Source organism: Eptesicus fuscus, chromosome 2 (assembly GCF_027574615.1).
Source record: "Eptesicus fuscus isolate TK198812 chromosome 2, DD_ASM_mEF_20220401, whole genome shotgun sequence".
Lineage (NCBI taxonomy): Eukaryota > Metazoa > Chordata > Mammalia > Chiroptera > Vespertilionidae > Eptesicus > Eptesicus fuscus.
The window spans coordinates 19,946,518-20,018,267 of NC_072474.1; the positions used below are offsets into that span (position 1 = coordinate 19,946,518).

Genomic DNA, 71,750 nt, shown 5'->3' on the forward strand with positions numbered 1-71,750 from the left:
CATTGTAATTTTGTTTTCAGTTCCTTGTTGCATTATGGGGGGGGGGGGGAATCCCCTTAAAACTAAAAGGTCCCATAATTGATTTCACTCCCAAGTTAGTACAGCTGCCATTTTTAATGGTGGGTTTACTATGTATTTTCTTTTCTTTTTTTCACTATGTATTTTCTACTTTAAAAATATTGAGATAAGAGCTCAGTGGTGAAAAAAGATGTAAACCTATAAACATGTCTAGTTATGGAATGCTACAAAGTTTGAAATCTTTAATTCAAGTGGTATCTAATATATTTTAACTATAGATTCTGAGAGTCTGTCATCATTAACATTTAATGCCTATGGATTAAATTGTACTGTACCTGATAAAACACAATATAGGATTCCTATTTTATATCTGAAATTGGAGATGTTAAAGAAGCTAGATCCTTGGCTCCTTAATTCTAGCTTCCTTTTTTTAGAAGTCTTTAAATGGCTAAATGTAACATGAAATGATCATAATATACATATAAATTGTTAGCAATTCAAATATAAAATATGGCAACAGATTACTTTTACTGACAAGAAAGCCAATCTATATTTTCTGACCCACTTTTCAACTTCCTAACTTTAAAATAAAATACTATTGTTTTTACAAAGTTAATTGAATGTCCCTATGATCACATGCACACTTCTAACAGTGAGGGGGGAAAGCTATTAAAAGGGATACTTTAGGGTTTTTTTTTTTTAAATGCTATTTAAGATAAAGTTCTTAAAATAAGTACCAGCTGACTTTAAATACAGACATACAATGTTCTTGACACATTAAATTATACATTTGATTGAGAATGAAACATTATCTGAACAACTTGCAAAAATGTTTCTATGAAAGACTTGTTTGGAAGACTTCGGCTCATTTATAAAAAGCTAATCTTATGTAACTTCAAAATCATCTTTGCATTCCTCTATTTATGCAAATGAGACTAAAAAAGATGACAGTATAAAGCCAGTTGAAAATTCTGTTCCGTTTCTCTTTAAAATTTTGCTTTGGAAATTCAGAAAATCCCATCATCATGGGAACATATTCTACACAAGCCTAAAAGAACTTTAATTTTAACATACATGTTACTTTTTCGTTAGCTCCTAGCTGAATTTTAAAATCAAAGCTTTATATATGCTAATTAGATATTAACACCCAGATTTTAAAAAGGGCTGGAGAGGTGAATCAACTATGTATACATATGTGCTAGACACTTTGCTAATTATAGAATGTGTCTGTCTTCTAGGACATGAAATCTAGTGGGGGACAGACATGCAAACAAAGTATTAATTCACTCAACAAGCATATACTGCAGCCTGCCCTGTTTTAAGGACTGTAATTACTCTACAGTGTAAGTGCTTTGGAAGTAAAGAGGGGGGACTTAGGGTAACCCAAGTGAAGAGGCAAGACTATCTAAAACATTCCTTAAATAATAAAAGGCTTCTTGTTTTTAAGAAAAAATTAGCTGTTTTATCTAGGTATGAAATGTCCTTCCTTCCTCCCCCAAATAATAAAAACATAGTGTTGGCATTTAAACTGGCGTTCATTTGGCAATTGCATATATTTAAGTTATGAGAACACAATAATCATTTTGCCAACACTTAATCTAAAATTACTGAAATAACTCATTTACATACTTGAGTTAAAAATAAAGGATTACATACCCTATTACTAAGTGGATTCAAAATACTATCTATAATGAGGAAAGCAAAAATACTACCTTTTAAATATTGCGTTGGCACTCTTTTTGGGAGGGGGACGTCAGGATTTTAGGTTCAGGTCTGAGCAGACCGTCTAACTCTGCCGTGAAGTTTGTCACCAGGGCAGAGGCTCTTGGACACTCCCTCCAGGAGGGGAAGGTGAACATTTCTATGCTTGTGTCTTATTTCCCCTTCTTAGCTTTTGAAGCCTTTTTTAAGCCAACTCTTTACAGTTTAAACTTGAAAGTTTTTAGTTTTGTTTTGGGGTTTTTTTTTAGTGTTAAGGTCAATGAAATGTTATGATGACAGTGATTTGGCTGGCACCCAACTTCTAGAGATACAGGTGTATCTTTTCCACTAATTCAGTGATGCAGAGATTCTTCCCACTCCTACAGTAGGCCGTCCTTAGTGGGATTACACAAGAATAATTTCATCCCCAAAGACACCATGTAGCACAAAGTGATGGATACTAAAAATTAATGATTCTAACGGACAAGTCTGAAATATAGCATGGCATTTCCTAAGACAATGGGACATGCATAAATTCAAAACTGCTGCTTGGTGAGAGAGACACACAGATGTGTGAATACCGTCTTTCTACAGACTCCCGTGGGTGTGCCATAAAGTGTGCCCAAGCTCCCTGTCGCCAGACCGAAAGCGCTAGTCGCCCTGCCAGCAGGTCCGCCCGCCGCCCAGGCCCACACCTTCAACACCTCGGCGGCGCGGGCTTCTCTCCGCGAAGGCAGACACGGCTCCTTCCCCGCCTCTGTCAGTGGAGACACGAGAGACAGAGGTGGAAGGTGCCACAGAGGAACCCCACCCCGCACCCGAGCTGCGGCCGGGAGCCCGCGGCCCGCGAGTCCATGGTGCGGACTCCGCCCGCCCCGGCCGAAGGCTCCCAGCCAGCGCCTCGGAGCCGGCGCCGAGAGGCCCTGCGCGGCCCGGGTGCGGTCCGGGTCCGCCGCCCTGGCCCCGCAGACACCTGCGTTCAGGGGGGCGGGGGCGCTGGGGCAGGAGGCGAGGGTCAGCATGTCGACTCCCCGACCTCCCAGGCTTTTCTTTTATCCCGAAGTTTCTGGAACCCCAGGAGCCCTCCGCACCCCCCTCCCCCCGCCCCCGCCCCGCACACTTTCTAACTAGGATCCTGTCTGGGCCCCGCGAGAGGCTGGGCCGCCGAAGAGGGGGCGCGGCGGGAGGAAGGGGCGGGGGCGCGGCCCGAGGCCGAGGGCGGAAGAGCCGCGCGGGCTGGGCCGGCGCCTCCCTCCCGCGGGGCTTCCCGGGGCGCCCGCGCGGGGTGGGGAGTTTGGGGGGTCCCTCGCCCCGGCCTCCTCGCAGCCCGGCTGGCTGCCGGCTGGGACGGGAGGGAGGGAGGCAGGGCCGCGGGCCCCGCAGAGCCGCCGCGGCGGGGGTGGAGATGGAGGCGCCTGTTCTTTCGCTTTGCTTCCGCGGCCGAGTCTCCGGCGGGAGCCGCACCCACGCGGGCGGCACGGAGGGGTCCCGCCGGCGCCCGCCCGGTTGGCGGCCGACCCGCGGGGGGAGCCTGGAGCGGGCGGAGACCGGAACTGGGAGCCGAGGCCCCAAGCGCTGGCGCAACCAGAAAAGCTCGCCGCGGCGGCTCCGGCCCGCCCGGCTCCCTCCGACTTTCTGCCCTCGGGGCTCAGCGCCCGCGGGGTGCGGGGTGCGGGGAGGGGCGGAGGTGGGGTCTCCATGCTCTCTTTGCCCGAGTGGGTGTGGCACCCCGGCACCAACCGGCATCAGCCAGCTCCCTAGACCTCGCGCGCAGAGGAATCCCAGAGGCGGGTGAAGAGCCAAAAGCGTACTTTGGGAAAAAAGCTGTATCTCACTGCGCATGTGCGAGCCTCAAAATGTTTTTTTTTTACGTCATTTCGCTTTATCAAGTCCCAAGCCAAAACTTATTGCTCATTAATTACTCTGAAGAACAATTGACTGTATGCTCTGACGCCTAGGAAAAAAATGCGAAAGTACAGAGAGAAGGCGTTCAAGGTTTCTGCTTTCACAAAAATAGCATCCACTCTGCACACCCGCCCCAGATGATCAGTGTGAAGTGAGCTCCGCTAACATGCAGGCGAGATGGGAAGACGTGGCGGCACAGCAGCTCATTCTTTAAGAGGAGATACCTGCTCTGCAGTTTGCAACTCCTGATATTTTACTTTTTGATATTTCGGAGGAAATATCTGAATGCTACCTCCTAGTCCAACATTTTCCCATATTTATTTTTTAAAGTTTAGAATAAAGTTTCTTATATGTTAAAATATAAGAAAATATTAATTACCACCTATAAGAAGAAAATACTGATACCTTTCCCATTAGAAAGATAGGAAATGGATTATAAAGAAATGGTCTTTATTCTAGGAGTGGTTGTGTGTGTTTTTTCCTGGTGAAATAATACATAGTTGCTTATTTTAATTATAAGTAAATGTCTTGGAAGTTTACAAATACACTTGGAACTATTCAAATAATGCCAGTATGTTTATGATCAAATCCCAAAGAAAAATAAACTTACTCTTTGGTTCAAGAGTACATCAAATAAGGACAGTGGAAATACAGACTTCTTGTAGCACAGATGGATAGAAAAACGTTACTTTTTTTAATGTGATGCTTAATGCTTTAAATGTATGGCAAATGTTTGAGATTGCTACAAATAACTGGCATCAATTATCTTTCCAGGAAAGGATATTCCCAGAACCCACTGCAGACCATTACAACATACTAGACTTATGTTGCACCAGAGTCTCTAAGGTTAGAGAGCCTATATGAATTGTGTATATTAAAGTTCATGAAAATGCATCTTTTTAAGTCTGTATTAAAGGTTGTTCTTATTATTCTATTGTAAACTTACTTTATTGTAATAAATTTTCTTAAAAGTGTTCTCCAAAGTGACAAGAATTTTAAAATGTGAGTAATTTGAGTAGAATGGTCATTTGATAAAAGTGAGTGAGGTCCACTAGGTCACATAACCTCTTTCTCCTTAGAAAATGATGGGGCAGTCTGAAGAGAACCCATGTGAAAATATTTTAAGAAAATTGTGATGAGGCATATTTAGAAAGAAACAGCTGGTAAACACATTTTCCCAAGCTTACTCTGAGTCCTTCAGTTACACTAGAAAACAAACTGTAATGAATCATGTTCAAAGCAAAAACACTCTCCTGAGTTAATTACTGATAACATTAATTTTCTGATTCATGAACAGCCAGATGCTTTCTAAACATTACTCTATTTTCCCAGTACAATTTAAACTTATGTATTTTGGAAGTGAGTTCATTGAACTTTGGAGTTTTGTTCAGGAGGTTGGAAAGGCGTCAAAATTTACGTGGTAAAATTCTATAGAAATGTAACCAATTCCAATAAAAGGTCCTCTGTACGGAAGTACATTATGGAAATGACGTGGTTGTCAAACCTAATTGCTTGGCTTTTGAGTCCTCTTAGAAGAAATTCTACAGCCTTAGGGGTGGAGACTCAAAAGCAGCAGCATTTCTGGTTTCAGATTGAATAAAACAATGAAATCCATCATTATTCAAGTCAATAGTGATAATTCACATGAATATGAATGCACTTTGATCTTATCCTTCAATTCATTGAAAGACACAGTTGTAATGAAAAAGGGAGATAATCTCTTTAACTTGGTCCAAAGCAAGTTGTTGGAGCTTTTCATTCTTGAAAGACCATAGAAAGGAACTTTTCACTAAAGCCTTGCTTTCCTATTTTTAAGGTGGTGGGAGGGCGCGGGTATTTGGGCAAGCTACAGGTCATTATGTTGCCTCCAGGAACCAAGTAGTACTAACTTTCTTCTTTGAAGTGAACTGTCTTATTTAGTGAACTTGACATTTTGTGCAGCTTAAAGGTGAAACCTTCTATAACACCATATCTAGGAGTCATTGTAGGAGTCATCTTGATTTGAGTTTACCATCTGATATGGTTAAGACATATTAGTTACTTTCAGTATGTTTTAAAGCTAATTTAAACTAAATAGGAAATGTCAAGGTGCATTGTCTTAGCTTTGCAATATCCAATACTAGCCCCTTCAATGTTCCTGTTAAACTGTAAAGATAGTTAATGCCAATCTACCACATTTGAAATATAATTAGGTAAAGGTATAATGAATAAGGATATCTGATTAATGCCACTAGCCTGGAAAATGTTTAGCTTTCCATTGAGTTCATTAAAGATATCCAAGCTTTATTGTGGTTGTTAGTAAGGTTTTGTTTTTCTAATAAGGGTTGTTAAACTTCTGGAATCCTCTGGAAATTGTTGAGTCATGTTAAATGGACTCCAGAGCATACAAAGGTAAATAAAACAGATGCTTGTCCTCATGGAGCTTTAAACTTAGAAATTTCAGCACATCTGTGATTTACATGAAATTTCAATCCACGAAGAACACTCAACTAACTTAATTAGTTAAAGCCAGGAAAATTATTAACAGGGAAGAAATTTAGCAATGCACATATTTCCTGAGTTATTCTACTTGCTAAGTGAAAGACTTTGCTGGATACTTTGAAGATTTTTCTTCAATAAAAACCTGTTTAAAACACTAACAAGAGTTCTCCTTAAAATAAATCAGTGTCCTAGAACCACTGAAAACAGATAAGGCAGAAAAATTCATAAGGGTTAACGTCAGTCATTTTCTTTATGCATCACTGTGGTCACTCAGTCCACACTGCCAAGGGGTGATGTGGATCATTAAATGAAGGGGGAGGGGGGAATGAAATGTCCCATCCATTTCTGTATAACAAGGACAAGTATATGGATATAATGTTTGCGCTAACATAATCCATTATGGATTTCGTGCAAAATATTCGTGGCAAACTAAGACGAAAGATAGTAGTGTTTGCTTGTGGCTCTAACCCAGAGGAAAGCCATTACCAAGAGCAGACACAACTGTACGCGCTTTTCTTTGTGTCGATGTAACTGGAAAGGCAGTCGGTGTCTGGTCTTGACTTATTTCTTTTCCACCATCCTTATTTCTGATGTCAAAAAAAAAACCTTCCTAATGGACTAGCCACTGACAAAGAATTTCGGCTGAAGGTGGTGTGGAGGGCACCTGGGACAGGGACTAAGCAAAGCACCCCTCTGGGGGGGAGGGGGGACCGCTCAGGTGCCTGCTCAGCGCACAGCGGGCGCTCCCAGCTCCCCTATTGTCTGCCGTGGGGGCAGGGCCAAGCCCGCGAGCTGGCTTTGGAGCGGGAGCTGAGGATCCTGATGAGATCCTGGGGCGGGGGCGAGAGGGCCACCCCCAGAGTTGCAAATGCTCGACCCCGAGGTGTACGAGGAGGCGGCGGTACCGGCTGCAAATCGCCGTCGCGTGGTTGCTACTGGCAACCGAGCCTCTGCGGAGCGCGCAGCCACGCAGCCACGCAGCCGGGGAAGGAAGGTGGCGAGGGAAGGCGGCTGCGGCGCAGTGGGGACGCCGGCTGGCCGCCCGCAGGGCCCCCGCCCGCCCGCGCCCGGCGGTCCCTTCGGGCCTTGACCGCAGCTGTGCCGCACGAAGGGCCAAAGGGCTCCCGGGTTGGGGGTGTCACTGCCTCTGGAGCGTCAAATTACTGGCGCCCTCCGTGAAGGCAACATGGCAGCTGGGTCTCGAAGACCCGGCTCCTTCGGTCCGCCGGAAGGCGGGGCCGCAGGCTGCGCGGGGCACGGCCCGCACCTTCCCAGGCCCGCGTCCGCCCTGCTCGCCCGCGAGTGGGAGCCCGGCCGCGCCCCGGGCAGCTTCGCGCGCGGACCCGCCTCGCCTTCGCCCCGGGCCCTTTGTTTCCCGCTCGGTAGGCTCCTCACGCCCGGGGGCTGTGACGGGAACCCTCGAAGACAGCACCGCCGCGGGCTCCAGCCTCCGGGCGCCGCAGGAGCCCCCCGGCTTTCCCTCCCCGGGGCTCCAGCCCTCGGTCCGGCGGCTTCCTGCCGCGGGGCCCCCCGCGCTCCCCCGCCTCCCGCTGAGGTGCGAGGCGGAGACGGGGCGGGCGCGGGCGGCGAAGGACGATGCCCGTCGCGATCCCTCAGGAAATGAGGTTCTTCTTTCTCCCCGTGGAGAGGAAAGCTGCGGGCTCGGGGACGCGGGGAGGGAGCCCCCCACTAAGTCTGCTGGGCTTCATCGCGCTCCGCACCGGCCCTCGGTGGTGGAGTGGGTGCGCCCCGTGGACATGCGCCCCCGCAGAGGCCCGGAGGCCGCCGCGCGCGGCCGTCCGCGGGGAAGGATTCCCTCCCGGGAGGAGGAAGGGGAGAGCCTAGGGGGAAATTTGCTTTTTTTAAAAAACCACGGCTTTAAAGAAATCATGCCACATAGACGAGCCAGCTGTGACGTGCAACACAGGCTACTGAGATCTGTCACCAAATGGCGGCTCCTGCGGTCGGCGGCACTGATGGAGGCCTCGCCCGGCAGCGCCCATTTCAGGTCGCTTTCACTTCTCTGCCGCCACCGGGACCGCCCTCCCCAAGTCCCCCTTCCCTCTCCCGGTCTCTGGGGTGCGCGCGGACTCGGCAAGGAGCCCGCTGTGGTGTCCCCAACGCCTTCGGAGGCGACACCCCGCCTCGGCCGCCCTCGCCCGGGGGCGCGAGGACAGCGGCCTTCCAGGTTGTCCCCGATGGAGACCCATTTAGGCGCCGCCGTTGGGTCCCAACGTGTGGTTCTGGGCCCAGATTGTGAGATTCCTGCCGCCCCCCGCCCCCTCCTCCACACGGTCACCGGGTCCGGTTCCCCTCCCAGGGGCGTAGACCCTGTTCTACCCAGCAAACGAGCTCAGCGGGGGGACCCCCTCCAGCCGCTGCCCGCGAAGCGCAGCCTTGGGGGACCTCGGGTGGTAGTTTTACGTTTGGTTAATTTCGTTTACAACAGATCCACCCGACTCCCCAACTCCGAGGACACCTGGTTATCGAAGGGGAAAGGGCATAGGCTTCGAGGCAGGGCAGAGGGCAGCGCGAGGCGCTGCTCGGGACGGCCCCGCAGACATGCTCCATGCGGGCTCCGGAGGGCGGGGGTCCGTTTCTGCGGGCGCTGCGCCTCGGCGGCGGCGGGCCCGCCTGTGCCTCGCCCGTGAAGCCTTCCCGGTGTGGCCACGCGCGCCCCGCTGTCGCCGCCGGTCGCCACGGGCCCGACGCTGGAGAAGTGACTTCGTTTCCCCGCCAGCCGAGCCCCGCCGGCCTGAGAATCGAGCTTTCAAAATTGGCGGGACGCGAATCCGTCCGCCGAGCAGCGCGGGGCGAGCGGCGCACGCGCAAAATGGCCTCCGGTGCCCGCGGCCTGGGCTCGCGCGGGGCGGCCGGCCCCCGCGGCGCGGCGGGCGGGGCGGGGCGGCGCGGGGACTCCCGCACGCCTCGGAGCGCTGCCAGGCCCACCCGGAGCGGGAGCAGGGCCCTTTCTCCCCGGCGCGTCCGTTGGGGAAAGGCCCCCGGGCCGGGGAGGCAGCGCTGCCGGGAGAGGGAGGTCATCCTCTGCCGCCGGGCGTCCTGCGCGCTCCCCACCGAGCGCCGGAGCCTGAGAAGCCTTTTTCCGCGGCGGGGGAGCTGTGGGTCTCTCCACCCTGTTCACCGTCGCCCGGGTTTTGTCTTCCACGTCGCGCCGTGCGCGCTTGTCTTTGGCTTTGTTCGAGTACCTTCCGCCGCAGGTGGGGCCGAGACCTAAGACTGCAGCTCCCGGACAGACCTACCTCCAGGGATCCCTTTCCTCCTCTGTGCGAAGTTCTCGCTCCTTCCACCCCCGTTCTCAGCGCGCGTCCCCGGGCACCCCGTCCTCAGCTTTCCAAGTCTCTTCTCTCAAATTGGGTTCCCGCCACTCAGGGGGACGGCGGGCTGGAGAGCGCCAAATCGGTACCGAACTTGAAATCACGTTCTCTCAGAAGTTTGGATTTCAGGCTGGCCCCCAGCAATCAGAGCAAGAAGTAATATTTGTGTTGAAATGTAAGTGATTCTGAGGGAGCAACACCCGCTATTTGGGGGAATTCCTTCTGGAAGGGACATTTTAAGACAAGAGTTAGAAGATGGGAAGCACTTGAACTCATTCATTGGAAGCTTTTGAATGCTTACTAAATTTTTTGGAGGTTAAATGAGACTTCGGGATGAGTTTTCCACATACACTTGCACTCCTTCAGAAAACCCACAAGGATCTTAAAGGAGCCTTTCCGGAGATAAATGACTTTTGATGCCGTCGACTTGAAGACAGAAGTTGACAGTGAAGTCTTTATGCGACCTAGAAATTGCACACTAAGAAAAAGAAACTGGTGCAAATAAAGGAAATCCGTTTCAAGAACCAAAAGAAGAAAAAACGGTAAAAAAAAAAAAAAAATTAACTACGGAAACAGGAAACACTCGACTGTGTAAACATTTTCAGACTTTCATAATCAAAACTGGCCGATCTTGAGATTTGCAAGATCTAAAGACTCAAGGACTTCACGGGGTTATTCCCCAAGTCTGATTTTCGGGAGGCTCTGATAGGTGATACCATCTCTACCTTCTAAAGGACCAGCCTATCTAAAATAGTCCCAGTTTAGTTCAAGGTTTTATTTTGGAGGAGTTAGACTTTTTTTTTTTTTAAGATCTTAGCAAAAATCACCTGTTGTACTGTTCGTTTTCTACATGAACAAATATCCTCAAGTGAAATGACATTATCTAATTAACCCAGGAGCCTTATGCTGGAGCTGTGTTCTATGCTCTTTGCACCAATAGATGTCTTTAAAAGTATGTTTTTTAAAAGGGTCATTTACATGTAATGTCACCAAGGCCTTTTGTTTTGGATAAAATTCGAGTTAGACTGTATCAGGGAAAACACTAAACTAAATCAGAATTTCCATTGTCATTCCAGGGGCAATGAGAAGATACGTATTTATCAAACCTTTAAAACAAGTGAAAAAAAACTAACTTCCTTCACTCCAGGATTCCAAAAGAGACTAGGGTCCCTATGCTGATTGTTTCTAAAATTGAAATCCCATCCCTTCCAAGATTACTGTAAGCTACTTTTGAAAAACCAAACATGTTCATTTCTCGTTGGGCAGTGCAAACAGCATGTCACATGGGTTCCTATTAAGCGCCTTTTGAGTTTTCAGAACGTGACTTTATCTTGGTAGGCCTGTATGGGTGTACCAAATTTCACACGTGAACTAAAACTCCAAATATTGGGGAAAGAATAAGGGAAAAGGATGAAGAAAAGTCCCTACCAGATTGCTCTGCCTGTTGTATTATACCTCCAGAGACCCTAACACTGGCACATACAGAAATGGGAACGGAGTAATGTGGTTGATAGGTTAAGTCAGCTTTCTTTTTTTCAAACTCGGTGCAATTAGCGGCCGGCTGGCAATTTTAAAAGCAAAAAGTAGTTGTAAAGTGGTATGCATGTGTAAAGCAAGATAGATCACTATTTACACAACAGCAACTAGCTTCATTCTCTCTCTGCTTTTAAGCTAAAATCTGTGAAATCAATTTAGGCAGTTTCTGTGGAATATTTTGTTAGCACTAACTTTGTAGTATAGAATCCTAGAATACTTTTCAGAAGCAAAAGCCAAACTTAAAGCTGACTTTTCATGTACCCTGCTTTTACTGCTAAGAGTTACAAAGTTAGCTTTGCTATAGGTTTTTGCAAGATTGAAAATTTTTAAAATAGTAGTTTAACAAAAGTTTTAAATCTTAATTGCCCAACTGTGATGGCTGGTTATAGGAAAATTCAAAACATTGTAATTTTCTATTTTATTAAAAGACAATGACGTTTTGGCTGAAATACCCTTTAATTGCTTAAGCAATTTTCAAATTGAGTAGGAAAAAAAATACTTTCAAATAAAATAAATGTATGTTTTCAAGTATGATAAAAGTGTTAAGCCATAAATGCAATATCTGATGTTTTAATAACTTCAAAAATAAATTCATCACTAAAGTCAAAGTCCCATGTTGATTTTACAATTTGGTTTTGAATAAGTCAAATGACAGTCCACTAGCATTTGAAGTGTTTGGCCTTTGAAACGTTTTTTCATTTTTTTTATACACACAATCATCCAAAGTAAAAATACCACTTGCAACTTTCATTAACTTTTCTTTGTCTTAGATATGAAAAAGTTGAGGCCTAGAAAAAGAAGTTAAATTCACCAAAATTGGCAAACATGGGTAACTTTTACTTCAAAGGTTATAAAGTAAATAAACAGATACATCTTTCAATTGGGTTTTTAAGCAATTATACAACAAATCATGTACTTCTTACCAACATCATTATTTAAGACAGCAATGGATTCCCTTTAGCTTTTATCTGTTGTTATCCACAATAGGGTTTCCAAAACTTCTGCACATTGTGCTTCATATCACATTTTTATTACAGTCTTAGCTAATTTCTAAATGAATATCCCTTTTATTGAATTTTTCCCAATTACAAATGAAATTTAATTTTACATCTATAATTAGAAACAACACAGTGGGACTGTACAAATTTAGGTCAAAATAAAAATATATGTATTTGTAGTTTCATAAAACTTCATTTACTGTATTTTTAAAGAAAGCAGAAGTAACAACAATATATGTAAAGTAATGATTTAATGACTATAAGCAAGACAAAGCAATAGAATTGTGCTTCTTTTGCAGACTGGGGACAATGAAATTGTTTAGCTACAATTTTCCCATACAAACATGAAACAATATTCATATAAACACCCTCACAAATAACTGATGGGTGATGAACACACACCAAGTTCGACCAAAGCAAAATACAAACTGAAAATTGTTGAGGTTATTCATATTTTAAATTCAATATGCTCACTCTATTTAAAAATTAATACCTGTAGAAGCTCATGATAAATTGCTTCTATTAGAGAGATGGCATATGCCACTGTTTACAACTATAAAAGCAACTCTTAAATTTTAAATTACTGTTATATCACATATTAAAATAATTTTAGATAAAATGTCTTCCTCCAGCAATTTGCTGGTTTATTTTAAAATTTGTCTTAAGATTATAGTGATCAATATACATTTTTAAAACACAGTAATTTCATCATAAGCAATGGGAAATGAAGACACTATTTCCAAATTCCTTTGTTAAAAGTTTTTCTGCAACATATTTTAAAAGTAAACATGTATCACTAGAGAGAGTCAATATGATTTGCCAATTACTTCCAAAGGAACAGACTTTAGAATTAGATATCCACATTAAAAATATCCTATGCCGAAAAGGCTCAAACATATGGTATCTGCAAAGGTCGAACCGGTTGGGAGAATTTTAACAACCATTTTTGAATGCATGAAACACAATATTTTCTTTAAAGCATTTATAAATATATCATACAATACTGTTTCCTGTTATGTCATATACCAATATGGCATTGTACAACAAGCATAATGCCATCTGATTCTTACAAAAGCGAATCATTTAAACAAGTCAGTAAAATAAACGGTAGTTACCCGCTTTTAGGCATACAGATTGTAAAACTGAAGTTTACTTTCCTTTGATCGGTTTTGCGTAGCAACAGAGAAGTAAAAATCAAACAGGAATCAAAATGGCTAAATATGCAAGAAATCGTTATTCACAGTGACATGGCTACATAGAATGCATTATTCTATGCGTATTCTTTCTGTTTGTTGAATTTTCAGATAAAAAGCACTTGTTTTCTACAGGTTCACAAAACAGCTTAATAACAAGAACAATCAAGAAGAATGTAACGTAGGCAGCGTTAGTTGAGATTAACAAACTATGGCCAAATGTTTATATCCACTGCAGAATATTTTCAAATCCAAACAACCGTTACAGAAACCATTTCATATCTTTCCTAACACAGAAAAAAATCTTGTCTGCCTCTCAGTAACCAATTCTTCATAGGAACAATCTTTCTTTTCAATTAACGTCCATATCAATATCACATCTAGTCCATCTTTTATAGCCAACTTTAATGCACTACAAAAGAAAGCAAATTGGACGATAGTCACATGTATTAACATCTATAAAGCTGTAATGGCATGAAGATATCTATATAAATCAGGGATTTAAAATTGTTTTCCTTAAGGTCTCAGGTATCAACCAGATGAAGTTGCTGACGACCCATTTACTGAAGATTTTCGAGGTCTACTGGCAAAGGAAGATTGGTGGTTACCGCTGGGGCTGTTGCTGGTTCCATTCATAGTACTGGAAATGTGAGGAAACTGAGGATGAGGAGACTGCACTGGAGTACTAGGGCTAGGCAAACAAGAAGAGGTGGAGGGAATACCTCCTGCTGGGCTGTTGGCCTTGTCACTTCCAGAGTCACTTTCCAGTTCTCCAGCATTTGTCAGTCCATCTCTCTGGTGACTGATCTTCATTCTTTTACAAGTAGGTCGAACTCTGTATTTCAAAGGAAGCGGACCATTCTATAAAGTTAAAAGGAAGAAATTAATCTTAACTCTTTAAATACAGTTTACCACAATAATCTGTATCAGATATGCTACTTACCCTTCTCCAGGTATAAATGTAGGCAATATCCATTAGTGTATAATAATCCTTTAAAGGTTCCTCTTCATACATGACATCAATCTATTGAAAAATGATATTTCAATTAAATATCACAGTGCAAAAGTAAATCTAGGTATTTTTTTTTTTTGGTCTAAATATAACCCAAAAGTGCTTTAAAAACATTTTCTCCAAACATTTAGACAAAGGATCACTCTTGAATTCTCAAATGAGGAAAAATATTTCTTGAATTTACTAAGGGATTTGTTTTCATAGCATAAAACAATTTATTTTAAGAGATATTTCCAAGTTAAATACTAATTTTTTTTTAAATTTTACTGCTTTTTGGGATTCAGAATCCAAAAAGAAAAAAGTCATTGAATTTAAAAAAAAATCTGTATTTAATGCAAGAACACTGTAAAGTACATACCTGGAAAGTATTAGGTATGTCCATTTTACTTCTGAGAAACTTTCTTAGGTGCATTACAGTCATTGCTGCTGGGCATCGTAAGTATCTTTTATCATTCACCTAAGTACATTCAGAAAAGTAATTTTATTTTTTATTCTTAACTTTCAGATTAAAAAAAAGTTTTAATTAGATTGTCTGAATGATACAAGGTATCCCCAAAAGTGGGACATGACTAAATTCTTAACTATACTTTGCATTTACTATTTTTATAAGTATTAAATGAACAGATTCCTGATATAGTAAGAAAACTTTAAGTATATCAAAGCATTAAACATTACTTATTTAAAATATTTTGTAACAATAGCAATCATATATAAACTAAATTCTATTTATAAACTATCAGATATCTAAGTCACTCTTAAACATCAAACAGGACAATTTTCTTCCATTTGACAGCATCATCTGACCCTAGAATATTCTAAAAGAAAACATACACTCATAAAATTTAGAATCTAAATATATTTTTATGCTTTTGAAACATGGAACCTTACCTCCTCCTTAGATTTCTCCTTGTCTTTGTTTACTTTGCGATCCAATCTAAGAAACAGATCATTAGTGGAACAATGTATCTAATAAACATATAAGTATAAATCATATTTCCTAAAGAATTTACCTGTTCTGATCAAAGAATTCAATGGATAAGCTTATTATCTCATCATCGGTTATAATTCTCTTATCTTCATCTGCAACTTCTCCTCTATCTTCATTAGAGCCATTGGTGGCTATAAAGACATTATGAAAGTCAAATTTTAAAAATTAAGTATTTAATTATATATTATATATGAGAATAGAAGTGATATTTGGATTAAATTCAATTTTAATAAATTACTGAAAGTTCTCCCTCCAAATAAAATATCTTTCCCCCTCCAAAGAGTTTACCATCGGCTGAAGGATGAGCTGCATAAAAATCCCTTCTTCTCTTCATTTCATCTAAAGGGGAAGAGAGGGAGGGGGAGGGGGGAGAAAAGACTTAAACATTTGGTATAGCAGGTAAAACTGATAAAATACTTTTTGAAAATTAATTTTTAAGCAAGTTACCCACTTTTGAAAAGCCCTGGAACTAATTTGTATACAATGTCTTGAAGAGTTTTATCTGACCTGAAAAATAAATTAGAAAAATAAACTATCAATATGACAAAAACTAAAATGTTCACAAGTTATTATAGATTCCTTGTTTTCCTACTGCTATTGTATTTTACTTGACTATGACTCTGTCTATAACTACATTAATAAGATAACAAAAGTTCTTTATGTAGTAGCACTATTTTAAATCAGTAGAAAAATACTTTATTTTATATTCAATAAATTCTTCGAATTTTACTGAGTCATGAGATGTATGCCCTTCAAGTTACTAAATTATCTATGAAAGAGAATAAAGAGAGAATAGAAGCACTTTGAACACATTCAATTTTGCCTATTATTATATCAATAAAACAATGAAAAAATGATTCAGTTTTCAAAAATCTTAAAATCACTTGAATAACACTGAACTTTGTTTACAATTAGTCATTATTAACATGGCATGAAATTAAGGGCTACCCTGCAAAAAAGCATACACAGTAGGTGGGGATTCAAGGGTAGATTATCTGTGAAGAAATAAACAGGGTAACCCTTCACTAAATTATGTAATTCCAACAACACTTACAAACAATGATTTTTAAAAATTTTCTACCTTATGTTCAGTAGTGGTCTGGTTTTGTGAACTTGGACATCACAGATAGGACAATACTTGCTGGTCTCCAGGTAGCGCACAATACATGTTTTACAGACTAGAAGTAAAAACACATTTTTGCAAGTTTAGAAATTATATGCTAAGCATTAAAATTGTGTTAAAAATGGAAAATAGTAGCAAACTGGTAAATGCCAAAAGTTATTTTAAATTAAATAAAATAAACTAATATCCTGAGAACATTTATACATTGCATACTTATATTTTATTAAATATTTATCAATAAGAAGTCACTAAAAGCAAGAGAAGAAACAATTCCATCACTTTGTACCAACATTCCCATGGACTGCAGAATTGTTAGTTTTCCTATTTCAGGATAAAATGTGAAATATGACACAAAAAAGGTCTAAAACTTTGTACTTACAGGAATGTAGACATTCTATTATGGTTGTGGCATCAATGAAGTACCCTCCACAAAGCACACACATCAGGTGGGGATTTAGCTCAGTGATCTTGATTCTGGTTGTTCGATGCATTTCTGCTTAATAAAAGATCCTGCAAGACATAGAGATATTGGCCATAATTCACAGAGGGAGAATCTACATTATCTCCAACTCCTAGTAACCTTACGCTCTGAAATGCTGAGGTGTTCGTGAAACTCATTTAACATTGTACAGCTAGACTATCCCAATGAATTCTACAGAAGAAATATACTAATCAGGCTTGAATCAATTATCCTGAAACGGTGAAAACGTTCCAACCAAAGTTAACTTGTGGTCCTCAGGTCATTCCAGCATGACAAGAGGAGGTCTGGGGTGGGGGCAGGGAGCTGAGTATTCGGGTCTCTTTCTTCCATTTGTCCTCCAGCCTAGAAGCCCCACAGTCCCCACAGATATTTACCAACCGCTAGGGCTTGTTCAGTCTCCCAAGTTTACTGTAAAGCTACCTTATGGATCTTCAACCGAAACCCAGGAGCATGCCCTGGCTTTCCAGGGGTTCCTGTTGTTTTAGGCGCTTCCAGCAACCAGAACCTGGCACGTTTTTTAGGCAACACAAAGGGAAAATAAATTCTGCTCTATCTGCATCCCTGGCATTTCCGGAGCTGGGTGCTGGGGCCTCAGGAGAAGCACCTCGAGTCAGCCTGGGGCTGGGGCCTGAGCGCGCGGACGCCCGGGGGCCGGGATGCAAGGGGCGGATCCGGCAGCACCGGGGCTCCGCGGCTCCGTCTGCTCCGGATTCGGAACTCGCCTCTGTCGGGGTTTCCATAGCAACTTACACTTACACTTGGCATCCGGCCACAGCTACAACTCCTTGCGGACCCAGGCCGAGCCCGAGCGGCAGGCGTGCGGGGCGGTTGGGGCAGCGGTGGCAGAGGCGGCGGGCGCGGGGGCGGGGCCGGCGCGGCGCGGGGGCGGGGCCGGCGCGGGGGCGGGGTGGGGTGCGGGCGCCGAGGCCCGGGGGTGGGGCGGCCCCACGAGGCCCACGGCTCTCGGGAACAAGATCCCTGCCCGCCACGACCCAGAGGGGCGGTTTGGGGGACCCCGGAGTGGGCGAGTGGTAAAGGGAAATGCAAACCGCACTCCCGGCCATTTCGGACACTCTTGGGGGCCTCTTTCCACGTCGATGCTGTGCGAAGAGCTTCTTTTAGATCTTGACTCTTTCGGTCTCTCCTGTTTGCAATCACTAGATCAAAAATTTCACGAAGGGATCTTTTGAGAATTGCCAACTGTGCACTTAGCCCGAAACCGTCAGAGCTCAAATTGCAGAGATGTTTATTGAACTGAACTTCTCTAAAGCTTTCTTCTTTAATATGAAGTTCTGCTGTAGATTAGATGAGCGATACAAAGTTTTGAAAAGGCTAAAAACTGAAATTTACAAGAAGAGAAGGGGGAAAGCCCTGTTTTATTTGAGCTATGCTGGAGACAAGAAAAACTTCTTTAATCGCCACAATAGTGACAATATGTAAAGAACCATGTGACCACAGCCCATTCCCAAAGCTAAATCAACACCTTGTCAACCCAGAGCAACCATGGAAGAGAAAAACAAATGCCATCCTCTCAGCCTAAACTCCACAGAGACCCCCGCACGATGAAATGATATTCCCAACAGATATTATATGTTATAAAAAGTCACAGTGGGAAACTATCAGCAATGATACACCAGTGGACAATCAAGGAAGTCAATTATTTCGTGTAGTATTCTTGAAAAATACATTTTACTCCCACTTCACTCATTTCAGAACCTGAAATAAGACTAAGTTTCTAGACCTGTCTTGAAGGACATTCTCCAAGTTGCCTTGAATAGATATCTGGCAGCTTGTGAAACTTGAAGATGTATCTAAGGTTGTAATTTTTAGGAAATTTTTATGTAGAGGAGGGAAATACCAATGAACATATCTCAATGGCTGAAACTAAAAGCTTTAGAGTACTAAAAAATGGTAAAAACAAAACCTCTTTTATGAAAGTGCCTACAGAGGCAACCAGTGACTTCAACCAGAAAGCTTCATGTGTGACTCCTCAGTTACCTCTGGGTTACTTGTTTAGAAGAATATTGTCAACATATTATTGATGTAAGTCTAAGTAGGGTTGCAGAGGAGTTGAGGGTGGAGCAGTATCCCTAAAGAGTAGTAATACTTAAATCCATTGCACTTGGTGATTAAAAACAAGTATTCTTGGCTGTTAAAGAAAACTCTCTTTGTGACACCACAGGACCTGCCCTAGCCCGTGAAAGCACACCACGCTAATGCCACCGATCATGAAGATTAAGTTAGGGCTTCAATAAAAAGAGCTGCCTTTCTCTACTTTATAGAAAACCAACACCAAACACAAATATATCACACCAGAACAGTCAAACCTCAGTGGAGGGTTATCTACTGATTGGCTTTAAATATTTAAGTCACAAATACTTGACCAAAACCCTTTCAAATTCATCTTAAAGTCTTAATTCACACAACTCCTCTACCTAAGTTCAGAAGAATTTGGCCACAACCCTATTATCATTTATGATGCTAATAAGTATCACTTTGTTACTATATAAAACTCAGGTCTTTGTCTTTTTACACCATTTGAAAGTACTGGCAGCTTAATGAAGACTGAAAACATTTGACATGCTGATAAGGTTTAAGAAACACTTGCACCTTAGAAGTGAAAACCTTCTAGGTTCCAACATAGAAACTGCCAACTAAGCAAGCAAAAATGCACCAGACGTACAATGGTAAAAATATTCAATAGTTAAAACTTGCCATTATGGCATACTTAGTTGGGGCTGTCAATTTGATTGGAGGCCTAATACCAGTAATGTCAAAATGAAGGAAAACAGAAGCAAGTTCTTATTATGTTAACAACTGGCTTGACTATTGCAATCTAAGAAATGCAAATGAATTTCAAAACCCCAGTAGAGGCTCACAGCCCAAAGCAAGTATGGGTGAAGTAGGGGTTAGCTTGGCTCCTAGGGAGAATTTTGCTTAATGCTCATCCAAGGACTTGGTAGAATATCAAGTACAATGAAATGCTCAATTTCCTTACAAAAGTGTGTGTATGTGTATACACAAGTGCACACACAATGACTTACCCATCACCTTAAAGATATTGTTACTAGATGTATAACTTGCACAGGTAGGTTATTTCAAACACTTGCACTCTGGGGTAGAAGTATGGGAATGTACTCAAGTATTAAAATTTTATAAATTTGCTCATAAAATCAACCTCTGAGAAATTCTGATTAGACTACTTAATTCAAATGTTAACGTAGTCTCATAAATTAGTATATACTGTCAACAATTTGCATCCTTAAGTTTCAAGTGTTTAATATAGCTTATAATGTGTTTCCAGAATTTGAAGGTTAAGGATATAAATTGAACTACTCATAATATTCCAGGTACCACCAACCTACACTTGTATTTGGAAAAATATGCCTAGAATTTTGCCTAGTTTAAGGGAAAGGGTTAATGCATCCTTCTCTTTCAAATATTGAACCGTGACAACTAAGCCCACTAAATCCTTTTATTGCAATTGGAAATTATCAAAGTCTCTCTACTTGTTTATTTCCAATTATTAACTGTACATCTCTGGGACTAAAAGATCAGACAATATCGCTGTCAAACCCAAAAGACTGCGTAAGTATAATTATATTCAATCACTTTTTGGTGCTCCTTTTCCAAAGCATCTCTTTACCATATAGGACCTATGCTGACATTTAGCAAAATCTATAAAACATAGTGGACTTAAGTCGTGCTTCTAAGTGCATCCCATTGTAGAGGTTGAGAGAAAAACTGTAGTCTCCGAGAGGGAAAAAGGGAGGAAAAAGCTTGAAAAGAAAGGAAACCTCCTGCAAGACTAACGTCCAGTCACCATCATCATTCCAAAAAAAAGCTCCAAATTTGAAATGGCCACTTCCCAGTGAGCACGTCCCAAGTGATGTTCAGATAACTCATCCAAGACTAGTAACAAATAACACCTTGAAAACTTTACCATTTTAAACACAAACGCAGGAAACCTTGGAAACAACTGGGAACCGCCATCTTACAAGCCATCCAATTTCACACAAGTGTCCCTCCAACTTAAGTTAATAACATTTTTATTTGGGCTCTCCCCAGTCTAACATGCACCTCGGCGGGACCGCTGCCCCCCACGTAACCCGTCCCTATAAAATGGGGGCGTTCTCTGGTTGTTCAAACCCCTCAAAAGCCCTTTCTTCGGGAGAGGAGGGAAGCCACTTGACCCAAGCAGCTCCCGATTTCAGGAGCCCGTCCCCGTTTCATCCAAATCTACCTCCCAACAAAGGGCGCCGCGGCCGCGAGAGCCGCAGGGGCTGCACGCAGAAGTGTTCCTCTCGGGGGCCATGTGCGTCGCAGGGGTGTGAAGGGGCGCCGGGGGGAGAAAGGAACTAAAACGTGGGGCCGCGCGCGGCGCGTCCGGGCAGAGCGGGAGGCGGCTGGAGCGGCGCCGAGCCCGGCTGGCGGCGGCGCGGCGCGGCGCGGGCTGCGGGTCGGTCCCGGCGCCGCGGGAGTCGGCGGGCGGCGCGGGCGCGTGCTCGCGGGCGCGGGCGGCGCGCGGGGCCCGGCGGGCGGCGGCGGCGGCGGCGCGGGGCTCGGTGCCCACGCTGTCAGCGCCCTCCTGGCCGGCGGGGCGAGGCGCGGGGGGGCCGCTCCCAGTCCACCCGCGGCCAGCTCCAGCCCCGCGCGGCCTCCGCCGGCCCCCGGCCCCGGCCCGGGGCGCTTCTACTCCTACGTACCCGGAAAAGGCAGCCGGCGAGAGGCGATCGAAGCGGGCGGAAAAGACAATGAAAGTTAAAAGTCGTTCAGCAGAAAATGAATGTGAGCCAAGCGGCCATCTTGAAGCGAGCTGCAGACGCCGCTGTCAATGGGCAACGAGCGCAGCCGAGAGGAGCCGCGGCCGCCGCGCTCTGCTCATGCTGCCTCCGGAGCCCGGCCTCCTCCTCCTCCTCCTCCTCCTCCTCTCCTCCTCCTCCGCTTCGGCCTCCTCCTCCTCCGCCTCCTCCTCCTCCTCCTCCTCAGCCTCCAACGCCTCCTCCTCCTTGGCCTCTTCCTCCTCAGCCGCCGCCGCCGCCTCCCGCTCCGCACTCGGGGGAGGGCGTGCGCGGAGGGGGCGCGATCAGTATTATTCTGCGGGGCCGGGAGGTGTTTCTAATCCGGATCGGGGCTCCCTCGCCAACATCCCCATTGTCTCACCCCGATCTCTGCCTTTAATACTACAATTATTATTTCATAGTTGCTGTGGGGGGAGTGGGCGAGTGGGGGGCGCCGTGAGTGTGCGTGCGGAGCGGCGGGGGGAGGGGTGGCAGGGGGAGGAGGGGGAGGGGAGGGTGGAAAAAAAATGCACCGCTGAAGGCAGAGTGGAAACTGACACCGGCTCCAAAATGGCTCAGAGTCCGCCCGCCCCCTCCCCCGCCCCCTGGTCACGTGCTCCCCTCATTCCTTAAGGGCGGCCAGGGAATTAGTGTCGGTGTAGTCGGGCCCGTGGCCGCCCCCTCCCAGCGGAGCGCGCAGCCCGGCCCCCGCCCCTCCCCCTCCCCCTCGCGCTGCGCGACGGCCGCGGCTTCGGAGGCATTTCTCCACCACGTCACTCGCGCCACCCAGCTCCGGACGCGGGCATCGCTCCCTCCCCGCACGCAGCTCAGCCCACCCCACGCGCCCACCCCCGTTATTTCTTTTTTCTGTCCTCCGCCTCCGCCCGCGGCGCACAGGTCCACGGGCTCTAGCCGAGGAGAGCGCCGGCCACCGCTCCCTCTCGGCCCAGCCGCCCCCACGGGCTGCGGCCCAGACTCCGGCGCCGCGGAACCTGCGCCCGAGTTGGGCTCGCGGAAACAACAGCGCCTGCCCCCGTCTTCCCGCGGCCGCGCGGCCCCTTCCTCTCCCGCCAGCGGCCGAGGCGGGGCGCGCTCGGGCAGCCGCTCTCCCGGCAGGAGCTCCGCGCGGGAGCGGGCCGGGCCGGGCTTCGGGGGGCCCCGCGGGTGAGAGTCGGGCTGCGGGCAAGTCCCCGGCGCCGGTAACGGGACGGGCCAGCTCCCCTCCGCAGGGTGGCTGCACCGGCTCCCCAAGTCTCAAAGCTGGAGTCTTCACCCCGGGAGATCGCACCTTTCCCACCAGGTTTAATTTTAACCCAGAAGAAAGACAGTCGTTAAGAGTTAACGCTAATCGTTCTGTCTTCAGAGTAATAACTGACAAACACAGTAAAACAAACGCTCAGTTCTTCTGGAGAGAACGCATTTATTCAGAATGTAAATACTGTCCACTTCCTTTTTTAAGACTTGAAAAATGATCAAAATGGATCAATGTACAGTTAATACTAAAGATTCAAACACGTAGGCAGAATTTCCCTCTAAACTTTTTCATACGTGTAAAAAAGTGTCAAAATTGATGAGTAGCATAAATCCAAAAAATTTTTTTTCTATTAAAAATAGAGGACCCAAACGACGGTTCGGCCGACGGAGACGCCAAGGAGTTCTGGTCTTCTAGACGCGGGCAGGTCGCTAACTTCCCAAGTTAAAACTGGGTTGCTCTTTCCAGACTTTTCGAAGCATCTTTAAGTTTCCCCACTAAGTCCTAAAAGACGTATATAACGCTGTTTTTTATGATAAAACACGGGAAAGAAGTATCCAAGTTTGAGAAAGATTCAAGAAAAAAGTCGGGAGACATTTTATAAACAAAGTTTAAAATTCACAAGGATATTAACCTTTGACAGACCATCAAAAGAAGGTTTTCCTCTAAAATAGTTCAAATTCAAATCGGCTACTTGCCCAGAGATTGGAAATAATGATTTATAACCGAATCCTCTTAACAAGCAAGGTATATATGAATTAAATTTCTCAAGTTATCTAACAAAGATTATCCTGTATTTACATTTCCTGAAAGTTTAAAGTTGATTAATGGTTACATTAAAAAAAATGCAGAAGATGCCTTTTGGAAAATTCAATTTCACCAAAATTTCAAGCAATCATCTTCATTTTTAAGTGGTAAGAAATAAATTCGTTGTCATGCCCATTAATCAATGTAGTGGTGAATTTTCCCAGCCTTACATTGGCAATATAAAATTTTAGAATTGTATGTATAGTTCCCCCTTTATAAAAAGTCTTTTAAAACCACAGTTTAAAAATCCTGTTTTGAAAGTTTAATTCAATTTCTGAAAAGAATACATTTTCAAAGCCATGTTTATAATTTTGCTTTGTCCTATTGGATCAAACCATCACAAACAGAAGGAATTTACACTCAACAATACACTCAAAAGTTTTCTTTAACTGAAAGGAACAGCCAATATAGATCAATTCTCTATTAGTATCATCTTAATTTCAAAAGTGAAGTCTACGTTAAAATATTGCTCTTGAAGCTTCCTTCCCATTAAATCCTTACCCAATCTTCATTATCTACTGACAGATGATTAGATTATTTTTCTTTTGAACTTTCCAAAAGCATAATTCTCAATTAAACATCTATAAAAAGATGGACATATTCACAGATCCTAATACTGTACCTGTAATTGTTCCATGTTGCAACTAAAACTAATCTCTGGGTAGGATTGGGAATCAGTGTTCTAGAGAAGGAAAAAAATGCTGTTTAAATCAAGAAAATTGAAATTCCATTACACATTTAATTTTTAGACAGGGCTAATGTATAAATACCTCTACATTTAAGGTCACCAAATAGGCAGGTCTGTACATCTTATGAAGTTGATTGGTCTAAAACAACACAACACATTTCAGTGTTCAACTCTACTTTTTTAAGTTTCCTAAACACCCCTTAGAGAACAGTTAAACTTTACCTTTATCTGATATTCCAAACGCCAAGAAACATCAGTTATATGAGGGAGAGATCTGCCTATACTGAAAGATACAATGATAATTTTGTACATAATAACTACAGAAAACTTTCAGTATTTTTCTTTACTAAGAATGGTTTCTACCTTCCACCCCCACACACACACAATTTTAATCCATTCTGAATTTAAAACATTGTTAAACTTTATTTTCAAGTTTTGAATAGTAAAAAAATCATTTTAAAAAGTATCTCAATAAACTTCATCTTTTAAAAACATTAGCTTAACTTCAATTGTTTAACTTTCCCTGTGGCCCCTTCTCTTTTGGTCAAAATCCCTGTTTTTTTTACCCTATTTTGTTTCACACCAGCATTCTTCATTCATACCTGCAAGTGAAAAGTGGCTCAACTTGACACTTTACACAGTACCTACCTTCCCAGTAGGATTTCTAGGGAATCCTTATTATTCTGGAGGGTGGAAAAAAAGAAAAGAAAACATATTTGCAAACAGAATAGAAAAAAACAGTAATTGTTCATTTTTAAAAATTGAAGTAAATAACCTGATATTCTGTGCAAAACAGTTCTATTCGCTCTCTATCAAATTTACAGTCTTCTAGATAAGTGCTAAAGGAAAAAAGAAATCAAAGTTTAGTTCCTATTTTAAAACTAAAATTGTTATAAATATGTTATTTGATAATAAATGGAATTTAAGCAAATCCTATACCTTAGAGTTGATTTGTCAGCTCTTTGCTTTCCTGCTTCCAGTATGTAAGTTGCAGCTGCTGTATGACAATGTTTTAAAACCACTGGGTCGATATGTTTCAAGTCTGGGTGATCTAAAATAAATTAATTGCCAGTGATGCCTATGATAAGTTTTTTATGGTCATGTTTCTTAAAGGGATATTTTAATTTGGGTACACCCGCCCCTTTAACAAGATAACAAAAAGAATTCCATTGTAAGGACTGGCAATTATAAGTAAATGAGATGAGCAACAAGGTCAATGGCAAAACAACAAAGAGCACACATCAATAATTCTGCTATTTCCCGGTCTCAACTGCCTTCTTTTATTTTGCCTTGATATTTTTAGTATTCTTAAAGAAAACATTTTCCAAAGAAAAAATAACTATACAGTGGCCATTCTAACACTGGGTGGAGTAAATTCAGAGGAAAATAAGGACATAAATATTTCACATGGTGCAAATTTAAGAATGAATACATTCCCTCTAAAGATTGATTAATTATAGTGTAAATGCCTCCATGGACAGTAACACATCAAGGAAGGCAAGGGCACAAGTTCAGACTATTAAACATAATTTTCTAAATATTTTCAGGTTTTGACAGCTATCCCTTTTTTGAGATTACCCAGGTGGTGACTACTATTTTCGTTTACACAACTTCCACTTTCATACCTTTTGTACGTGTTTAGTTCACGAAACTACAGAAAAAAACACACAAACATTTGAATTGTTGGGATATTTATATTTAAGAAAAGTACCTACAAGCGAACTGTCTTAAAATATGTCTTCAATCCATACAAAAACCGCACTCCGCAATCACTGACTGCACCACTTAGACTCGCCTCCTGGTAACTGGTGCGGAACAAAACATTCTGCACCAGATCCTAACGCTCTAGGTGTGCAACCTGTGCAAAACACACTCAACTACACTGTGGGAGTGATCACAGGAGCCGGAGGTATGCTCTAAGTTGGAAGATGTCGACACTATTTGACCTAGTAATTACTTTGGAAACAGCCTTGAAAACCTTTGCCAGCCTAGCACTAACAGCTTGAATCGCCAGGGAGCTCGCCTGATGAAATCCAAGTGTCAAACAGCCTTTACCTCGGACCAGGCTGAGAACCTGAGGTGTTTAGGCCACAAACAAGACTTAAACGCGGGTTTTACAACAGAACAAAGGGCCTGGGAGTGGGAAGCCGGCTAGGAACGTATAGCTGGCTGCGTGCAGGTGCCAACTGGGGACAGAGGAATGCCAGGGTCCGCTCTGGGCTCGGCCGAGCCGCCACCCCACACTCCGCCCGGAGCGCAGGGCAGAGCCCGGAGACTTCCTCCTCCCGGGGCTCCCCCTCTCCCTCGGTCTCGCACTCTCCTCTGAGCGCCCCTCCGCCCAGGCCGACCCAGCTCGCAGCCTAGCGGCTTACCTAACACGGCCTCGTCCGCCTGGGCGTCCAGCAGGCTCTGGAAAGCCGCCCGGAGGAGAAGCGCAAAGGCGTTGGAGTCAAAGGAGCCGGGATCGGCCAGCGTCTGGAAGCCTTTCTGCACATACTCCGAGAGCTCCATTGTGAGCGCGCTGTGACCTTCGACACGCGCACCACGTGATACGTGCCGCGCGCTCAGCTGATGCGGCCGCGCGCGCACGCGGCCCCGGGCGGCGGCGCGGGCTGCGGGCCTCCCAGCGTCGGGCGTCCCCCGCCGGCCGCCCGGCCTCTGCCCCGGCCGCCGGCCTCCTACGCCCCGCGCCCCGCTGCCGCCTCCTCTGCGCCGGCCGCCGGAGCTGCCGAGCCTGAGCGCGAGGGGCGGCCCCCGGGTGCTTTGTGGACGCGCCCGGCGCTTTCTCTTCCCCTCCGCGCTCACCTGGGACCGGCCCCGGCTCCTGCGGGGCTCCCCGGCCGCCTTCCCTGAAGGACCCCTTCGGGCGGTGGTGGAAGGTGTCGGGATCCCGCCCCACTTCCTCCAAAATACGGCTTTCCCGCTCTCGCTCAACGCGACAGCCCGCGGAAAGCTCCAGTTTAAGGCAACTAATTTTTTTTCCTTCAGTTTGGGGCGTTTCTTTTATTCAACAGCTTAACCCCCTAGCACTGCCCTTTTGTGCGACTTTTCTGTGATTCTTGTTTCTTTTTCCTTTTCCATTGTCATTTCTGGAGTATGGCAATTGATTCCTTCCTGCGTGGGGTGAGACAGTGTATACAGATAGAATACATACAGCGCGCGAGTGTACGCAGTGTACTGCAATGATTGGTTAATTCTAAAAGGTATTTGACATAATTATTACAATGTATATTCCGCTGCAAATAAATATCTTTCAAAAGTAAACATACAAATTGTGTGCTACTGTCCTCAGTACATCTATGAGTCCATTTTTAATTACTCAGAGAATCTTCATATATTTATCTCAGAAAGTTATCTTAGTAAAATACAAGTAGGAACGGCAAGAATTTTATTAAAAGTAAGTTACTATTTTGGGTAACCATAACTTTAAAAATTCAAATACTGTATAAAGTTTAACTTCCTCTTTATATCTCTATGAAGTTGGAGAACAAGAGTGATTCTTTTTAAAAAACACACACCAAGAAGCAAAGTAGATGATGCATTTTTGGTCAAAAGAATTTAAAAGGAAAAGTCAAAATGCCCGTTTTTTACCAGTGGATGGGGAGGGATAAGGAACAGGAAAGGTGTTTTAGTCTTCAGGAGAGGTTTTTTGAAACAGACTCAACGTAAAAGACTTTTCTGTGCATAATTTAGGTGCTTATTTGAAAAAAAAAAATTTAACCTTGCACCAGTACATAGAGAACACCTAATATTCCAATAGGATGCAAGTGGAATAATTTAGCATCTGTAACAGACTGAGTACTCAGTTTTTTGAAGGCTTTGAAAGGCATATGAACTAGCTCTTCACTTCAGTGAGCATATAGGAACAGTGAAGGATTTAAAAGTTTCCTTAGTCTCTTTATGAAACAAATACCTATTAATCATCTTCATCTTTTCTTCCCATCTCTTATTATTGTCTGTTTAAACTCTGTTTCTCATCAGTAGTAAAATGTCAGTCGACAAATTTCCAGACATCTGATTTACATAGGGGGATATTTTACAAGGCAGAGTTGTATAAATGTTAAACAATATAAACAATAGTCATTATATTTATTACACATATTTTTATGACCTTGCATAACATTGATTAATACTCTAATAAAATTTGAGTTAATCATTGTAATCATACTCAATTTGGTATTGAAAAGAATGCATTAATGCTTGAGCATAGATTTTAAGATTTTAAATTTTTTAAAGAGTTGAAATACAATTAAATGGTTGTGAGTTTGTGGGCATAAAAGTTAGAAAATTCACAAGGATTGTTTTCCTAATAGCTGTTAATGTTACACTCTTGTGCATATATAATTACTTTCTCTTATAGGGCACTTGTCTTCTGCCTGAATATATTCATGTGTTAGGCCCAAGTGATGGAAACATTTCCAGTTGACACAAAAATTTTAACCATAATGTTTTCTGATGCTAGAAAAGCTGAATTTTTCTACTGTAGATACATTTACTTCAACTTCCTTTGAAGGAGGCACAGGATTAAGTATTTGTTTCAATGCAAATAGAATGTGTGTGTCTTTGTCAAGTAAGCCATTGAAATACATTAAAGTATGATCATTAAAATGGCATGGTTATCCAGATTTCAACTCTCTTGGTTGCAGCAACAAAATGAATGTTTTTTATATTGTTAGAAAAACTATGTACCTAACACATTCTGAAAGTGTGAAGAAAAACTTTAAAATTTGTGCTTTGGTCACTAAACACCACATTGGAGCTTCCACTAGAATTTAAAAAAATTCTGTAGGCTGAAACTAATAGACTAACAAAGAACCTTTAAAAATAACAGTTATGTACAGCTGAAAATAACAAAATAGATATTTAAACATCCTCATGTTAATAATATATTTTTCCTTCTAAACTGCAAAAATTAAGATAAACTATGCTGATAAATTTGTTTTTGAGAATCTAGAAGTTATTCAAAGAATTATAAAGTATCATTTTAAACAGTGTTATAAAGTGTTTTAAAATACACTGTATCCTTTCAACTGGTTAATTTTTTTTATTTTTAGAAACAAATTTAATATTGGCTTCTGCACTGGGAGTACAATTATAGTGGTCTAGGGTGTTTATAGGATCTATGTGGCCAGCTTTTCCCAAAGGCCTCATTTGTATTTTTGTTAGTTTTATGAAGTAAAATATTTTCTAGTATTCTTTTAGATTGTGTAAGTACTTTTGCTTTATTGCAAAGAAAGCTGAAGGAAAGTATTTCTTTAGATTGAAAAGTTCATTGAACATCCTTGGAGAAAAAGGGAAAAGCCAATATGCCTACGTGCCCATGAGACATCCAGCAGTTCTAGCTGGCATATGAACTCTTTGTTCTAGTGGGGTTCTCTTTTATTTCTACCCATGGGGTGGGTACCTGCTCATTTTCTAGAGAGAAGAAAGTTAAAAACGAGGAGAAATCACCTTCCCTATGCCCCTCTTGTACTGAGTTTTGGATGATTAGTGATCTTCAAACCTTGAAATATATATATATATATTAATATATATATATTAATGAAAATAAAATTTACTGTTTTAAAGATATTTTAACCATAAATGGACAGTTGGGGGGAATACGTAACTGAATTATCCATGACATTTGAAAGTATAGATAAAAATTATTTCAGTGAAGTTTATAACATCTATGTGCATTCTTTCATTTTATTAAATATCTTAACTTAGTAAGGCTTGGAATCTGAATGGTCCAGTGTTTGCACATTCATGATTACAGAGCTCAGTGGTTTCAAATTGAGTCTTATGTCCAATACGTTGTCAGACAGACCACACTGAGTATTCAGAGGGGACAACAAAGGTTTTATTTTCAAAGTTAGTGGCCCGGTGCATGGATTCGTGCACATTGAAAGGAAATTAATTAGAAGAAATACTTTAATATTGCTATTCGCCCTTTCTCTGTAATAGAAGTGTCAGAGATGAGAGAAAATTAGTAAAATGTATATGAAAATAATATATAAGTTAATAAATAAACAATAACATGATATAAAAACAACATTGATAAAAACAATGACTGATAAATTGATTAAACTTATTCTAATATCTCCCTGTATACCTCATTAAGAGTAAAAACACTTTCAGAGTGCTTGACTAATTTCCCTTGTGAGGAAGTATTTACAACTTTAATGTCACATGCTCTTCAAACTCGAGAGAAAGCAACATATAACTGACCATGTCCAAAAACAAGTTCAAGTAGGAATATTCCTACTCTGTCTAGATTGGTGCCAGCAAGAGCTTTATATGTATCGTGCATCCGCAAGTCAACATTTATTTTAAATTGCCAGTGCGCATCATACTTACTGGCCGAATGGTCGGATGGACATACAGTCGGTCACTTAGCCTTTTATGTATATATAGATTAAACATGTAATCCAATTCTTGATAATTCCTAAATGGTGATTGCCATAATAATTAATATAGGCAAATAGAGCCTCCCCCCACCCCATATAATATAGCCTATCTTGTATATGTGGACTTTTAGTTAAAACTCAAATTCATTAAATGGAATTAGTGTCTTAATATGTGAGAAAGTGAAATGCTAGTCACATTCAAGAAACAGGAACCAAGGAATGAAAATCAATGATACAATGTTATCTAAAACACTTAGCAAATTCATGCTTATGGTTTGTCATGAGTGTTTTAGATTTTCTCCAAAAAACTTATATTCAAAACAATTAGACTACATAGTATAGTTGTTATTTCAATAATATTTTCATAAGTTAGTACCATTTTAAAAGTTCATTTTTTAGATAATAAAATTATTCAAATATAAAACTTCAAAATGTGATAAAGCAAGAAATAAAATTGAGTATTTTAAGTCTAAGATTTAACAGGTTAAATTAGCCACACTACAAAGAATCTGAGTTTCTTAAAAAGATAACTCTCAAAGCGTTTTTTGAATTTAGGAAACTTTAATTTTGTTAAACTTTGCAAACAAGAAATTCTATAGTCAAGATATTGTCAAAAAAGGAGAATACTTTTGAATTTATAAAGTGAAATTTGGTAGTTATTAAGTGTCATGCCATGATTCTGATAGCTTAAAGAATCAGAATAAAGTAACTCTAGATGACTCTATCATTAAAGGTATATATAATAGTACAAGAATCAAATTATAATTTTTAATATAAAATCTTTGTATCTAACCAGTCTATAGCTTTGAAAAGATTTTGTGCACATTAGAAAAGTCATATTCTTTAGGGCTTCTTTTAGGAAGTTTGATCCCTTATTTTGAAGCAAAGGAACTAATATTACATGGGAATATCTGAGTTGTATAGACTAAAATTGTGAAGTCTTTAGCTAAGAAGAAATGAGGAATTGATTTTTCAAAGGAAATGACAATAAACAAATGCAGTTTGGCAAGGGATGAAGGTAAATTTTAATTTAAAGGCTAGGAAATTAGAATAAAGAAAGTAATAATACTCCATATTACACTTAATGAAAAAAGAACAGGTTGAATTATGTCTTAGAATTTCTTTATGTAGGCAAATAAAACCAATAACTTACCTTTAAGCAAATTGTTTAAATGATTATAATTTACTTGTCTTTTGTATGGATTATAAAAAGCAAGTTTACTCTTCAAAGCACATAATTCATATCTACTTCACCAATGATAGGAAAATTAGGAGCTGACCAATCATCCAATAAATTCCATCAACTAGACTAGATAATAGGCACTGTTTCCACTTCAACAACATGTTTTTCTCTAAGTTGTAAAGATTACCACTTACATTTTCTACATCATGATCTGGTACCAGCCAGAACGTTAGCTACAAGAGAACAAAAGTGAAGCATGGACATGGTTGAGACAACCATGAATTCAACCAAAGTAAATTCAACCATTTACTTTGATGAATATATCCAGTCAATTCTGCCATATGTCTACAGACTGTCCTTTAAATTATTAGCATGTTCTTTATAAGAGAGAAAGATTAAATAATTTTTAGAAAAAGAAAAGATAGGAAGGAAGGGAGGGAGGGATGGTGGTAGGATAGTTTTTCCCTTCATCAGGAGAAATACCACAGAAAGCATATTTACTGTTTATTTTCTCTGACACAATCTATTACAGCCAAATTCTCTTAGCTACACTGAAGTCAACTGAACCTCACAAAAATGCTGGCAATGGACTGGAAGTTTCATCTGTCATGTCCAGAACCTAATCATTTTCAAGATGTCCTACATCTTGAAATTTGTCAGCAATAGAATAACAGATTCTCTACTTTTCTTTTTATTTTAATTCTGATTTTGAAATCTCTCTTCTAACTGTATTTTCTCAGACCTCAGAAATTGGAGTTTTGCCAAATCCATGAATTTCAATAAAAATGGAACAAAGTGGCCTACTCTCTGAAATCTATATATATAAAAGAGTGATATGCAAATCGACTGAATGGCAGAACAACCAGAATGACCACTCGACCAGTTGCTATGAGGCGCACTGACCACCTCTCGGTCCCTTCCCCTGGCCAGCAGGCTCTGATCCCCCAATGGCAAACCGGGGGGTAGGTGGTGGCAGGGGTCAGGGCCGGCTGCCAGCAGCCGGGGAAGATGGCCCTGATCACAGGCCAGGCCTAGGGACGTACCTGCGCATGAATTTTGTGCGCCAGGCCTCTAGTATTGTATAAAGCCAATAATTTTTAAGTTTGTATTTTGAGAGCATGCTTTTTTACATATTAACTTTGAAATTTAATTAATATATAAATATTCATATTTATCTTATTTAAAAGACTATATTTTTAAAATAAAAACGGAAACAAATATGAAAGGAGTGTTTTATAAACTAAAACTCAGGTAACAGTAATCTATACTTGCTTATCAAATGAAAAATTTGACCACCACTTATCAAATGAATCATTTCAGAATGGAAATTGTATACATAAGAATACATGATCTGAATTAAATACATTACAAACACTAAAAACACTATACTAAATGTGTTTTTATCTCATTTAAAGTAAACGTTTAAACTAAAATCAATAATTTAAAAGCGCTTACCTGGCAAAGGAAGGCCTAGGTAAAAGTGTTTTAATATTTTATAATATGCATGATATTTTAAATAATACTAGCTAAGGATTTCACATTTTAATTGTGGTTATTTTGAATCTCTTATTTTTTAAGAAAACATATATTTTATCTCCCTTTTCAAAAGATAGATTTGAAATTATTTTATGCAAAATTCAGTCTAAAAATACTTTTTAAAAACACTTGTAGAGTAATTGGATTCACTTATGTTTTTTTGTATAGTTACATAAACCTATTCATAAAATACCTTAGTTCATACATAACTGATTTGTATAGCATGATAAATGCTCAGGAAGTAATTTTATAGGTTGTTGTGAAAATAGGCACCTATGAAACATGAAAACTTTCCATTCCTTTTGCCTTTCCCACTCATAGGATCAGTTTTTTCTTCCTAAGCTTTTGATTGTTTTATTAAGGTTAAACATAAATACAGTTCTAATTCTTTCAAGTATTATTTTCAAAATTACATTCCTTTGTGTCAGCATTTTAATTTGTATTTTATGGAAAGGAATTGAGGAGTAAGTTTTATAAAATTTTAATGTCACAAAATACCAAGAAAATACAGATGGTTTCTGACTTACAACGGTTTAACTTACAATTTTTCAGCTTTACAATAGTGCAAATGTGATATGCATTCAGTAGAGACTTACACAAATTGAGAATTTTCATCTTTTCACTGGGTGGCAATATGCCGATGATACTCCCTTGTGACTCTGGGCATTATAAAACAGGCTTTGTGATAGATGATTTTGTCCAACTATAGGATAATGCAGGGGTTCTGAGCACATTTAAGGTAGGCTAGGCTAAGTAAGCTGTGATGTTTGGTAGGCTAGGTGTATTAAATGCATTTTCAATTTACAATATCCTCAATTTACAATGAGTTAACTGGACACAACACCATTGTAAGTCGAGGAGCTTACGATCTGTAATGCCTAGCAACAAGGTGAAAGGGAGAATTGTATTAACATAGTCAATTTAGCCCATGTAATTAGACACTGGGACTTAAGTTATTAGTATCTGGGTAATTACTTAATTTTATTTTGCTCTTAAGGAAATAAGCCTGGATCATTTGGAGCAATAGTGTTCTAAATCAAATCAAATGTTGGCAATTTTTATTTGACTTGCAGTGCTCTAAAATTATAGACCAAAAAATGAGAAATTTGATAAAGAAAAAGTATAGATGGAAATATGTCAGCAAATGAGGCCTAGGAAAACTGAATACTTTATTTGCTATTCTTAACATTTGAAGGTGACAGAAAATTTTAAATGAGGCCCACCTACAATGTATAGATGAGTAGTTGTCAGAGGATTAAGAAAACCTCTGTTTTTGTTAATTAGGAATTTAATTAAAATATTTGAGAATTGCCCTGCTGGTGTGGCTCAGAGATTGAACATCTACCGAAGAACCAGGAGGTCACAGTTTAATTCCTGGTTTAGCACATGCCCAGGTTGTGGGCTTGATCCCCAATAGAGGGTGTGCAGGAGGCAGCTGATCAATGATTCTCTCTCATCATCGAAGTTGCTGTCTTCCTCTCCCTTCCTCTCTGAAATCAATAAAAATACATTTTAAAAAATTGTTGACAATTGAAATGTTTTATAAGACCAATGGTATCAGTAAAGAGACATATTTTGTTTTATAAATTTCTATAAACAATATGCATTCTTTTTAAAAGAACTCTTTCAACCACATATATTGGAAATTTTGATTTTCCATTTGCCAATTATAATAGAAGGAAAACAATATTCTACTATATATATTGTAGATTTGAAGGTTGCCTTAAAATACTTTTGTAACAAGGTGGACATAAATAAAAATCTTAAATACAGATGTTTGTGAGCTATTTTAACCGATAATTAAAGTACTTTTAAAATATATATTTTATTGATTTTTTACAGAGAGGAAGAGAGAGGGATAGAGAGTTAGAAACATCGATGAGAGAGAAACATCGATCAGCTGCCTCTTGCACACCCCCTACTGGGGATGTGCCCGCAACCAAGGTACATGCCCTTGACTGGAATTGAACCTGGGACCCTTGAGTCCGCAGGCTATCCACTGAGCCAAACCGGTCTCGGCTTAAAGTACTTTTAGAAAACTAAAGCATTTCAAACTCATACTTTTAAATTAATTTTCATTTTATTTTGCTTTTATTCTGTTTCTAAAAGTTACTGTGATCAATATTTGTCTGTAGAGACAATGACCTTCCATGATGACTAATGTTCAAGTTGAGTCATAATAATAGCCTGTTATATTAAAATCAAGAGTGACTGCAGAAAAGTAGACATTTTGCAAGCAAACATCCTGTCACATTATTGAGGGGAGGGAATGGGGTAAGCATACATCATAAAATAACAGATTTAAATCTTTAACAAAGCCTTAAGTATCTGTCCATTGACATAAATGGCATAAAGACAATCAGTTTGTGTTTGCCTTAAGTTTTTTCTCTTTGGTTAGATTTGAACATATTCAACATGATTCCTAAGATGGTTTGAAAAAACAACAATACTTGAGCCTGGCTGGTGTGGCTCAGTGGTTGAGCGTTTACCTATGAACCAGCAGATCACAGTTCAATTCCAGGTCAGGGCACATGCCTGGGTTGCAGGCTCCATCCCCGGAAGGGGGCATGTAGGAGGCAGCTGATCAGTAATTCTCTTATCAATGTTTCTATCTCTCTCTCCTTCTCCCTTCCTCTCTGAAATCAATAAAAATATACTTAAACAAAAACACTTTACATGAAATGTCATCAGAATTTCAGGCATAGTTTTATATTATGCAGAAATTTTAAATTATTATTCCAGCTAAATAACAGAATAGTAGATAATGCTACTTTGTGTACTGAAATAATGCACATTTTTAAATGAAAATAGTTGTTACTCTTTTTTTCCTTTAAGACAATCTGAATAATTATTTTGGAAATATTAGTTTAAATGACAAATTTAAGGATTAGAGTTTATCCTTAGTTTCAAGTTGAATATTAATCTTTTGAATAACATTTGATTAGGATAACAAGATTTATTGACAAGAAATATAAAAAATATTTTGGAGTATATTTATCCAGATATGCATTCTATTGTTTTTAATAAGATTTTTTATAACTTTGCTTTAAAAGTTTATTTTTATCTTAATAGCTCTAAGAATCACTATAAAGTTATATAAATACTAGTAAGTTAGAATGCCTTTTTAAAGTATATTGAAGTTCAAGGGATTTAAATCTTTATGATTATTACTTCTTTATTTTTTTACTTAAAATAATAAGTAAAAAACCTTTATGATTATTACTTCTTTATTTTTTTACTTAAAATGCTTTGCATTTATGAAAAGTCCTTTTCTTAAACAAGTACCTGGTACATAATAGTCAAGAATGTTAGCTGAATGAAAGATATAGAGCATGGAGACAGAGCAAGTGGAGCTCACAGCCTTGTTCCACCTACTTCTAGTTCTATGACCTTGGGTTTATTTTCTCTAGGTCTCATGTTCCTCAAATGTACAGTGGAAATAATAATGACAACTTTTTCATATGTCTCTTGAAAAGCATTCAGAGCCAAGCCTTAGCATGTGCTCCATGCATGCAATTATAACCAAATAGTGCAATTCTGTAATTGTAATTTTGTTGTTACTGTCGTATGTTTTTTCATTCAAACTTAGAGCTGTTGTGCACATGATGTAACCATTTGAGGACACCAGGCACATAAGCTCTATTTAGAAAATAAAATAAAAAGCTTCTGAGCTGCCTAGCACTTCTTTACTTTCAGGGACTCTAAAGTGACTCTGATAGAGAGAGCTCTTTTAATAGCAGCAGTCCTAAGAGGCCCTCAAAGACTTGATGTCAATCATCTTGATCCCCCAGGAATCTCAGAATCCAGGCCAGTATCCATTGTGGTCAGCCTACCTTCAACACCTCCCTCTTAAGTAGGCCTAGTAAGGCAATTCCCTCTCTTCCTACTCCATCTAATTCTAGTTTTTCTTGAATCATTTCTTATGGTTAGCAGCTCTTTAGAAAGTCTCTGGGAAAATAAAGATGCCTTCACCTTCTCCTCTGGAACATTTCGTTTAATTTCAGGGAGTTATTATTTCATACTCTAGTTAGAGTGATCCACACTTATGGTCCTTTTGATTCTGCTTGGAACATCTACAAAGAGCCACATGCTTCATAAATCATTGGGAAGATTTAAGCAAATTTAAAACAAGAAAAAAAAAAAGAATTCTTACCTACCATGGGATGGAGGACACACAATTCAGAATGTGGAAGTGTAAACTCTCCAACTCCAAAATATTGAACAATTCAATGAGTTTTGGCAAATGTAAGCAGTCATGTAACCACACCACACAGAAGATATAGAGCATTGCAATAGTCCAACAATATTCCTTGTTTCCCTGTGCAATCATTATACTTGCCAAACTCCTGATTCCAGGCAACCACTGATATACTTTGTCTTACTATAGTTTTTTTTTTTCTTTTCTGGAATGTCATACAAATAGAATCATTCAGTTTGTAGGTGTGTTTTTTGTTTGTTTTTTTTAATGTTTTTATTGATTTCAGCGAGAGGAAGGGAGAGAAGAATAGGAACATCGATGATGAGAGAGAATCATTATTCGTTATCTCCTGCATGCAACCCGGACATATGCCCTGACTGGGAATCGAACTGCGACTTCCTGATTCATGGGGTCAACACTCAACCGCTGAGCAACATGGGCTAGGCAGTTTGTAGTTTTTGAGATTCACCTTTGTTGATGTGTGCATTAGTAGTTCATTCCTTCATATTGCCAAGTAGTATCCCATTGTATGGATCATACCACAGTTTGTTTATCCATTCATCATTGAAGGACATTTAAATTGCAGTTTTTGAAGATTATGAATAAAGCCTCTATAAAGATTTGCATGCTGATTTTGTGTGGACATATGCTTTCATTTCTCTTGAATAAATATCAAGGTGTGGAATTGCTGGGTTATATAATATGTGTATATTTAACTTTATAAGAATCTGCCAAACTGTTCTCCATAGTAGCTAAATTAATATTGCCTTCCCATATCAGCATTGTACAGGAGTCTCAGTTGCCTCATGTTCTCCTCATATGTGGTAATATCAGTTATTTTAGACTTTTTAACAGGTGTGTAGTGGTATGTTATTGTGGTTTCAATTTGCACTTCCTTAATGACTAATGATGTGAAACATCTTTTCATGTGCCTATTTGCCATACTTACATATATCTTTATTAGTAAAGTGTGCATGCAAATCTTTGCCACATTGTTATAAGGTTTTCTTATTATTGAGTTTTGATAGTTCTTCACCTGTTTTGGATACATGTCCTTTATCAAATGTTTTTTTACAAAGATTTCTGTGGCTATTTTTGTAGATTGTCTTTTCATTTTCCTGAGAATGTCTTTCAAAAAGCAGAAGTTTTAAATGTTTATTAAGTCCACTTTTTTCTTTTATGGATTGTGCTTTTGATGTTATGTACAATAAATAATTTCTTAACCAAGGTCACAAAAATTTTCACCTATGTTTTCTTCTAGGAGTTTTACAGTTTCAGATTTTATATTAAGTTTTGTGATCCATTTGAGTCAACTTTTATATATTGCATGAGATATAAATTAAGTTAGGATTTTTGGCATATGGATATTCAATCATTTTGCCCTATTTGTTGAAAAATTATCCTGTCTCAATTGAATTGCCTATTAAATGGTGTTAAAACTCAATTGACTGTGTACTGGCTAGTGTGGCTCAGTTGGTTGGAGCATTATCCCATATGCTAAAAGGTTACAGGTTCGATTCCCAGACAGGGCACATACTTAGTTTGCGGGTTGGAGTGTGTACGGGAAACCAATCAATGTTTCTCTCTTTTCCCCTTCCCCTCTCTCTAAAATCAATAAACATTCTTGGGTGAGGATTTAAAAGAAAAAAACCCTCAATTGACTGTATCTGGGTCTATTTCTGGATTTTCTTTATTTTGAATGGCAGCCTACCTAATAAAAGGGTAATATGCAAATTGACCACACCTTTGTCACACCCAAACCACGCCCACCAGCCAATCAGGGTGAGTATGCAAATAAACCCAACCAAGATGGCTACAGCCACAGAGAGCAAGGTTTCCCAGGCAACGGAGGAAGCCAAGCTTTCTGCCTGCCCTTGCTAGGCCTAAGCCTCCACTCAAGCTACAAAGTTTCAATTATAGAAGGTAGACAAATTCAAACAGAAATGGCTGCCGGCCATGGAGCAAGCTTGGCTCCACTCCAGGCTACAAAGTTTCAATTGTAGAAGGAAAATAAATTCCAGATACCAGGGCCTCCTCTTGGGTCACCAGGGGGCGTGGCTGGCCTGCAAACCACCACAGGCCCCTTGCTCAGGCTGCCCCATGCCCCAAGGGAACCCCCATCCTGATCCGGGACACCCTTCAGGGCAAACCAGCTGGCCCCCACCCCTGCACCAGGCCTCTATCCTATCTAATAAAAGAGTAATATGCAGCTTGACCATCACTCCAACACACAATATGGATGCCCCCATATGGTCAAAGATCCTGCCCCCATGTGGACACACGATGGCAACCACAAGATGGCCAGCAGGGGAGGGCAGTTGGGAGGCACCAGGCCTGCAAGGGAGGGCAGTTGAGAGGGACCCAGGCCTGCAAGGGAGGAAAGTTGGAGGCGATCAACCCTGCAGGGGAGGGCAGTTAGGGGTGACCAGGCCAGCAGAGGAGGGAAGTTGGGGGCAAACAAGCTGGCAGGGGAGCAGTTAGGCATCAATCAGGCTGGCAGTGGAGTGGTTAGGGGGTAATCAGGCTGGCAGGCAGAAGCAGTTAGGGGCAATCAGGAAGGCAGGCAGGCAGAGCAGTTGGGAGCCAGCAGTCCTGGATTGTGAGAGGGATGTCCGACTGCCCATTTAGGCCCAATCCTGGGCAGTCAGACATCCCTCAAGGGGTCCCAGATTGGAGAGGGTACAGGCTGGGCTGAGGGACACCCCCCCCTCTCCGTGCATGAATTTCGTGCAACGGGCCTTTAGTTGGTTAATAAAATTATATCGTTTTCAAGTGTATAATGCTATAATACATTATATTGTGTGTTCACACAAAGTCAAGTCTTCTTCCATCACCATTTATACCCCTTCACCCTCTTCTGCCTACCCTACTCCCCTTTCCATCTGGTAATCACCATACTGTTGTCTGTGTATATGAGGGTTTGTTTTTGTTTTTGTTTTGCTTAATCTCTTCACCTTTTTTTATCCAGCCCCCAAACCCCTCACCTCTGACAGCTGTTAGTCTGTTCTCTATGAGTCTGTTTCTATTTTGGTTGTTATTTTATTTTGTTCACAAGATTCCACATATAAGTGAAATCATATGATAATTCTCTTTCTCTGATTAGCTAATTTCACTTAGCATATCTCTATGGATATGTTGTCACAAAGGGAAACACTTCCTCCACTTTTATGGCCGAGTAATATTCCAATGTGTAAGTGTACCACAGCTTCTTTATCTACTCATCTACTGTTGGGCATTGGACTGCTTCCAAATCTTAGCTATTGCAAATAACACTTCAATGAACATAGAGGTGCATGTATTCTTTTGAATTAGTGTTTTGGGTTTCGTCAGATATATTCCCAGAAGTAGAATCGCTGGGTCTTAAGGTAATTCCATTTTAAACTTTTTGAGGAACCTCTACACTGTTTTCCATAGTGGTTACACCAGTTTGCATTCCCACCAACAGTGCATGAGGGTTCCCCTTTTTCCACATTCTTGCCAACACTTGTTTGTTGATTTATTGATGTTAGCTGTTCTGACAGGTATGAAGTGATATTTCATTGTTTTAATTTGCATTTCTCTGATGATTACTGACATTGAACATCTTTTCATATGTCTATTAGTCATCTATATGTCCTCTTTGGAAAAGTCTCTATTCAGGTCATTTGCCCATTTTTTAATTGGATTGTTTGTTTTTTTGGTGTTGAGTTGTATGAGTTTTTCATATTAACCCTTTATCAGATGTATCATTGGCAACTATGTTCTCCCATTCAGTGGATCCTTCTTTCATTTTGTTGATGGTTTCCTTTGCTGTGCAACAACTTTTTAGTTTGATGTAGGCCTATTTCTTTATTTTCTCTTTTTTCCCTTTGCCCAAGGAGAAACATCTAAAAAAATATTACTACAAGAAATGTCCGAGAGCCCTAGATAGGTAGCTCATCATCCTGGTTAGAGCATCATCCTCATACACCAAGGTTGTGGGTTCAGATCTCTGGTCAGGGTACATACAATCAAGCAATAAATGCATAAATAAGTGGAACAACAAATTAGTGTTTTTCTCTCTCTTTCTCTCTCTCTAAATTAATTAAAAATTTAAAATATTTTTAAAATGTCCAAGATATTACGGTCTATGTTTTCTTCTAGGATTTTTGTGGGTTTTGAGTCAAACATTTAAGTCTTTCATCCATTTTGAGTTTATTCTTATGTATAGTATAAGAAAGTGGTTTAGTTTCATTTTCTTTTGCATCTATCTGTCCAATTTTGCAACACCATTTATTGAAGAGATTGTCTTTACTCCATTGTATGTTCTTGCCTCATTTGTGAAATATTAATTGACAACAAGGGTTTGGATTTATTTCTGGATTAGCTATTATGTTCCATTGATCTATATGTTTGTTTTTGTGCCAGTACCATGTTATTTTGATTAGTATGGCATTGTAGTATAGTTTGATATCAAGTATCGTGATACTTCAACTTTGTTCTTCTTTTTCAAGATTGCTATGGCTACTCAGGATTTCTTTGTGGTTCCAGATATATTTTTGAAACATTGTTCTATTCCTATGAAATACACCATTGGTATCTTGATAGGAATGCATGAAACTATAGATTACTTTGGATAGTACGGACATTTTAATGATGTTAATTCTTGCTATCATGCTTGGTGTCAACTGTTACGTTGGCTAACTGTGAGAATCAACCCCAATTACTGTGTATGAATTGCTGTGCAGGCGCTGACCACATGAAGCGGAATTCGCCTCAGCAGGGTCTGCTGCTGACCAAGATATCTCTTTGTATATACTGCTTGTGAAGCTATTTGGATACTGTTCTGATGTTGTCTGAAGCTGGCATGTCTGTTCCCGGACCTCTTGGGAGGCTCTCTGGTGCAGGTCAATGTCAGATGCTTCCTCTGACTGGCTCTGGCAACTTGTTTGGAGCTACTAAGCAATCTGCTATTTGTGGCTGCTTGTACTAGGCCTGGGTATGCCTGGGAAGGACCAAGATGTGCACCAAGGCTGGCTTTTACCAGCCCTGAGCCAAGAGCAGGCCAGCAAAAGGCTTAAGGCACCCTAAGACCTTCCTCCATCTGCTGGCTGCCTGATAGACTCAGTCACTGAAAGAGTGTCTGTCTTTACTAAAGTAGCATGAGGTAGGTTCTCAGTGAGTCACCAGGAAGGGGCATGTGGTATTCACCAGATTGATACAGGTTAAACTTATTGCCAATGCTGGGTCTGAAGCCACTCAGCAAATATCCCAGGATATAACAAGTATAGCTGCCCCTCACCAGTTACCACAAACTTTTGGGTTTGGGTGGGGTCTCAAGGAGTCATCAGGGTGAGGCCAACAAAGTTTATCAGGCCCAAACAGACCAATATTTGGCCATGTGAAAGCTCTGTACCACCGGTCAAGAGTTTGAAGGAACTGACTCCTCAGCAGAACAGGAGCTCCACAGGGTGTGGTGACAGGGAACCCAGAGGGTGGAGCTATTGCATTTGCCCAAGATAAAGCTGTAAGGAGGGGTTTGCTCCACCCAACAAAGATGGCATCTGCGGTGTGGGAAATAAACTCAGCACAGTGATCCTTTTGGCTGTTCCTTCAGCTCTCTTCCCAGATTTACAAACCCCAATGTCTCCTCACATGACTCTAGTCCCATCTGCCCTCCCTTAGCTGGAGCCCAGGGTGAGTGGCTACAAATGAGATTTTGTGCATTGGCCCTATAAGAGGGTGCCTGGGTCTCTGGCAGACTCCTGGCAGACAGAATCCCCACTAATTTTCACAGCCAGATGTTATGTGGGCACCTCATAGCTTTCCTACCACATATTCTCCCACAACTGTGTGAGGTCTAATCCCTAAAATGAATTTCTTATTCCACATCATTCCTAGTGGTTTTGCTTTCCTGATTGAACTATTAACTGATACACATAGCAAGCAAATTGCTGAGTCACTCCTCAAGCCCAGATCTGTCTGGCTTCTAGGCTCATATCAGTCTTCCTCTCAACTAAAAAACCCCAAACACAACATTTTTATTTGAATGACACTCATTATCAAGGTTGGCTTATTGTTATAGATGGTATGATTGCTTAGTGGTTATCTTTCTAAAATAGGCTGGTTTCATAGAAATTTGAACCTCTTCTGTTCCCTAATACATAAAGTTCTTCAAGGACAAATCAAAACTTTCTAATTTATTTTCCCAAAGTTTCTGCTACAGTATTGTGTAAATTGTTGGTACTCAAAAAATGTTTGTGACTTTTAATCTGAGTATCGTAGTTCCTCAGAAAATATGTAAAATAGTCGCACATCAGAACATAAACTTACATTTGGGGAAAGTAGGTGTATGTTATAATATGTGGAATAAATGTTAAATTGGGATGCGTAGAAAGATGAACATTTTAAAGTAGGAATTGGACTACTATTCAAAAGGTTGGAATGCTTTTGTTATAGGCTGAGGCTAAGTTTCAGAATGAAATGCAGAAAGAATCCTGCCCATCTTGATCACTGTGGGCTCATTGTAGAGATTTTTGTTACAGGCTACTGAAAAGATACCTTTCCCATTACAAATAGAGTAGTGCATCTATCCATTTTCTTTGTCCTTAGAAACATACTCTGACTGATGTATTCAGAAAAAAAGAGATTTTTTTGAAAGGATAATAAGTTGCTTTTAGAATCTGGGAGGTTCAGAAAATGAAGCTTTTGGTCTGTGAAACCAGCTCTCTGGAGAAAAAAAATTCTTAATTTTTGTAATGTCTAATGATTATAGACATGACACACTTTTAAGTTTAATCTGTATTATTAACATGTTCCCATCACTTTACCTTTAGACAATCAACAAAATAATAAAGTAAGCCCTGATTTGTGGTGGTTGCCAATTTCTGTAGTGTAAATACTCCCAATATGGCTGTTATCAAGCTCTCAATGTGATGTCACAATATGGCATTGGGAAAAGATATATACCATACAGATACAATAGATTTAAATAACCTTAAGTCCATAGGTAACAGTAAAATAATTAGGAAATGATGGGTTTTGAGTGTTATCTATGGTTTATATATAATTTACTTAAATGTACTAGTAAGTGTTTATAATTTATTGTTTAGAATTATATTTAATGACTGGCTCACAAAATTCCTGAAAATTTACCAGTTACTTTTTACAAGTTGGTACTGCTAGCTCTATCTAGTACACCAATGCTTTGAAGACACCCAGCCAGGAAATAGCATCCCTTATCACCCAAGCACTGCTTCATGGAAGATAGCACTACGCACGAATGAGTGAACAGCATGCAAGATTCCTGGGCACAGACCTGTCATTAGCTGGGCATAGGAGGGTGCTACTAGAACTATTGCTCCTTGGTGGTTCAGGAAATGGCCACAGTTGGCATCTGTCACCAGAGCACATGACGCTTGTGGTTTTGTGTTGTTAGCTTCCAAGACCTTGAATCGGTAGATATATCTGATTGACAGCTCTCACGTAGGTGCAAGAACTTTGAAAAACAAGTATTTACATTTTCAGCTTAGTAGGTAGCAGTGAGGGGTCCTCCCAAAATAAAGTTCAGCTATTGGATGGCAAAATGACAACAAGTGTCTACCCAGTCCTGTATATCACCCCTTCAATTGCTTCATATCAGCATATAATCTTCTCCCATGACTTAAACTTCCAAAAATGGAAGAGAGAGAGAGAGACAGAGAGAGAGAGAGAGGAAGGGAAGGAGGGAGGAAAAAGGGGGAGGAAGGAAGGAAGGAAGGAAGGAAAGAAGGAAGGAAGGAAAGAAGGAAAGAAGGAAGGAAGGAAGGGGAAAAGAAGGAGGAGAAAGAGGAGAAGAATCTTGGGAGGAAAATAATGATTCTAACATGATGAGTAACCTCCCCAGTTCAATAGAAAATGTGTTCAGCTTCTTTCTCAAAGTCTACCCAAAGTCTCATTAGTAAATGCATTCAGTTCCAAGTCCAGATTTCAGGATGACGTGCCTTCTGCCTCCAGGTTTATCACCAACCCCTCTCAATAGTATGTTACCTGTAGACTAAGTTGTAAAGTTAATCACTGTATTAATTTAGAGCTTATATAAAATAATGGGGAAAGACTTTGGGAGAAAATAGAACTTAGTTAAAATTTATAGATATATACCTGACTTAGGAAAGAAGGAAATAGCCTTCACTTATAAATCAACAGGCCAGAGTAGATGTTATGATTTTCCTCCTCTACCATATGTTCCATATTCCCTTTACCTTTAGCTGGTTGGGATTCTTAAGCCAAAGAGATAAATCAAACTAACATTCCTGAAAGAGCTGAGCCCTTAATGATCCTGCATATATAGGTTTTTTTATAATTTTCATCATTGCTAAGGTAATATTAGGAAGTGACCTGATGTATTGTTAAGCAGTGCATACTATTTCCTTACCCTTCATCTGGTGGCAACCTATTTTCCTTCAGTTGTCAGGAGTATACACTCTAGAAGACAACTTATACTCTCTTGAACTGCTATTCACTGGCATGTGAAGCCTGAATCGGCCATGTAACATACTCATCTTATAATTCAAGGGAACCAAAGGTTTGTCTTTGACGGAAGCATTTTGTCCCTGGGTACTAAGAACTCTATGCGAGTCCAGTATCATTGGATAAGAAGCAAACATTGTGCAGTATCATTAGGGATCATAGTAAAAGGTTTCACTCTTACTTCTACCTCTTGTTCCCCAAATACACCTATTACCACCCTGGGAGAATTGGTTGCTGGTTAAGAACATTTGTGTCATCCCATAAGAGAGCACACCATTGTGCCATGGATATATATTATTGTCTTCAACAGTCTATTCCCCCACTCTATCAGGCTAGCTTCTTCTGAGTAATGTATACATGATAAGTGAATCCCATGAATATAAGATCACTACCTTGCTTCTCCTATAAAGGAAATTTAATTTTTGAGAATATACTCTTTTAACGACATTTACCAGCTTCACTGACTATACAAGTGACTTAAACAGAGATGTGAAAGAAATCATTGTTCTTTCATGTTAGGTTTGTTATGATGATCCTTATTTCTGTGATCCCTCAGGGATGGGGTTTTGCTTCTTGGTGATTTCTTGATATACAGATGTACACAGAGGGTGTTCCAAGGGCTCAGAATGTGGCCCTTCCTACCATAAAAGCTCTGTTCTTGCTATGATAAAGGAGTCATTATGAAGATACTTCTAGATTTTGAGTTCATCTATTCCTTTATGTTCTTTGCAACAAGGGAACGAAACACAATGTGGGCTCAGGGTCCTACCAGCCTTTGTGAATAAAACTCAGTTCATAACTTTATTTCTCACTTTTATTTATTCAATAAATACTTATTAATTTTCAAATATATGCAAGGCTTGGTTTACAGCAAGGAATAAAACTACCCTCATAAAGCTATTATTCTAACAAAAGGAAACAAATAACCAACTAGCTTTGTAAATAATATGATACAACACAATCTATACAGCAAAAAAATAAGTCAAGGAAGGAGGGTAGGAAGTTCTAGATGGGCAGGTGTTTGCATTTTAAAATAGGTGCTCAAGGAAGGCCTTATTTGAGCTAAACTTAAAGAGAGCAATCTTATTCTGCCCTATAAACCACAGTTTAACTGAGTAATTAATAATCCCCCAATAATTAAGGTATTTGCCTTTACAATGTACATTTCCCCTGATCATTGACTCGCAGGTATCTGTGGGAAAGTCCAGAGGAAGACTTACAGTAAGTGTTGTTACAGGTTCTTCCTCCAAGAGCCCTAGCCCCGTTCAATTGCAGGCACTCTTGGACACTGAACTGTCTCAGGTTCAGGAACTGGGTAAGTGGCCCTGAATGTCTACCAATTAGGCTCACAGCAAGTCTCCATTCACCAGATTTAGACATTTTTGGTTATGAAGATCAAGTAGGCCCTTAATGGGCTGACCATCTATTTTCATTCTAGGGACCGAATACTTAAATATCTGCTAATGAAGATCCTTAGAGAGCTCATTCTGTTAATCACTCCCATTCTGCAGCTACACACACCTCCCCTGATGATACAACCCTGGAACATGGAACTCCCATTGTGAGTTCACTGGGGAATGAAATCAAGAGTCCGTTTTACCCATCACACCCCAGGCAACATAGAATAGCCAGTATGATATTCATTCATTTTCCAGTGTTGGCACTCACCTCACCAAGGATTATCTTCTTATTGTTAAAAGGACCTACACTATCCTGTAGTCTTTGCATTCTTCATGCCTTCATACTACTTCTCAGGAACAGCCCTTGGGTCTCTCAAATGCCTTGTATGAAATAGCACTTCATGCCAGGTGGCCATTGTTGTTTTTTTTTAAATTAATTAGTTAATTTTAATCATTTAAAATGTTTTTAAACTACAGTTGACATACAATATAATATTAATTTAATGTGTATATCCCAGTGATTAGACATTATATAGCTTACTATTGTTAACTGTGCCATGTAATACCAAAGTTCCATTCTTCAATATTAGTTAGATTTTTATTCCCTTCAGTCCCAACTGGACCAAATAACTAATCCCAGTTTCCCTATCACTCTAAATATTTTGTTTCCACCACTACTGTTACCATCAGAGCACAACAGAAACATCAGCATATTCATATATCTCTATCTTTGTTTAAGAATCCTTATCATGGCTTCTGTCATGACATTTCACATGCAAACATTGCAAGAAATTAAATAATAGGGATAAGTAGTTTTATATCATTTCTATTTTTTATGTACTGGTTAAGGCACTGGCTTTGAAATAGGAAGACCTGGTTCCAATACTTGATCTAAAATATTCTTGTTTTATGATCTTGGGCCAATTAGTCAATTTTTAAGCCTCAGTTTTCTCATCTGTGAAAATGGGGATAATAATATTTACTTCAATGTTGGGTGATGTTATGAGAATGAAATAAAATAATCTGTAAAGTGCTTAGTGGTACATAATAAGAAGTTAGTAAACTCTGAGCCTCTATTTCTTAAGTGAAACCCCAGGAAGATCAAGAAAGTGCCCATTTTCATAACAAAGACACTTACAAATGATCATAAATGCCTCAGCATGTGTCTAATCTCACCCATTATAAAACTGTCATGATTAAAAAACAACACAGATTGCATCAATTCTACGGTGATTCTCAGTGACTGGCTAGACTGCTCCTTGAGTGTGGATACTGTATCTTATTTACCACTGTATCCCTACACACTACCACACCTCACAGGGGAAATGGCCAAAATTGGGTGCTGAACAAATTTTATTGAATTAACAATATTTCTTCTGATCTTATCTCCAAATATTACATGTGTCCTTTATTTTTTCAGTTGCCAAAGTGCTGTGCAATGACACACTTCCAATCAAAATCCCAGTAGGCCTTTCCTTTTTCCTTTATGAAAATTAAGAAGCTAATCCTAAAATTAATATGAAAATACAAAGGCAAAGAATACTGAAGGCAATCTTGAAAAAAAAAAGGTTGGAGGACTTTCACTGTCAGATACTAAGATTTATATACTAAAGCTATAGCAATTAGAACAATGTGATATTCATGTATAGATAGACAAACCACCATACAGAATGGAATAAAGAATCCCAAGAAAAACCCACACATATACATTTACCTGAGTTATGAAAAAGGTGATACTGCAGGCCAGTAGGGAAAGAATTGGTCCTGGGTCAATTGGATATCTATATACAAAAGTTACACAAAAGTTTCAGGTAGATTGTGTGTGAAAGGTAAAATTACTATAGAGCTTTTAGAAAAAAACACAGGAGAAATATTTGCAACATTGGAGTAGGCAAAGATGGCTTATTAAATTAAGAATTCTTTCAATCAAACGACACCCTTAAGAGAATGAAAAGAAAAACTATAGAGTGGCAGAAGATATAAAAATACATATGAGATGACAAAAGACTCATTCAGAAAACATAAAAACTTCTACAAATTAAGAAAAGGTCAGAATCCCAAGGAAAATGGGTGAAAGACTTGAACAGAGTTTCATAAAAGATAATGTAAAAAATGGCCAGCAAATCTATGAAACAATGTTCAATTTCTTTAGAAAATTAAAGAATGCAAGTTAAAGCCACATTTGTTCTACCAAACATTTAAAGAAAAATTAATACAATTTTCAAACTTTTCTAAAAAATAGAAGAGAGGTAACACTAACTCATACTATAATAGCCATATTACTCTGATACTAAAGGCAAACAAAGAAACCAAAAAGAGAACTACAGACCAATATTTCTTTTTTTTTAATGTTTTATTTTTTTATTTTTTATTTTTTATCATTTTATCCTTCCTTTATTTTTTTTATAATAAATCTTTATTGTTCAGATTATTACAGGTGTTCCTCTTTCCCACCCACCCCCATAGCTCCCCTCCACCTGATTCCCCACCCCACCCCATGCCCTTACCCCCCGCCACTGTCTTCATCCATAGGTGTAAGATTTTTGTCCAATCTCTTCTTGCACCCCTCAGACCCCCTTCCCCCTGAGAAATGTCCGTCCCCTCCCTTTCTATGTCCCTGATTCTATTATATTCACCAGTCCATTCTGTTCTTCAGATTTTTTATTCACTTGATTTTTAGATTCACTTGTTGGTAGGTATGTATTTGATGTCTTTTTGTTGATCATGATTTTTACCTTTTCCTTTTTTTTCTTCTTCCTCTTCTTAAAGAATACCCTTCAACATTTCATGTAATCCTGGTTTGGTGGTGATGAACTCCTTTAGCTTTTTCTTGTCTGTGAAGCTCTTCGTCTGACCTTCAATTCTGAATGATAGCTTTGCTGGGTAGAGTAATCTTGGTTGTAGGTTCTCGCTGTTCATCACTTTGAATATTTCTTGCCACTCCCGTCTGGCCTGCATAGTTTCTGTTGAGAAATCAGCTGACAGTCGTATGGGTGCTTCCTTGTAGGTAACTAACTGTTTTTCTCTTGCTGCTTGTAAGATTCTCTCTTTGTCTTTTGCTCTTGGCAGTTTAATTATGATGTGTCTTGGTGTGGTCCTCTTTGGATTCCTCTTGTTTGGGGTTCTGTGTGCTTCCTGGACTTGTAAGTCTATTTCTTTCACGAGGTGGGGGAAGTTTTCTGTCATTATTTCTTCAAATAGGTTTTCAGTATCTTGCTCTCTCTCTCTTCTTCTGGCACCCCCAAAATTCAGATGTTGGTACGCTTAAAGCCGTCCCAGAGGCTCCTTACGCTATCCTCACACTTTTGGATTCTTCTTTCTTTCCACCTCTCTGGTTGGGTGTTTTTTGCTTCCTCATATTCCAGATCTTTGGTTTGACTCTTCAGGTACGGTGATCTACAGTTGAGTTTCTGTATAATCTTTATTTCAGATAGTGTATGCTTAATTTCTGACTGGTCCTTTTCCATTTTTTTGGTATTCTCATTAAGGTCCTTGAAGGTCTCTTCAAGTTTCTCAGCGGTTTTTAGAAGATTCTTGAGTAACCTTATAAATGTGGTTCTGAACACTGTGTTGTCCAGTAGTTTACTTTCCTCCATCTCTCCTATTCGTGACATGCTTCGGTGTCTCCGCATTTTGGCTGCCTCCCTGTGTTGATGGAGTGGCTTTGTGTGGTCAGTGACCTATAGGGGCTGGTAGCTCAGCTTCCCCAATCACCCTAGGTGTTTGCTCTTGGTACACCCCTTTGTGGGCTGAGTGCAAAGTCTTGGTGTAGTTAAGCCTTGATTGCTATTGGTACACTGGGAGGAATTGACCTCCAGGCCAATTGGCTATGAGGACCCGCTGTGTCTATAATGGAAGCACTGCTGCGCTGGAGACACCCTTGTGGTACAGGGCTTGTTTCAGTGGGGCTTTGGTGCTCACTGAGTCTGCCTCCCGAATGTGTCACTTATGGATGTGAGGAGTTGAAATCTGGTGTCTCACACTGACCTCTAGGTATACTGGCTTCTGGATCTTCAATGGGGTGCAGTTCAGCTGCTGTCTGAGGCCACCTTTCAGGAGCTACAGCGAGAACTGCCGTCCTCTCCTCCCTGCTTGGAACTTGGAGGCTTTGGAGCTGTCTGTACTGGGTTGCAAGTTTACTAGTTTAAACTGCAATAGAGAAGGCCATTTGTATGCAAAAGCCGCTGCTAGGAGCTTGGGTGTGTTTGTAGATTGTGCAGGGCGGAGTCTCAGGGCATCACTAGGCTAGGGTGTGGCAAACAGCGATGGCTGGCAGCGAGCCGCCTCCAACCACGTCCCCACAACCGTGTTCCCGCATCTCGCGCCCCGGTGCAGCCAACAATTCTACCTCCATGCAGCTCTGCTAGTAAGCCACCCTCACTCTCCGACCCGATGGCAGACAGCTGGGTAGCTAATGGGTTGTGGGAGGGGCAGCAAGTTCTGCCAAAACAAGTGAAACTCACAAGAACATTGTAAATTACCTTGTTTTCCCCTGACTATAAATAAAGCATCAGCTTTGCAGTCTGGATCTGTTCTGTGGCCTCAGCCAGGCACAGAAGATCCAACTAGACCCAGCTTATTCTCTGTCTGTCTCTTTCTTCATCCTTCACTGCCCTCCCTCAGGCTCGCCGAACCCTTGGCTGTGCTGGCGCGGCACAAATGGTGCCCAACGTAGGGCTGATTGCGGCTCAAGTGGAGCCCAACGCGGTGCTGAGCTCAGCCCAAGTGGCACTCAATGCAGACCTGAGTGTGAGGGAACTGCAATTGTCAAGTGAAAGGACACTCCAGTGAAGCACATGCAGAAAGCAAAAAGGAAGTTAAGGAGTGCAATTTAGTACTAGCTAGGTGTAAAACATGGGAAATTCAGGATCGCAGGGAAAGAATGTATGCGTATCCATGCTTAAGGCTATGCTCCAAGCAAGGGGCTGTTCTGTGAGGTATGAACAGCTTTTCGAATTTTTGGATTTTGTGAGTAAAACCTGCCCATGGTTTTCTGAGGAAGAAAAGGTAAATATAGAGGCATGGGAGAAGGTAGGAAAACAACTTCGTGATCAAGATATAGCTGAAGGTCCAGAGGAAATGCTTGCCTCTACTTTCAGTCTGTGGTCCCTGATTCGGGACTGCCTAGAGCCCACTTCAGAAGGGAAGTGGAGGAATGTGGCAGGGAAATGCAAATCTTGGCCAAATTGGGTGATAAGTTATTACTTCGGAAAGCGAAAAAGAAAGAAAAAATTTAAGATATGTCTTTATCTATTAAGCATGAAAAGAAATTCGGCCAGATCTGTTGCTGAAACTTCCCCCGAAGTAAGCAGGATGTGGGGGAAGGGAAACACGTGGCGATCCAATATGGAAGCCCACTCTCTCAGTAGGCTAATTTAAAGTTTCCTTTTTCACCATGAAAAAGTCTTAAAAATTTAGAAATGTGTCTGGAATTTCTGTGCTCATGGGGAGAGTACCTAGCTGTAAGACAGAATGCGCGCATGGTCCGATTTCGGACATTTAGATTGTCTTAAGCTGGAATCTCTCTGCAAAAGCTATAGAAAATGAAAAACCCAGAACTGGTTTTTTTTCCCTAAGAAAAACGGCAAAAAAGTCTTCTTGAAAGAAATTCAAGCTAATTCCAGCAAAAGGATTCACATTTCCATAATAAAGAGTAGTTTTCAAAATACAAATGAAACTTGTTAAAAAGTTAATTTTTAAGGCCTTCAAGAAAACCAGTAAATTCTCTGTTATAGAATTTATCCAAAGTAAATGCCTTAAAATAATTGGAACTGGATTTGAATCTCAAAAAATTGTTGAAATATAGATAAATAATGTATTAATTATAAAGATCTAAATAGCCCAGGTAACTGGCTAAATCCTTTGTTAATGGAGGAAGGGGTAGACGCCATTCCCCCAGCAGACAAGTAATCTAATTTCCTGCTAGGAACCATCTTTGAAAAATGTGGTAATTTACATTTGAATAAACTAAACCTGGTTTTCCAGAGCTACTGGCAAAAAAAAAAGTAAAGTTTAAATTTGCCTCATAAAAAACCTAGAGGACAGAATTGAAGCTACTAATTGATTATGTCTTGTATTTTTCTTAGAAATGTCAATAGTGGAAAGAGCAAATAGTACTCTTAAAATGCAATTACTAAAACAGAAAGGGGGAGACAGATGTTATGTGTCACCTCAAAACAAACTCAGTCATGTTCTCTATGTACAATATCATAAAATACAATATGTACAATATGTACAATATCATAAAATACTTTAAATTTTTTGAATTGCGATGCAGAGGGTTGTACAGCAGCCAAAAGGCATCAGGCCTCCTGTACAATAGCCTCTATGGGGTTAGCCCGATGGAAGGATGCACAAACTGGACAATGGTTTGGACCAGATCCAGTAATGATGTGGGGAAGAGGTTGTATTTGTATCTTTCCAGAAGGAGCAGTGCAGCCAATTTGGGTGCCAGAGCATTACGTACGTCACCACAATGGACCCAGAGAAGCTCCTTGTCCCATCGTTCAAAAGACAGAGTTGCCCCGATGACAGCAAAGCAGAAAAGGAAGATGACAAAGGCGATACAAAAGACCAAGGTGCCAACATGGGGTCAGCTGAAGAAGTTAACAACTGAGGCCCAGCAGATGGCAGAAAAGCAAGAAGTGGAAGCTACTCCCTCAACCATGTTTCTGGCCATGCTAGCATTGGTTAGCTGCCAGTCTTCTGCAAACTCTTGTGCAGCCAAGTCTGAGGACTCCTGAGTAAATCAGCAAAAGAAACTTTCATTTAGTAGAAAAATGTTACTGTAGTTTGATTTCTCTATTATTGTTGTGTTGCATTGGCATTGTTTTATTAATAGCCATGTCTGGGTTTTGCATTTGCATTGTTTTGTTATTGGGTTTTGCATTGGCATTGTTTTGTTAATGTTTTAATGGTCAGAACTTTTTTCTTGATGTTTAAGTTTTACTTCCATTATTAGTAGCTTAAAATTAAAAGAAGTGCAAGATGTAGGGAGCGGTTATAGGGTTAAGCCTCGGACTGACCTGCTGGCAAAGCCGCAAACAAGTCCCAGCTTGGAGGGCACAGCCCTCTAAGCATAATTAAGCTTGATCTTGTGACTGCTCCCTAGATCTTTCCTGGGTAGCTAATGGGCTGTGGGAGGGGCAGCAAGTTCTGCCAAAACAAGTGAAACTCACAAGAACATTGTAAATTACCTTGTTTTCCCCTGACTATAAATAAAGCATCAGCTTTGCAGTCTGGATCTGTTCTGTGGCCTCAACAAGGCACAGAAGATCCACCTAGACCCAGCTTATTCTCTGTCTGTCTCTTTCTTCATCCTTCACCACCCTCCCTCAGGCTTGCCGAACCCTTGGCTGTGCTGGCACGGCACAGTTGATGGTTCCTTTTGCTGTGCAAAAGCTTTTTATTTTGATGTAGTTGTATTTGTTTATTTTCTCTTTAGTTTCCATTGCCCTAGGAGCGGTATTGGTGAAGAAATTGCTTCGACATATGTCTGAGATTTCTCTGCCTGTGGATTCCTCTAGTATTTGTATGGTTTCCCGTCTTATGTTTAAGTCCTTTATCCATTTTGAGTTTATTTTTGTGTATGGTGTAAGTTGGTGGTCTAGTTTCATTTTTTTGCATGTATCTGTCCAATTTTCCCAACACCATTTGTTGAAGAGACTGTCTTGACTCCATTGTATGTTCATGTCTCCTTTGTCACATATTAATTGAGCATAGTTGTGAGCGCCCCACGTTGGGCTGCCAGTTGTGAGTGCCCCAGGTTGGGCACCAGTTGCAAGTATCCTCCCATGTCCCACGTGGTTCAGGGTTCAGGTTCAGGGTTCGGGCTCTGGAGGAGGCCACATGCAAATGAAAGAGACTAGAAAATATTAATTTGGAAATATTGGGGGCTAGGCGGGAGCCCAACTCAAGGGGAAGGATTTTACCCTGCTCTGGCCTTGCTAGCCCTTTTATTAAGACTATGGGATACACCCATAGCCTTTAGGCAGGCAATTCCAATAATAGCCAATCAGCAAGAATTTACATAAAACTAAAGGTGGAAGTTGCTTTAGCTACCATTGTCTCAACTAAACAGTGGGTGGTTGGCTCTGACCTTTCAGAGCTTCAAGGTTGACCAGCCTTCCAAGTTCCTTGTCCACACCTCTCTGCTAGTGAAGGCAATGGGTGGCTTCCAACACATAGTGATTTGGGTCAATATCTGGGTTCTCTATTCTATTCCATTGGTCTATATGCCTGTTTTTGTGCCCGTACCAGGCTGTTTTGAGAATAGTGGCTTTATAATACAGCTTGAAATCTGGTATTGAGATCCCACCTACTTTGTTCTTCTTTCTCAGGATTGCTATGGTATTCGGGATCTTTTTTTATTCCAGATGAATTTTTGGAGAGTTCTTTCTAGGTCTGTGAAATACGCCGTTGGTATTTTAATGGGAAGTGCATTGAATCTGTAGATTGCTTTGGGTATTATGGACATTTTAATGATGTTGATTCTACCAATCCATGAACATGTTATGTTCTTCCATCTGTTTATGTCTTCCTCTATCTCTTTTTTCAGTGTCCTATAGTTTTCCGCGTATAGGTCTTTTACCTCCTTAGTTAAGTTTATTCCTAGGTTTCTTAATTTTTTTTGGTGCGATGGTAAATGGGATTGCTTTTTTCTATTGGTGTATAGAAATGTCATATATTTCTTGGTGTTAATTTTGTATCCTGCTACATTGCCGAATTCATTTATTAAGTCTAATAGTTTTTTGATGGAGTCTTTATGGTTTTTTATGTACAATATCATGTCATCTGTGAATAAGGAGAGTTTTATTTCTTCTTTTCCAATTTGGATGCCTTTTATTTCTTCTTCTAGTTTTTGCCCATTGAATATGATGTTGGCTGTGGGTTTGTCATATATGGCTTTTATTATGTTGAGGTATGATCCTTCTATTCCTACCTTGCTGAGAGTTTTTATCAAAAATGGGTGTTGGATTTTGTCAAATGTTTTTCTGCATCAATTGATATGACTATGTGGTTTTTATCTCTCAATTTGTTTATGTGATGTATCACATTTATTGACTTGTGGATATTGTACCATCCTTGCATCCCTGGGATAAATCCTACTTGGTCATGGTGTATGATCTTTCTGATGTACTGCTGAATCCGATTTGCTAGAATTTTGTTGAGGATTTTGGCATCTATGTTCTTGAGGGATATTGGCCTGTAATTCCCTTTCATTGTGTTGTCTTTATCTGGTTTTGGTATTAGTGTAATGCTGGCTTCAGAGAATGAGCTTGGAAGTGTTCCTTCCTCTTGAATTTTTTGGAATAGTCTGAGGAGGATAGGTTTAAGTTCTTCCTTGAATGTTTGGTAAAACTCTCCCATGAAGCCGTCTGGCCCTGGGCTTTTGTTTGCTGGAAGCTTTTTGATGACTGCTTCAATTTCTTCCATAGTTATTGGCCTATTGAGATGTTTAGATTCTTCCTGATTGAGTTTTGGAAGGTTGTATTTTTCTAGGAATATGTCCATTTCCTCCATGTTGTCCAGTTTTTTGGAATAGAGTTGTTCATAGTATTTTTTTAAAGAATCCTTTGTATTTCGGTGGGGTCTGTTGTTATTTCTTCTCTTTCATTTTTGATTTTGTTTATTTGGGTCCTCTCTCTTTGCTGCTTGGTGAGCCTGGCTAGAGGTTCATCAATCTTGTTTATCCTTTCAAAGAATCAGTTCTTGGTTTTGTTGATCTTTTGTATTGCTTCTTTCGTCTCTATGTCGTTTATCTCTGCTCTGATCTTTATTATTTCCTTCCTTCTGCTTACACTGGGCTTTTCTTGTTGCTCTCTCTCTAACTCTTTGAGTTGTAGGGTTAGGTAATTTATTACCATTGTTTCTTGTTTTTGTAGTAGGCTTGTAGAGCTATGAACTTTCCTCTCAAGACTGCTTTCGCTGTGTCCCATAGATTTTGGATTGTTGTGTTTTCATTGTTGTTTGTTGCCGTGATGTTTATTTCTTCTTTGATCTCTCTGGTAACCCAGTCATTGTTTAATAGCATGCTATTTAGTCTCCATGTGTTTGATTTTTTTGGATTGTTTTTATTGTAGTTGATTTCCAGTTTTATGCCATTGTGATCTGAGAAGATGCTTGATATGATTTCTATCTTCTTGAATTTGAAGAGACTTTGCCTGTGACCCAATATATGATCTATCTTTGAAAATGACCCATGTGCACTTGAGAAGAATGTATATTCTGTGGCTTTGGGGTGAAATATTCTGAAGATGTCAATTAATTCCATCTGGTCTGGTGAGTCATTTAGGATTGCTGTTCCTTTGCTGATTTTTTGTTTAGAGGATTTGTCCAATGGTGATAGTGGGGTATTAAAGTCTCCTACCAAGATTGTATTGCTGTCAATCTCTCCCTTGATATCCTCCTGGAGTTTTTTTTTATGTATTTGGATTCTCCTGTATTGGGTGCATATATGTTTACCAGAGTTATATCTTCTTGTTGGATTGCTCCCTTTAGTATTATGAAGTGGCCTTCTTTATCTCTTGTTATGTCCTTCACTTTGAGATCTAATTTGTCAGATATAAATATTGCTACCCCAGCTTTTTTTTCATTTCCATTTACCTGATAAATCTTTTTCCATCCCTTCACCCTCAGTCTGTGTGCGTCTTTTTTTCTGAGGTGGATTTCTTGTAGACAGCAGATATATGGGTCATGTTTTCTTATCCAATCCTTTACTCTATGTCTTTTGATTGGGGCATTTAATCCATTTACATTTAAAATTATTATTGATAGGTACTTGTTTTTCGCCATTTTTATTCTTTACCCCTGTGTTCCTTCTTCGCTTCCTATTTCTTATTTTTACAGCAGACCCTTTAGCATTTCTTGCATTGCTGGTTCGGTGGTGATAAACTCCCTTAGTCCTTTTTTGTCTGTGAAGCTCCTGATTCCACCTTCAATTTTGAATGATAGCCTTGCTGGGTATAGTATTCTTGGATTCCGTCCCTTATTTTGCATCACTTTGTATATTTCATTCCATTTCCTTCTGGCCTGATGTGTTTCTGTCGAGAAATCAGTTGATATTCTAATAGGAGATACCTTGTAGGTAACTTTTTGTCTCTCTCTGGCAGCCTTTAAGATTCTTACTTTGCCATTGGTGTTTGTCAATTTAATTATGATGTGTCTTGGTGTCGGTCTTTTGGGGTTCAACTTGTTTGGGACTCTATGTACTTCTTGGACTTGCATAGTTTTTTTCTTACCAATATCAGGGAAGTTTTCTGTCATTAGTTCTTCAAACAGGTTTTCTATTCCTTGCTTCTCTTCCTCTCCTCTGGTACCCCTATTATGCAAATGTTGTTTCGTTTTGTGTTGTCCCAAAGCTCTCTTAGGCTCTCCTCTTGCTTTTTAAGTCTTCTTTCCAGTTGCTGCTGTGTTTGTGTGTTTTTTCCTACCTTGTCTTCTAATTCGCTGATGCGGTCCTCAGCCTCTTCTAGTCTACTGTTTAAGCCTTCCATTGTGTTCTTTAGTGCAGCTATGTCGTTCTTCATCTCCTCTTGGTTCCTTTTCATGTTGGTGACATTCTCATTCAGCTCCTTATAGTTTTCATTGAGTTGTGTGTATTTGTCATTGACTTGTGTGTATTTGTCATCCAGCTGTTTAAACATCCTTAAACCATTACTCTGAATTCTTTCTCTGATATGCTGCTAGCCTCAATTTTATTTAACTCCCCTTCTGGTGATTCCTCTTTTTCTTTCCTTTGGGGATTGCTTTTTTGTCTCCCCATGTTTTGCTGTAACATTTTTAAAAATATATATATTTTATTGATTTTCCACAGAGAGGAAGGGAGAGGAATAGAGAGCTAGAAACATCAATGAGAGAGAAACATTGATCAGCTGCCTCCTGCACAACCCCCACCGGGGATGTGCCTGCAACCAATGTACATGCCCTTGACCGGAATCGAACCTGGGACCCTTCAGTCCGCAGACCGATGCTCTATCCACTGAGCCAAACTGGTTTCGGCTTGCTGTAACATTTTAATTGTAGGTCCTATTGGTTTGATATTCAGGTTCTTTTGGGGATGATGCTACTGGTGTGATCTATCAGGTCTCCTGGGCTTGGTAATCTAGTGTAGCTCACTACTTGAGCTATTTGGGTTCTCTTGATGTAGGCCTGTGAGCTGGAAAGGTACAAATGCAGTGTCTAGAAGTCAGCAGCCGTGGAGAGGGTTGTCCCAATTTTTGCTGTCTTGCGCCCTTGATTGAAATCACATGTGTCCAGCGGGGACTCACAGTGGCACCCAGGAACCGTCTATTGGGGTAATGGGTCTCAGGATACCTGCGTTCTGGAAAGGTGTGACTATGGTGTCCAGAGTTCTGTAGTTGTGGGGTGGGCAGACTCAGCTTTTGCTGCTGCACCTGTAGTGGATATGTGCATGTTCCCAGTGGAGGCTCACAGGGGCACCCGCGGTGCGTTTGCCAGCGAGGGGCACTGAAGTACTCTGAAAGGCCGTGGCACTGAAGCCACGCAATTGAGGTGTCTGTGTGCAGGTATCCAGGATGAGTGAATTCAGAATTTCTACTGCCAGGGGGTGTGTGTCCCTGTTTGTCCAAGATCACACCCAGCAACGTCTCACAGCAGCTCCCACAAGCGCCCTGTGGATAGATGGGCTCAGGGTGCATGCCCGTTGGAAATGCGTGCACAGACTGGTAGTGTGATTGACCCAGAGCTCTGATGCACTTTGAGGGGCCCTGGTGCTGAAGTTACACAGCTGGGTGTCTGCAGGCAGTTATTCAGGCAGAGGAAATTCAGAATTTCTACTGAGGGGCAGCGCACTTGTCTGTACAGAATCACACCCAGCAAAGGCTCAGAGTAGTTCCCCAGAGGACTCTGTGGATATATGGGCTCAGGGTGCCTGCCCTTTGGAAATGTGCACGTCTGTGGTGGTGAATTTGCCAGCACAGAGCTCTGATGCACTTTGAGGGGCCCTCGCGCTGAAGTTACACAGCTGGGGTGTCTGCGGGCAGTTATTCAGGCAGAGGAAATTCAGAATTTCTACTGCGGGGCAGCGCGCCCTTGTCTGTACAGAATCACACCCAGCAGGGGCTCCCCGTGGCTCCCAGGTGCTGCCTACGAAGTGGTGTGCCATGGATGCCTGCATGGGGCTGGAAATGCCCGAAAGTGGTGTCCAGAGTTCTGCCACTGGGGAGGGGGAAGATGCACTTACTGCTGCCGGAGCAGTGCACCTTTGGAGGTGGAGGTCCCAGGGTCTGCAGGTCTGCAGCTGGGGTAGCAGGATTTTGGCTGGAGTGGCTGCTGGGTTGCGGGCAGTGTCAAAGTCCTGTCTGGGTGGTGGTGCTGATGAGTTCCTAGAAAAATCCGCTGTCCCCTTCAAGATGATGTGGGCTCCGTGCCCAAGTTCTGCAGTCCAGGGAGTGCCCACAGCGGTAGTAGTCTCTCCTCCTTGTCCAAGAGAGCCTGGTCTACCAGCCCCTGCTGTTCCTGTGAGATTTAACTGTCCCTTACTCACTCACACACACACCACACACATCCATACACTCTCCTTTCATCCCCTCACTCACTCACTTCCTCTCCCTCACCTCTGTCCTGCCAGCCACCATCATTTTTTCGCCCTGTTATATGGCCAATTGATTTTTAACATGGGTGCTAAAACCATTCAATAGGAAAAGGACAAATGATGCTGGCATAATCAGATACACATACAAAGGAATGAAGTTGGACCCCTGTTTCATACCATATATAAAAATTAATTCAAAATAGATCAGTAATCAATGGAACAGAATAGGGAGCCCATAAATAAACCCATGCCTATGTGGTCAATTAATATTTTACAAAGGAGGCAAGAACATGCAATTGGTTAAAGACAGTCTATTTAATAAATATTTTTTTTTGTTTGTTTGTTTGTTTTTTGTTTGTTTTTTTTAATATTTTTATTGAGGTATTATATGTGTACATATCTTACTATTACCCCCCCCACCCCACACCCACACATGCCCTCCCCCCCCAGAGTTTTGCGTCCATTGTTTATGCTTATATGCATGCATACAAGTCCTTCGTTTGATTTCATAACTCCCCCACCTTTCCCAAACTTTCCCCCTGTACTTTGAAAGTCTGTTTGATGCTTTACTGTCTCTGTATCTATCTTTTTGTTCACCACTTTATAATGTTCTTTACTATCCCTAAATGAGTGAGATCATGTGGTATTTTTCTTTCATTGACTGGCTTATTTCACTTAGCATAATGTTCTCCAATTCCATCCAGGTTGCTGCAAATGATGAGAATTCCTTCTTTTTTATGGCAGCATAGTATTCCATTGTGTAGATGTACCACAGTTTTCCGATCCAGTCATCTGCTGATGGGCACCTAGGCTGTTTCCAAATCTTAGCTATTGTAAATTGTGCTGCTATGAACATAGTGGTGCATATATCCTTTCTGATTGGTGTTTCTAGTTTCTTCGGATATATTCCCAGGAGTGGGATTACTGGGTCAAATGGGAGTTCCATTTTCAGTTTTTTGAGGAAACTCCATACTGTTCTCCACAGTGGCTGCACCAGTCTGCATTCCCACCAGCAGTGCACGAGGGTTCCTTTTTCTCCGCATCCTCGCCAACACTTGTTGTTTGTTGATTTGTTGATGATAGCCAATCTGACAGGTGTGAGATGGTACCTCATTGTTGTTTTGATTTGCATCTCTCGGATAATAAGTGACTTTGAACATGTTTTCATGTGTCTCTTGGCCTTCCTTCTGTCTTCTTTTGAAAATATTCTGTTTAGGTCTGTTGCCCATTTTTTTATTGGATCATTTATCTTCCTCTTATTGAGTTGCATAAGCTGCCTGTAGATGTTGGAGATTAAACCTTTATCAGTGATAGCATTTGCAAATATGTTTTCCCATGCAGTGGGCTTTCTTGTTGTTTTGTTGATGGTTTCTTTTGCTGTAAAAAAACTTTTTATTTTGATGTAGTCCCATTTGTTAATTTTCTCTTTAGCTTCCATTGCCCTAGGGGCAGTGTCAGTGAAGAAGTTCTTGTGGCATATGTCTGAGATTTTGTTGCCTGTGGATTCCTCTAGTATTTTTATGGTTTCCCGTCTTATGTTTAAGTCCTGTATCCATTTTGAATTTATTTTTGTGTATGGTGTAAGTTGGTGATCTAGTTTCATTTTTTTGCATGTATCTGTCCAGTTTTCCCAGCACCATTTATTGAAGAGACTGTCTTGACTCCATTGTATGTTCATGCCTCCTTTGTCAAATATTAATTGAGCATAGTGGTTTGGGTCGATATCTGGGTTCTCTATTCTGTTCCATTGATCAATATGTCTGTTCTTGTGCCAGTACCAGGCTGTTTTGAGAACAGTGGCTTTGTAATACAGCTTGAAATCTGGTATTGAGATCCCACCTGCTTTATTCTTCTTTCTGAGGATTGCTGAGGCTAGTCGGGGTCTTTTTTTATTCCAGATGAATTTTTGGAGAGTTCTTTCTAGGTCTGTGAAATATGCTGTTGGTATTTTGATGGGGAGTGCATTGAATCTGTAGATTGCTTTGGGTAGTATGGACATTTTAATGATGTTGATTCTACCAATCCAGGAACATGGTATGTTCTTCCATCTGTTTACTTCTTCCTCTATCTCTTTTTTCAGTGTCCTGTAGTTTTCTGCGTATAGGTCTTTTACCTCCTTAGTTAAGTTTATTCCTAGGTATCTTAATTTTTTTGGTGCGATGGTAAATGGGATTGCTTTTTTAGTCTCTCTTTCTGTAAGTTCATTATTGGTGTATAGAAAAGCCATAGATTTCTTGGCGTTAATTTTGTATCCCGCTACATTGCCGAATTCATTTATTAAGTCTATTAGTTTTTTGATGGAATCTTTTGGGTTTTTTATGTACAATATCATGTCATCTGCAAATAAGGACAGCTTCACTTCTTCTTTTCCAATTTGGATGCCTCTTATTTCTTCTTCTTGCCTAATTGCGATAGCTAATACTTCCAGTACTATGTCAAACAGGAGTGGTGAGAGTGGGCATCCCTGTCTTGTTCCTGTTCTTAGGGGAAATGGTTTTAGTTTTTGCCCATTGAGTATGATGTTTGCTGTGGGTTTATCATAAATAGCTTTTATTATGTTGAGGTATGAGCCTTCTATTCCCACCTTGTTGAGAGTTTTTATCAAGAAAGGGTGTTGGATTTTGTCAAATGCTTTTTCTGCATCTATTGATATGACTATGTGATTTTTATCTCTCAATTTGTTTATGTGATGTATCACGTTTATTGATTTGCGGATATTGTACCATCCTTGCATTCCTGGAATAAATCCTACTTGGTCATGGTGTATGATCTTTCTGATGTACTGCTGGAGCCGATTTGCTAGAATTTTGTTGAGGATTTTGGCATCAATGTTCATGAGGGATATTGGCCTGTAATTCTCTTTCATTGAGTTGTCTTTATCTGGTTTTGGTATTAGGGTGATGCTGGCTTCATAGAAGGAGCCTGGAAGTGTTCCTTCCTCTTGAATTTTTTGGAATAGTCTGAGGAGGATAGGTTTTAGTTCTTCCTTGAAAGTTTGATAAAACTCTCCTGTGAAGCCATCTGGCCCCGGGCTTTTGTTTGCCGGAAGCTTTTTGATGACTGCTTCAATTTCTTCCATAGTTACTGGCATGTTGAGCTGTTTAGAATCTTCCTGATTGAGTTTTGGAAGGTTGTATTTTTCTAGGAATATGTCGATTTCCTCTAGGTTGTCCAGTTTGTTGGAATAGAGTTGTTCGTAGTATTTTGTAACAATCCTTTGTATTTCGTCGGGGTCTGTTGTTATTTCACCTCTTTCATTTCTGATTTTGTTTATTTGGGTCCTCTCTCTTTGCTTCTTGGTGAGCCTGGCTAGAGGTCCATCAATCTTGTTTATCCTTTCAAAGAACCAGCTCTTGGTTTTGTTGATCTTTTGTATTGTTTCTTTGGTCTCTATGTCGTTTATCTCCGCTCTGATCTTTATTATTTCTTTCCTTCTGCTTACACTGGGCTTATCTTGTTGCTCTCTCTCTAACTCTTTGAGTTGTTGGGTTAGGTAATTTATTACCATTGTTTCTTGTTTTTTGAAGTAGGCTTGTAGAGCTATGAACTTCCCTCTCAGGACTGCTTTCATTGTGTCCCATAGATTTTGGATTGTTGTGTTTTCATTGTCGTTTGTTGCCATGATGTTTTTTATTTCTTCCTTGATGTCTTTGGTAACCCAGTCATGGTTTAATAACATGCTGTTTAGTCTCCAAGTGTTTGATTTCTTTGGGTTGTTTTTATTGTAGTTGATTTCCAGTTTTATGCCACTGTGATCTGAGAAGATACTTGATATGATTTCTATCTTCTTGAATTTGGAGAGACTTTGCCTATGTCCTAACATATGGTCTATCTTTGAAAATGACCCATGTGCACTTGAGAAGAATGTATATTCTGTGGCTTTGGGGTGAAATGTTCTGAAGATGTCGATTAATTCCATCTGTTCTAGTGAGTCATTTAGGATTGATGTTTCTTTGCTGATTTTTTGTTTAGAGGATTTGTCCAATGGTGATAGTGGGGTATTGAAGTCTCCTACTATGATTGTATTACTGTCAATCTCTCCTTTGATATCTTCCAGGAGTTTTTTAATGTATCTTGGTGCTCCTGTATTGGGTGCATATATGTTTACCAGAGTTATTTCTTCTTGTTGGATTTCTCCCTTTAGTATTATGAAGTGGCCTTCATTATCTCTTGTTATGTCCTTCACTTTGAGATCTAATTTGTCAGATATAAGTATTGCAACCCCAGCTTTTTTTTCATTTCCATTTGCCTGGAAAACCTTTTTCCATCCCTTTACTCTCAGTCTGTATGCATCCTTTTTTTTGAGGTGGGTTTCCTGTAGACAGCAGATATCTGGGTTTTGTTTTCTTATCCAGTCTGTTACCCTGTGTCTTTTGATTGGGGCATTCAATCCATTTACATTTAAAGTTATTATTGATAGGTACTTATTTGACGCCATTTTTATTCTATACCCCTGTGTACCTTCTTTGCTTCCTATTTCTTTCTTTCTTTTTTTTTTTTTACAGCAGACCCTTTAGCATTTCTTTCATTGCTGGTTTGGTGGTGATAAACTCCCTTAGTCCTTTTTTGTCTCTGAAGCTCCTGATTTCACCTTCAATTTTGATTGATAGCCTTGCTGGGTACAGTATTCTTGGATTTAGACCCTTCCTTTGCATGACTTGGTATATTTCATTCCATTCCCTTCTGGCCTGATGAGTTTCTGTTGAGAAATCAGTTGCTAGTCTGATGGGGGTTCCTTTGTATGTAACTGTCTGTTTCTCTCTGGCCGCTTGTAAGATTCTTACTTTGTCGTTGGTGTTTGCCAACTTAACTATAATGTGCCTTGGCGTCGGTCTTTTGGGGTTCATTTTGCTTGGAACTCTGTGAGCTTCTTGGATTTGTGTGGGTTTTTTCTTCCCTATATCAGGGAAGTTTTCTGTTATTATTTCTTCAAACAGGTTTTCTATTCCTTGCTCAGTTTCCTTTCCTTCTGGCACCCCTATTATCCTGATGTTGTTTTGTTTTGTATTGTCCCGAAGTTCCCTTACGCTCTCCTCAATCTTTCTAATTTTTGTTTCTAGAAGCTGTTGTAATTGGGTATTTTTTTCCATCTTGTCTTCTAGCTCACTTATGCGGTCCTCTGCTTCATCTAGTCTACTCTTGATGCTTTCTATTGAGTTCTTTACAGCAGCGATGTCATTTTTCATTTCTTCTTGGTTCTTCTTCATTTCTTCTTGGTTCTTACTCATATTGTCGAATTTGTCTTCCATCCTTTTCAGCCACTTTATGACCATTTCTCTGAATTCTTTCTCTGATAGGTTGTTTGCCTCTAAATCGTTTACTTCCTTTTCTGGTGATGCCTGCTTCTCTTTCCTGTTTGGGCTGTTTCTTTGTCTCCCCATGGTCTCTCTTCTCCGGATGTCTGGTTATATAGATTTCTCTCTCTGGCGTTGATTTAAAGGTATAAAATACAACACAACCAGGCACAACAGACAAGGCACTGAACAGAATTGTATTCACGATATTAATAACCTCCAATAAAGGTAACCACCAGAGAAAGACAAATTAGGGAATAGGAGTGGAAGAGGGAGAGTAAAAAGAAAGAACAACAACGAAGAAAAAAAAAAAAAACAACAAAGAGTGTGAATCTGAACTTGGGAAAAGAGCAGAAAGAAAGAAAAGAAAAAACAGAAAAGAAAAAGAAAAGAAAAAAAAAGTAAGAGAGACAAGAATGATACTAAGAGAGAAAAGGGGAACAAACTATATATATGGGGAGTAAACTCCACTAGAACAACCACTATTCCCAGCAAATTCCAGCAACACGAGCCTGGAGATTAATACAAACTGCAACAGCAGCTAATATCAAGTGAGGCAAGGGAAAACAAAAGTAAAAAACAAACAAAAACAAAGCAAACAAAAGAACCAACCAAACCAACAAAAAGAATAATCAAAACAATCTCATAAAAAAGCATAAAAATTCAATCTAATCAACATTCAAGCAAACAACAACAAAAGGCCCGAGAGAAAAATAATTTTTTAAAGGTAGCGTAGAGAGAGGTTTGTATGGATTTGGAGCAGGGGGTTGGGAATTAGATATATAAGTAGGGTGAAGTTTTAGCAGGGAGTAAACTGAAAAAGTAGGGAAAATCTAAAGCCAGAAAGGGTTAAGATAAACTGGGGACCAAAAGGGGAAAGGTTAGGAGGAGAGTGATGGCATAATTTTAGCTTTGAGATAGGGTAAAGCGATTGTAAGGGAAAGATGCAAATCGAATGTAGGACACTAATCCAAAAATAAAAGAAAGGGAAAATCTAATGACATTAAAAAAAAAAAAAAAAAAGTAAAATAATAGTAATAATAGTGCTGATTGAAAATAAAAATGTAATAATTAAAAAGGTGAAAATCAAGTGAGGAAAAAGAAAAAAAATATTAGTTTCTTAAGTAAAAGATGCAAAAAATGAAAATAAAAAAATATGAGAATAAAAAAATTAAAAAATTGAAAAAAGAATTGAAAATTAAAAAATAGGAAGACTAAAATGTGCAGTAGCGGCTGTCATTCACTTCCTCTATTATTCTGTTTGGTACGCCTTTTTCCCAGTCTGGGCGGTATTTCAGTTCAGCTTCATTCCAGGGCTCCTCAGTGTTGGAAGCCAGTCCTGCTTTTTAAGCCAGCCCTGTCTTAATTTCTCGTATTTATTTTTGATTACACCAGAGACAATTAGCGTTTCAGCCCCTGGGTGGCAGTGTTTCTGAATTGACTTCCGAGCCTCTCTAGCTCTTTTTTCTTTTTTTTTTTTTTTCCCCCTTCTATGGCACTCACTACCAGTTTGTGGAGGTGTGTGCCTCAGAGCTGCCTCTCTGATGGTCACACGCAGCTCTGGTCCCCAGGTTCCGAAAAAACACCTTCCCCCTGCAGTCTTTCAGGGTTTCCACCTGGGTTTACCTCTGTATTGGGCTTAGCAATCAGAGTCGGAAAGAGCCCAGGTGTGCGGACCGTGGGTCTGTGCCCCAGACTAAGGAGCCTGCGCTCCTTTGAAAATTCTTAGTCTGACCCTCCTCGTCAGATTAAAATGAGTTGCTTTCAAGAGGTCACTTCTGTTAGCAGCTCAGAAGACCCCCCTCCTCATTCATGGATCAGGCAGTTCCAACTGCCGCCGATTTTTCTAGGCACAGACCTCCCGGCTCCTGCCGGTCCTGCGGCTGCCGCGCTTCCCTCACCCAGCGCTTCCCTCACCCACCGCGGGGATTAGAAACCACAGCTTATTTCAGACAAAATCTGACCTTTCCGTGGTGCAGTGAAGAGTTTCTTTGAATCCGAGTGTTTGCGCTGATAGGGGACCGGTGGTCTGGTGCTCCCAGCAGCTCAGTGTTTGCAGTTGTCGCGGAAAGTCAGGTTTCCACTAAAATCCTCCTTTCCTTGCAAGATGGCGAGGCGCCCGGCGAGCCCGCAGCTCCAGGAGGGGACCCAGCCCCTGTGGGTGCTGCGCGGTCAGAGGAACACTGCCCAGCACTCCCCCGCCTTCTCCTGGAGTTTAGCTGTCCCTTGGCTTGCCCACATACACTCCCTCTGCGAGCCTCTGCTGCTCCGACTCTCCGCCCCAGGAACAGACTCCAAACCCGACTCTATTCCGTCGCCATTTTTTTTCTATTTAATAAATATTTTTAAGAAAATTAGATGGATGCATGCAAAAAAATGAAACTAAGCCATCTTCTTACATCATATACAAGAATAAACTCAAAATGAATTAAAGACTTAAATGTAAAATTTGAAATCATAAAACTCCTAGAAGACATCATAGGCAGTAAAATCCCAGACATTTTTCTTAGTAATGGTTTTCTGATATATTTCCTCAGGCAAGAAAAAAAAAAAGAAAAAGTAAACAAATGAGACTAAATCAAACTAAAAAGGTTTTGCACAAAAAGAAAACCATCAACAAAATGAAAAGAGAATCCACTAAATGAGAAAACATATTTGCCAATGATACATCTGATAAGGGTTTACTATCCAAAATTTATAAAGAACTTATACAACTCAACACCAAAAAAAAAAAAAAAAAAAGACTAAATGAGTTTATTACCACCAAACTAGCACTGCAAGAATTGCTAAAGAAACTGTTGTAAGAAGAAGAAATTAAGAGAGAGAGAAAGGAACACAGGAATGTATATATATAAAAGCCTAAGTGACCGGCCAACAGGCCGACCAACCAGCCAACCAGTAGCTATGATGCACACTGACCACCAGTGGACAGACGCTCAATGCAGGAGCAGAAACCACAGGCATGGAAACATAGAACAGACTAATGAACCTCAGAGGGAAAGGGGGAAAGGGGAGGGTGAGAAGAGATTAACCAAAGATCTTATATGCATACTAGAGTCCCGGTGCACCAGTGGGGTCCCTTGGCCTGGCCTGTGCCCTCTTGCAATCTGGGACTCCTCAGGGGATCTCAGAGAGCCGGTTTCAGCCCGATCCCTGCAGGCCAGGCCGAGTGACCCCACCGGTGCAGGAATCTGTGCACTGGGCCTCTAGTAAAGAATAAAAATGGCAACAAATAAGTGTCTATCAATAATAACCTTAAATGTAAATGGCTTAAATGCTGCAATCAAAAGACATAGGGTAGCTGAATGGATAAGAAAACATGACCCACATATATGCTATCTACAAGAGACCCATTTCAGAACAAAAGACTCACACAGGATGAAAGTGAAGGGATGGAAAAAATGAAACTAGACCAGCAACTTACACCATATACAAGAATAAACTCAAAATGTATAAAAGACTTAAATGTCACGTGTGAACTCATAAAAATCCTTGAAGAAACCATAGGCAGCAAAATCTCAGACATCTCTTATACCAATGTGTTTGCCAATACATCTCCTAAGGCAAGGGAAACAAAAGAGAAAACAAATGGGATTACATCAAAATAAAAAGCATCTGCACAACAAAAGAAAGCATCAACAAAATGAAAAGGGAACTCACTGTATGGGACAACATATTTGCCAATGATACAACTGATAAGGGGTTAATCCCAAAATATAAAAGGAATTCATACAGATTAACAAAAGGAAGACAAACAATCCAATTAAAAAATGGGCAAAGGACCTAAATAGACACTTCTCCAAAGTGAACATACAGATGGCCAAGAGACATGAAAAAATGCTCAATGTCACTAATCATCAGAGAGATGCAAATTAAAATGACAATAAGGTATCACTTCACACCTGTCAGAATGGCTATCATCAACAAATCAACAAATGACAAGTGCTGGCGAGGATGAGGAGAAAAGGGAACCCTAGTACACTACTGGTGGGAATGCAGACTGGTGAAGCCATTGTGGAAAATAGTATGGAGTCTCCTCAGAAAATTAAATATGGAACCGCCATTTGACCCAGTGATCCCACTTCTAGGAATATATCCTAAGAAACTGAAGAAACCAGTCAGAAAGAATATATGCACCCCTGTGTTCATAGCAGCGCAATTCACAATAGCTAAGATTTGGAAACAGCCCAAGTGTTCATCAGTAGATGAGTGGTTAAAAAAGCTGTGGTTCATTTACACCATGGAATACTCTGCAGCAGTAAAAAAGAAGAATCTCTTACCCTTTGAGATAGCACAGAGGGACCTGGAGAGTATTATGCTAAGTGAAATAAGCCAGTCAAAGACAGGTATCATATGATCTCACTCATATGTGGAATCTAATGAACAAAATTAACTGTTGAACAAAATAGATCCAAAGACATCAAAGCATGGAACAGACTATGGAATCTCAGAAGGAAAGCAGGGGAGAGTGGGTGGGAAGAGATTAACCAAAGTATTTACATGCATATATGCATAACCCATGGGCACAGACAATAGTGTGGTGAAGGCCTGGGGCGGGGAAGGGGGGGGGGGGCTAGAAGAGGTCAATGGAGAAAAAAGAGGGACATCTGTAACATTTTCAATAATAAAGATTTAAATAAAAAACATAAAAAATAAAAACAGTGAGACATTGATACACTATAAAGGAACCTTGAAAACATTGAAATCAGCTATTTTCAAACTTTTTCATCTCATGGAACATATAAACTGATTACTAAAATTCTGTAGCACACCAAAAATATATATTATATTTTTTGTTGATTTGACAAAAAAAGGCATAATTTTGATTCATTCACACCGAATGGCCATTTTTGTGTTGGCTGTTGTCATTTTTTTCATTTGACAATCTAAGAGAAAAGAGGTCAGTGCCCCTGACTAAATATTCAAGTACTGCATGTTTTTAAAATTCTTGTGGCACACTGGTTGAAAATTGCTGTGCTAAATGAAAGAAGCTAGAAGAAAAAAACACATATTGTATGATTTCATTTATATGAAATATCTGGAATAGGTAAACCATAGAGACAGAATGTAGATTGGTGGTTGCCATGGACAGGTAGGGAGGAGTCAGGGAATAGGGTGTGAATGCTTGATGGTTACAGAGTCTCCTTATGAGTTAACAAAATGTTTTGGAGCTAGATGGAGATGGTGGTACACACCATTGTGAATGTACAAAATGCTACTGAATTGTTCACTTTTAAAAGGTTGATTTCATGTTATGTTACCTGAATGCTTTTAAAAAGACAAATAGAAAGACACACCACACATTGGGATATTCACCAGAAGAAAGACATAAATACTGAGTTTTGGCACATATGTGGAACAGCAGCAACTCTCATAAACTAGTGGTAGATATGTAAATTGGTTATAATTCTTTAAGAAAACTGACAATAT

General features: G+C 40.4%; 2 protein-coding genes across 5 annotated transcripts; both read right to left on the reverse strand.

Annotated features, from left to right (window-relative positions):
- Positions 1-11,792: 11,792 nt before the first annotated feature.
- BMI1 (BMI1 proto-oncogene, polycomb ring finger) lies at positions 11,793-21,679 on the reverse strand. 3 transcript variants are annotated; one of them, XM_054725784.1, is made up of 11 exons: positions 21,478-21,679; positions 17,821-17,928; positions 16,670-16,800; positions 16,249-16,345; positions 15,619-15,674; positions 15,456-15,506; positions 15,190-15,298; positions 15,068-15,113; positions 14,538-14,636; positions 14,111-14,191; positions 11,793-14,028 (listed from the first exon to the last, which is right to left on the reverse strand). In XM_054725784.1, the coding sequence occupies exons 3-11, from the start codon at positions 16,779-16,781 to the stop codon at positions 13,699-13,701; spliced, it is 981 nt and encodes a 326-aa protein (XP_054581759.1). In that variant the 5' UTR covers positions 16,782-16,800; positions 17,821-17,928; positions 21,478-21,679; the 3' UTR covers positions 11,793-13,698. The 3 variants fall into 3 exon arrangements, with proteins under 3 accessions (XP_054581759.1, XP_054581750.1, XP_054581762.1); XM_054725787.1 differs by lacking the exon at positions 17,821-17,928 and having other exon boundaries at positions 13,760-13,807; positions 13,890-14,028; XM_054725775.1 differs by lacking the exon at positions 17,821-17,928.
- A 1,273-nt stretch (positions 21,680-22,952) lies between these two features.
- On the reverse strand, positions 22,953-26,979 carry COMMD3 (COMM domain containing 3). Of its 2 annotated transcripts, none has more exons than XM_028156579.2 (8): positions 26,672-26,979; positions 25,239-25,350; positions 25,075-25,138; positions 24,948-24,982; positions 24,522-24,582; positions 24,382-24,438; positions 24,234-24,293; positions 22,953-23,327 (listed from the first exon to the last, which is right to left on the reverse strand). In XM_028156579.2, the coding sequence occupies exons 1-8, from the start codon at positions 26,808-26,810 to the stop codon at positions 23,289-23,291; spliced, it is 567 nt and encodes a 188-aa protein (XP_028012380.1). In that variant the 5' UTR covers positions 26,811-26,979; the 3' UTR covers positions 22,953-23,288. The 2 variants fall into 2 exon arrangements, with proteins under 2 accessions (XP_028012380.1, XP_008147079.1); XM_008148857.3 differs by having other exon boundaries at positions 22,953-23,308; positions 26,672-26,959.
- Between the last annotated feature and the right edge of the window lie 44,771 nt (positions 26,980-71,750).

What these genes read in the sequence shown, in the direction of transcription:
- BMI1 (XM_054725775.1), bottom strand. Translation starts at nt 16,781, where the DNA reads ATGCATCGAACAACCAGAATCAAGATCACTGAGCTAAATCCCCACCTG. An exon ending in AGACCACTACTGAACATAAG is followed by an intron (nt 15,675 to 16,248) that starts GTAGAAAATTTT and finishes TTTATTTTTCAG; the next exon opens with GTCAGATAAAACTCTTCAAG. An exon ending in ACATTTATACCTGGAGAAGG is followed by an intron (nt 14,029 to 14,110) that starts GTAAGTAGCATA and finishes TTAACTTTATAG; the next exon opens with AATGGTCCGCTTCCTTTGAA.
- COMMD3 (XM_008148857.3), bottom strand. Translation starts at nt 26,810, where the DNA reads ATGGAGCTCTCGGAGTATGTGCAGAAAGGCTTCCAGACGCTGGCCGAT. An exon ending in TGTTTTGCACAGAATATCAG is followed by an intron (nt 24,983 to 25,074) that starts GTTATTTACTTC and finishes TCCACCCTCCAG; the next exon opens with AATAATAAGGATTCCCTAGA. An exon ending in TGGTGACCTTAAATGTAGAG is followed by an intron (nt 24,294 to 24,381) that starts GTATTTATACAT and finishes TTCCTTCTCTAG; the next exon opens with AACACTGATTCCCAATCCTA.